Here is a 57966-nt window from a genome sequence, read left to right as displayed (position 1 = left end):
TAATATTAGTTATTGACAAATGTTCTTTCTAAGGTTCTCAGAATATTGACCCTCTAGAATTCCAGCCCTGCTCATGTCTTTCTGTTGTGTGTTGATTTACAAAGGTTCAAGTGGAACATTAAGGGCTTCGGTGTCCTAAGTTTAAGAAGGCCTGCAAAGACAGTGGACATTATCCTTCCTCCTGACCCAGCAAGTAAAAGAAAAATGGTTACAAGAATAAAGGAGGAGCACTAGAGAGAGGAAACAACAAATGCATTAAATTGATTGACCAGGTTATGAAATTTACTGAAAAAGTTTATGATATAGTTTGGCTTTGTACCAGAATGCAGTACAACTGATATTAATCTTCCTTAGCTAGGAGTAAGCTACTCCAGCTAGCATTTGGTGAGCTCAGAGTATCACACTCTATAATCTGATGGTCATTAAAGAAACCAGTATGTAAATGGAAAGCCGTGAAGAGAAGTGCAGTCAGTAAAGTAAGCATTAACAATGAGTATAGCAGCAATTTTAATGGCACAAGTAGGGATATACCGAAATTCAGTTTTCATCCTTCTCCTGTTTATTAAGTCGTCCAGGCCATAACAAAGATGTTTCAGATCAGTTGCCCATAGGAACTTTTGTATGGTGATAGCTTAGCCTTCATAACTGGATCTGTCACAGATTTAGAGAAGAAATTCCTAATTTAGAAACAAAACCTAGAATTGAGAGGTCCCAAAATAAACCTAGTAAAGTTTAAGTTGCCAGGAAATCATTGGAGAAGTGGACATTTATGGTGCAACCAGAACGAAATATGGATACAAGAGGTGTAGTGAGATCGTATAAAGGCTGACAGAAAAGGTAGACTTTATATGTAGCAGATGTACGGTAATCTCTAAGCTGAAGTTGTCTGTGTGTGTATGGCAGGTTTGGTAGCCTTCAACTAACACTATCTCCTCCAAGACCCTACAGTGCAAGTTGACCAAAATTGAGAGTATGATAGAAGAAGGCTTGCTCTTCCTTCTGTAGAAGAAAAAATTCAAATCGGACCATGTTAACACCAAAAATTATTTACATCAAAAAGGTGCTTTTTTCCTATGAAAATCCCTATTTTATTACAATTTTTTGACTGCTGTGTTGCCATTTTTTGGTGTATTGCAACCAGAAAAATGTTCACTTAAAGAGAATAACAAGCTACATAATGCAAAATTTTTACTTTTCAAAAATTCCAATGCTAAAGTGTCAAAACAAACCCGAGCAATGCCAGGCGATAGTGCTAGTTACACGTAAAATAAATTTCTTCCAATACTAGGAAGGTTCTATAGATATAGTTGATAGCTTATCTTATTGTTAGTGAGGTGACCTAATTAAAACTGGAGATGGGTGTGTTTTGAAAACATAGTTGCCAGAGTAAGAACAGGGTGGAAAAAGTTCAGGGAGCTATTACCTCTGCTGGCAACAAATAGTTTCTCTCTCAAAATGAAGAGCAGATTGTATGATGCTTGTGTACAAAGTACGATGCTGTGAGACATGGGCTTGAATGCAGAAGATATGCAAAGGCTGGAAAAAATGAAGTGAGCATGCTACAATGAATGTCAAGTGTAGGCGTGCATGAACAACAGAGTACAAATGAGCTGAAAATCTGGACATATGGGAAAAATCAAATGTAGTTTACAAGAAAAGAGACTGTGCTGGTGCAGGTAGGTGATGTGTATTGAAGGTGACAATTGTGAAAAGAAGTGCCAAGTGCTACAAGTGGACAGAACCAATGGACAAGAAAAGAGATCAAGGAAGACATGAAACAAAATGATGAAAACTGATCTCAAGAGGCTGACCTCATGAAAGAGATGAGGAAACATCTTGACAAATGAAGAAATATGCTAGAGAAGATCTATCCAACCATATAAGCATGGAAACACAGTTGCAAAACTGATGATGAGGATGATGATGGAGTTTGAGATATTTATATTTGAATATCATGAATATCTTCCCTCTTTGTTCATAACACTATCTCTCTGGCATCCCATCACTTGTGAAACAACAGACAGCAAAGCACCAGGTCTGTCCATATTCAACCCTATCATCCATCTCCATCATTCTATCTCTTTTCCATTTCTCTCTCTCTCTCTAACCCATGACCCAGCCACCATGTAGCTGTCTACCGCTCTCTCTCCCGCATCACCCACTTGTGCCAACCACTTGGGTCCTCTTCCATTACTCTCCCGTCTTTCATACTCGCAGGCTGGTTCTCTCCCATTACTCTCTTTGTTATCATTCCCTTAGTCATGCTATTGCTGCTGCTGCTCACCCCACCCCACCAACAACAACAACCTTCAAGCAGCTGCCTACCTCTCTCTTTCTCTCGCCAACCACACTCATACTCTGGTTCTTTCCCTTATATTCTCTTCTATCACCTCCTTGCTTTTACCACACTGGTCTTTTCTGATCGCCCTCTCTTCCTCTCACTCAGTTATGAAGAAAGGAAATGGAAACAACACTGAGAAGAGGAGACTACTTTCTGGAGCCAGCAGTGAGGAGCAAAAGACTCTTCTGGTTTGCTGGGAACAAAACAACTACTTTACAACTAGTTCCACAACAAAAGTGCACTCAATACGTTTTGTAAAGCGGTTGTTAAGAGGAAGGACATCCAGTCATACAAACCAGGTCAAAAATGGAACATACAAGCAAAAGGAAACCCATAAAACCCATGCCGGCATGCAGAAGTGTAAAGGATGATGATAATGATGATGATGGCAGTAGTGGTGGTAGTGATGATGATGATGCTCCTCGGGTAAATGAAATGCATGTAAAAAAAAAAAAGGATAAGAAACTGAAGGTAACTGAAGAATATACTAATTGGAATATAATAAACATGCAAAAGAGGAGGTTAAGGTCTGGTTGATCAGTACCATTTTAAAAAGCAAGAAATCAAAATACTTACCACAGTAAACTTCCGCTCTAAGTAAACTGACCAGATGACTAGGTATTGGCCCACAGTCAGAATCAGGAACATTAAAACACTAAGCTCAAGTAAACCCATTTTACGAACTCGCCGATAGTAAAAAACAGGTTGCTTCCAATCAGGAAGTCCATTCTTGAGAACATCGTTGTACCTAAAAGTAACAAAGAAGATGTCAGAAAGGCAATCTCTTTCCCAAACAAAAACTCTTTGTCATTAAGTAGATGTTTTACTGATTTATATCAATGATTTTCATACAAACATGAGTGAGGAGAGTAGGGTCTTTTTTTTTCCATACTGGGGCAAACAAAGTTATGTGCTTTGTTCAGTGTCACATAATAATGGTTAGTTTTGAACTCACAACCATAGTCAGTTGTCCAGCATCTTAACTCTTTTGATGCAAACCTGCATGAGACAACTCCTGGTTCACAATTCTGACATAATTCCTTTTTTGGCAAGGTGGATCTTGAAGCATATAAAGCTATAAATAATAGGATGTAAACAAATATTGGGTTAAAAAACCTTTTTGGACAGAAAACGTTGAAGGCTGCTCATGGGACTCAAACCCACATTTCCTGTGAACATGACAGGCATTCCACTATTGGACCAAAGCATTCCTTTGAATTTCTCTATCCATTTAGAAACTTTATTCTTACCAGCAAGAATTCTATGTTGTTGATGTCATAAGAATTTATAAACTTCAAGAGAACATCACATAATTCTTTTTTGTGAATGATGGATTTCAAAGTAGATAAATCTACAAATAATATTGTGCAAATATTGGATTAAAAAGCCCTTTAACCCTTTCGTTACCAACCCGGCTCTGGCTCTGAGTACAAATGCCTTGTTTTCATAAGTTTTGAATTAAAACCTTCCACCAAACCTTAGTCTCAATTTATGTTCATAACACTAGCTTAATGATAACCAAGTAATTTTACTAAATTCTTTGTTATATTTAAAGTAATTGAAAGAAACAGAGAGCATCTCAAAATAAATACAGTAACGAAAGGGTTAAATACAAAAAGGAATACAACATCAACAACACAGATAGTCTATTAGTGACTGTATGTAAGTTAAAACCTATTTTACTAAGTTCTTCCTATTCTTGCTTATTTTCACAATTAATTGTATTATATAGCAGAGCCTTGACACTAACAGCTGAAGCAACAAGAATCCAAAGCATATTCTGTTAGATTTGAAATGAGGCACAAAACTAGATAATGTAAAGCTTCTGGTTCAACTTTATCTAGATGGCAACTTGATGTACCATCTGGAAAATAGCGATAGATCACTGGATCTATCCAACATGACAATTGTGTATAATATATATCCACAAGCCTGTAATAACCAGATACTAAGCAAGTGCACACTCAATGGTTACATCACTCTGAGCAATAGTGATTTTTTTCGAGGCACAAACCTAATTGTTAGAGGGAGTAGTCAACTGCATTAAATACCTAGTATGTTACGGGTAGTAATGTTTATATTTATTAGGCAGTTTCAGGAGCGATGATTAACCAAGAAAAATCAGTGGGCTTGAGGCTCGGCATCTGGAGAAGCAAGTCCATGCTGTCCAACTGTGTTACTGGGCACTGGATGGACAGACCAGTTAAATTGCTTGGGGTCTGGTTTGGTCTGGACCTCCAGATGGACAAAATCTGAGATGAGGTAACAAGCAGGGTGACTACTCTCACCCAGAAATGGGCTGAGAGAAAGCTATCCCTGAAAGGTCGGGCAGAGATGACTAATGTGGATATCGTATTCTATCATCTAGTATCATTTGATTGTCGTACCTTGTCCCAGCCACCATCTGATTACACTGGAGTGTATACTCTTCCGCTTCTTGTGGAAGGACACATTCCAATAGTTAGACAGTCTATTTGCTGTCAACACCTGCTGTAAGGTGGCCTGGGCATGCTGTGGTTGACGACACACAGACATGCGCTGAGGCTACAACATCTCCAGTGCTTCCTCAACAGTGAACAGGTGTGGTTGCTGTTCGCCAGACATGTATTTCCACAGACAGTTTCTTTAACAGAGCTGCAGCCCTGGGTAAAACAAACCGAGGGAGTGCATTTGGAAAGTGGAGTGTCTTCAAGCGCTCACAGCCCTCAGCCAATCAGACACTGCAATAGGCAGAACATCCACTTTAACTTTTTATAGAGGATTAGTGGAGGGAAAGTGTGACAACGTTCTTGAGGAGACCTTGGGTATTGAAGAAGATCAGCTAGCCACTCTTTTCTGGAGAACTTTCAGCCTGGGACCGATGGATAATTTCCAAAAATCTTTGACCTGGCAGTGCTACCAGGGAGCTATACCTGTTTGAGATAAACTTTATAGGCACAGAACTGAGCAAGACAGGATGTGCGCAAGACAAGATGGTCCTGTATGCACTCGTCCAGTTCCCAAGAACTGGTGACCTGTGGGTTTATGTCAAACAACTGCTGTCGTGTGTAGGACAGATCTAGCTGTCAACTGAATCCATTGTGAAGATTGCCCTGCCACTTTCCTTTAACCGGGAAGGAAAGGCTGTGTTTATATGCCTGGTGGCCATTGTGAAAGAGGTTGTATGGTGGATGAGATTGAAGGAGCTGACGATAAACAGTTTTCTCGTTGGCCAATCCCTAATCAACTTCAAGTTTCACTTGGAAAGGAAAATAAGGGAAGAGAGGGAAGTGTTGTCTTCTAGCCAGTTTGCTGAAAGGTGGATATAAATGGTAAGAATGGTGCAAGTGAAAAAAAGGCACCTACCCCAAAAGTCAGGGTACCCATGGTTTTTATGGGATTTTTCCATTGGCAGCCCTCGAATGTCACCTCCCTATTGAGGATTACACACTGTTGTTTTTCTTTTTTAAATTTTGTTAGTCTTGTTTACATGCACAACCTGCATAACAACATACACATACACACACACACACATTCTTTTGTTTTGTCCTGTACTGTCCATGTTTTTCTTAATGTAAACCTTTATGGTTAATAACGAAATCATTATTATTATTATTCAAATTCCACTGAAGTCAACTTTGCCTTTTGTCCCTTTTGGGATTGATAAAATAAGTACAATAGATCACTGGGATATCAATGCAATCAACTAATTCCTCCCCTGGATTTGATGGCCTTGTGCCAAAATTTGAAACCATTATTATTAAGCGGGTGAGCTGAAAGAATCATTAGCACACCGGACAAAATGCTTAGCACCATTTCTTTTGAGTCTTCATATTATTAGTTCACATTCCACTGAGGTCGGCTTTATCTTTTCTTCTGTCAGGGTTGATAAAATAAGTACCGGTTGAGTACTAGGGTTGATGTAATCAACTTGAACCAACCTCAAAATTTCAAGCTTTGTGCCTTTAGTAGAAAGGATTATTATTATTATTTTCCTTGACACATCACTGAAGACAGGCTCTTTAGATTTGCTTGCACCATACTCCAAGTATCCCTTGCCTCTATACATCATATGAAAACAGGGAACTGAACCTGTGAAGTTTTTCTCCAAGGGAAATATGCTTGAACGAAGTCTTCTCTTTGCATGCCACTAATGTTGTTGGAAGCAAGGGCTAATGCAGAATGCAAAGAGAGACAATGCTCGGACAAATTTTGTCAATTCATCACTATGAACCTGTACTTAATTTACTTCTGAAAAGACAAAAGGAAAATTTTAACTCAAATCACAGAAAGCCAGGACAAATACTCTATGGTATTCTACCTGATGCTCTAATGATTCTACCAATTTGCTGCTATTTAACATCTATCCCTTTGACTGTAATTTGACCAGATAGAATAAAAACATCTGCTTAATATAAAGAAGACAATGCAAGTAAGAAGTCTCAACAGTCTCAACCTACCACAATATCAATAATTTATACCAACAAATTTAACATACATCTGATTGAGCCAATGAGGGAATCTCTGTACAGTTGCTCAGCCTGCTAGAATTAGCAAATAGAAAATGATACCTTGCTGTCTTGAAAAGGGAGAGATTCATTGGATAATGTAATCCTAAATGTGCAATGCTTCGAATGACAGGGTGGACATGGCTGGAAATTTATTCAGTCTAGTCTGATCTAGGGCTAAATGACCATAACATAAGCTTCTTGCTTCTTTAAGATATACGTACTAACCTTTGTCTTTTCTCAGGATCTTTCAAAACTTCATAAACTGACACCATCTGAGCAAATAAAGAATAGAAACAATTTCAAAAAATAAAATAAACAGTTCACCTTTTTATTTATACATTCTTAAACAACCGTACACTCACACAAACACATACATGATGATTATGATGATACACATGCAGTATATATCATTCCTATAAATGATTTACAGCTGTTAGTGCATGTAAGTCATGGAGAGAAGGTGGGGAGGAGTGAATCTGTCACATATATTACAGTAGATTGCAAGTAAAAGCATGGCTATGTGGTTAAAAAGTTTGTTTTACAATAACTCTGGAGTCTATCAAACTGCACAGCATGTTGGGCAAGTATCTTCTACCATAAACTTTGGGTTGTCTAATGTCTTGTGAGAAAACTGCAGCAGTCAATCATATATATATATATATGTAGGTGTGTGGTGGTCTCCTTTCCTAGCTGGAGTAGTCATGTACTTCCTCTACAGCAAATTACACGTACCTATTTCAATCAAGGGTTGTTGTCTTGCAAGCTACTTGGTGATCTCACTAGTACCAAGAATACATGAAAAGTACTGGGTACACTCTGTAAAGAGGTTAGCATTAAGAAGGGTATCCAGCTGTAGAAGTCATGCCAAAACAGACTGTGGAGCTTCACAGTCTTCTGATCTGTTGGATCCTGTCAAACTGTCCAACCCATACCAGCATGGAATACAGACACTAAACCATGATGATGATATTCACATGAAAATACAGATTTATTCGTGCATTGAACAAAAATATCTTGTATCTATTTGTTTGGGTTACATGCAGTCCCTAATTACTCTCACTGTAAAAAAATGTAATTAACCAGTGATTGGCCTCTTGGAAACCTATAAATAACAATACTTTTGTTTACATGTGCATGATATATATATATATATATATATATATATATATATATATATATTTAAAGGGGAGGCACAAATTAAAATCACAAACCAAACATTTCCGTATTTGAGCTACTTATCTTTCTTTCAAACTTTCCGGGCCTGCATAAATGAAAGTAGACGCAAAAGGTAGACTACTGACTGGTTAATTTGGATAAATAATGAATAATTCAAGAGTTTGAAGTGAAAATGTTGCTGACATTTTATTAAAAGCAATACACTGGGTTTAACAGCCAAACTACAAATCAATAGATTAATCTAAATTACAATTGGCAAGCTAATAAGTAACTTATTATCTTGTACTTGAAGTCTAACCAACATAAACTCAATTTTTCAGTTGTTCAGATTTATTTAACATCTGTAAAAGATTGGACAAAGCATATCTGAAAATTAAATATATGTATTATTGTATTTCCCAGTAACACATATTTAATGTGTTTAATAAACTCATACTATTTTCCTTTTTTAAATCAGGGTCTTATCACTAGCAGATCAGATTACAGAGTGAAATTCAATAACAGCTGGGTCTCATTCTCAGTTCAATGCTTGTCCATAGAATAAGTCTACATTTAAAACTCACATATATTAAATATAACCCAGTACTATCATCATCATCATTTAACGTCCGTTTTCCACGCTAGCACGGGTTGGACAGTTCAACCGGGGTCTGGGAAGCCAAGAGGCTGTACCAGGCTCCAGTCTGATCTGGCAGTGTTTCTACAGATGGATGCCCTTCCTAATGCCAACCTCTCCAAGAGTGTAGTGGGTGCTTTTTACATGCCACCGGCACAGAAGCCAGTCAAGGCGGTACTGGCATCGGCCACGTTTGGATAGTGCCTCTTACGTGCCACCGGCACTATGATTAATATATTTATTAATAGTAACCAGAAAGAAGTTTACAAGAGTTTACTGGCACCTGTAACTGAAAACCATGTTTTGCTTGGTTCATGGTGAATCAACAATGATGATGTCTCAAAGAGCAATTTGTAAACAGGTCGAAGTACGATTGATGTAGGTGCTATTTGTTGTCACTTTGGTAATTCAGCTGACACACTGCCTAATGCTAATCAATGGCAACTAAAGGAAGACAGGAATACACAATAAGTTACAAGCTATAAGTTCTTGAATATGCCAAACAACATAGCAAGTGGGCAACTGAGCAACCATCAAAAGAGAAAATAATTTGTGAATGAAAAAAAAAAACAGAGGATACATAATTTTACACATATCCAATGCACACCTGTATAGAAAATGAACTTGATGATGATGGATACAAATAAACAAATACACGGTCTCAAAGACAATGTGCAAGACAAGAAGGCTGGCAGAACAGGTATGTACATATCAGCAGATGAGTTTACAGCATTTTCATCATGTACAATGTTTTCATGAAAAAGTATGGCCAAGCAATGGAATAAAGACAAAGAATACACAGAAGGTGCCTAAAGGGTATGATGCAAAACTCCTTGAATTTCACAAAAATGTGATCAATGCCAAACTGGAAACAAATTCCGCACTGGGCAATTAGGACAATATGTGGATCATGTACTGTTAACATTCAATGTGCCAAAAATACAACTTGCTAATTATAATATTAGGGTGCATCTTATCATTTATAGCATCTTATGAAAAAGGAAATAGGCTAATCAGATTAATTAAGCAAAAGTAATTTTTGTATTTTTTTTTTTTTATTAATTTGCCTTTATTCAAAATAAAGATTCTTGTTTGAAGAGATCATTACTAATATTGCTAATAAGCTGAATTGAGAATGTCATTTTAAATCCAGCATTCTTTTGTACTCATTCTAGAAGTTGATGATTAAAAAATGTGTTTTAAGCCAGTCTTTCTTTCAGTTATTTCAATAGGAATTTTAATCCTTGGTAGATGTTTTATTTAAGGACAAGCACTTGATCATAAAAAGGTAAGAGAAGAAGAAAACAAACTTACCTCAAGGAATTTCTTTTCGGCATCAGGAGCTTTATTTTTATCAGGGTGAAGTTGCAAAGAAAGCTTGCGATAAGCTCGCCGTATCTCTGTTGCTGAAGCAGTCTAAATGGAACCAAAAAATAATCTTTAATCAAGAATATTAATATAAAAAGAACTGTAATAAAAAAAAATATATTATTTTATCAAGCATTACTTGGTGATTGTAATCTTAAACAGAAAGTCTCAAACAATTCTTGTCACTCACCAATATACTTCAACCTTTAGCTCAGATATGCTGACTCTTTAGTTTACTTTTCTTATTGCTACTACTGTAGATTCTGCTCTTCAGAGACAGGTGATTGCATACTACCTCCACCAACGTATCATATCTACTCCTCCGATCACCACTCACTCAGATACAGAGACAAGTCATACATAAGACTGATACATAAATACAGTGAATGGTCAAAACACTGCACATATTCACAAGCATTTTTCATTTTGAATTAAAAATAAACCCTGATACTATACTCTTTCCTCAACTATGCCATGGTGTTCACAAATGAATAAAGACCTTATATTCTACATGTAACATGGAGCTTAATTAGAGAATTTGCAGGCACAAAACTTTATACAGAATTCTAGGAAATCTCAATCAAAGAATCAATGTGAAATCTAAGAGTGCATCCATACCAGCACCGCCTTGACTGGTTTCCGTGCTGGTGGCACGTAAAAAGCACCAACCAATCATGGCCAATGCCAGCCTCCCCTGGCACCTGAGCCGGTAGCACATAAAAAGCACCCACTACACTCATGGAGTGGTTGGCATTAGGAAGGGCATCCAGCTGTAGAAACACTGCCAGATCAGACTGGAGCCTGGTGCAGCCTCCTGGCTTCCCAGACCCCAGTCGAACCGTCCAACCCGTGCTAGCATGGAAAACGGACGTTAAACGTTGATGATGTTGATGCTTATTGTAAGCATACGAACAAAAACAACTGCTTAGTTCTAACCCTATACAAAATGTAGCCCCACCTCTTCCATGACAACAGATGTATCCAAGAAAGTGAACCATTTACTATTCTTTTCATCACTATTACATTTCACCAACCAAATTCCACACTAAATACAATGGACAACTGTGTCTCCATCAAAAAAAAAAAAAAAGTTTCAATACTCTAGAATTATTTCAGAGCCCAATTCAGCTATCAGGAATCAGGTGTTCTGCTATTGTTCCAACAGGTTTCTTTGACTTTTTTTTTTTTCTTGCTTTTGTAATTACATAATCAATTGCTATGACAATGTAACAAGCTATTTGATTTGGGCCTTGCAGTGACACTGAAGAATGAGTTACAGGATACCTTTAAATAATTAAATTCAAGCATTATTTAAGTCGAGATGTTTAAATACATACAGAATCAGCTACAAACGAATAAATAGATCAAAACTGTTACTGATACTCTGGGAAAACATTCCAACCAGCTGTCACCCGCCAGTAGCCAATACTCCATCTTTTGATCAGTATCAGATTAACAATATATATATATATATATATAACAATTTGCAATCCCCAGAAAATCTGAAGAATCGTGGAACAATAAGTTGTTTTAAACTTTTTGGGTTCCATGAACTCAAAACAATATCTCAACGTTCATGTTTGCAAATAAATTAGATCGTAAAACAGAAAGGGGGGTTAATAGATGTGTTAAACCCGGTAGGATAACAAAACTTACTTTGAGCAAACACCTCTACTATGATATAAATAAAGAATAGGATTATAAGAAAATGCACATGTCATTTAACAACGTTGTATATATGTGTTCGTGTATCTGGATATGTGTATGTGTGTGTGTGTATTGGCCATAAACTGAAGAACTGTCAACACTCAACACACTTGACTGAAAACACGATTAGAAATGAAAATATACGTATCACAAGAGATGCATTACACATTTCTTTATCAATTAAGTCTTAAATATACATATAAGTAACGCATTCTTCTGAATCGGTTAAAATGCTTTTCTTTCTTTGAGAATTTGTAATGATAGTCTCCTGTCATACGCATCTATCATGTTGGTTCGTCAAGTTACGCCTTTAAAACAATCGCTTACCTCATCAACGCCTAAAACTTCATAGAAGTTACTGCCGATTTCTTCAACAAGATCAAAAAGTTCCAAATGATCACTATCCCAAGCAATAACAATGCCACATGCAAGCCAGAAACTCAACAGACACGTTGACAGACCACCGGTAGGCGCCATGTTTGATCAAAGGGAGAAATTATTATGTTACTTAAATACTTTGTTTTTATTATTATTGTTTTTTTTTTTGCAATCTTACTAATTCTAAATAGAATAAAAAATTTTATGATGTTTCAGAAAGTTTTAATTAATTTAAAAATAAGAACTGATAAATTTGTATGCGATATATTAATTTGTTGGTTATTGTACGCTCCCACAGCTGTCCGAATTTGATTTGATTTTAAGAGAGCGGTACAGTGAGGGGGGGGCATCGTTTAAATATTCGGAGTTTTTTTTTTTTTACATTTGGCTGGTTGCACTTTGTTACTTTTCCTTAATGCATTTAGTCAGTTGAAAGGGACACTCTTGTCTTATAAGTTTCGGAGGTCCGCTGAGACTAGTTAGATTGACACATAATTTTCTGGTTATAGCTGGTGATCTGAATGCTAGACTAGGACCCGATGAGACCAAGTTTACTTTCAACTCTAAAACCAATCGGAACGGAGAAATGCTCAAAGACTTCTTGGAGGAATTTAATCTCTACACCTCCAACAATTCTTTTATGAAACCAAAAGGTCAAGTTTGGACATTTGAGTCCCCACTTGGTGATAGGGCACAAATTGACTACCTCATCTTTCGAAAGAAATGGCGCAATAGTGTTAAGAACTCGAGATCCTACTCTTCCTTTAGTTCTGTCGGCTCTGACCACAGAATTGTATCAGCTACCGTTAAGCTTAGTCTTCGCTCATCCAAAAAAACTAAGCCTCACCCGATCAAAATGATCGACTGGGAGGAAGTCTTATCTAACCCCGATATGTCCAAACAATTTACTATTGAGGTCTATAACAAATTTCAATCTCTGTCTACTTCTGAAATAGATGCTGAGAACATTGAGGAAGTATACAGCAGCCTCATCAAATCAACAGAGGAGGTTGCACTGGCTACTCTTCCCAAAAGGAAGAGTAGGGGCCAGAGCAAACCTTCTAATTCCCCAAATGTCATCGAAGCCAGAAACCATCTAAAGTCTATATCACTAGCTTACCACCGTTCTCCATCCCAGTCACTGAAGATCCAACTCATAGCTGCCAGGAAGAATCTTGATGAGGCTTACTTGAACGCCGAGGTCGAATTTATCAATGGCAAAATTAGTAAACTATCGAAAGAGCACATTAGTAAAAAACACCATCTCGCCTGGAAATCCATCAAAGACCTATCAGGCAAAAATTCTGGGTCATCAATTAGAATTAAAGGGGGATCAGCTAAGAAGCGTTTAGAAAATTGGTCAACCCATTTTAAAAACCTCCTTGGGAAGAATGCCAAAATCCCTGATAACCCCACTCTCCCAAGTGTGCCTATATCAGACACGCTGGACATCAACACCTCCCCTTTTACCATATTTGAACTAACAGCAGCCACCAAGCAACTAAAAGCCTCGAAAGCATTTGGTCCCGACAACATTCCGGCTGTGATTTGGAAGGATGATAGATTTCACACACTTTTGCTTAACCTCTGCAACCACACACTTTCCACCTTTGTCGCTCCAGAGATTTGGCACCAATCTCAAATCATTCCAATACCCAAAAAAGGCGATTTGTCCCTCGTCACCAACTACAGGGGCATATCTCTAATGTCAATTGCTGCAAAACTGTACAACAAACTGATCCTAAATCGTCTTGTCCTTTTTGTTGAACCTTTGCTCCGAAAGAACCAAAATGGATTCAGACATGGGCGCTCAACGCTGAGCCAGATACTATGCCTGCGCAGACTTATTGAAGAATCAAAAGCATTTAATCGCGATCTTGCAATGGTATTTGTAGACTTTTCTAAAGCGTTCGATTCTGTAGATAGGTACAAGATGTTTGAAATCCTTAAGCTCTATGGGATACCAGACAAAATTATTTCTGCCATCAAGGTCCTCTACACAGATACGTCTTCAACCATCTTAACCCCTGATGGAGAAACATCATCTTTCTCGATCGAGGCCGGAATACTGCAGGGAGACACACTCACCCCATTTCTTTTCATCATTGTTGTTGATTATGTGCTACGTATGTCAGCTGATACCATCTCTGGCAAGGGCTTTGAAATAAAACCAAGAAGAAGTTCCAGACACCCAGCTGAGTACTTGACAGACACTGACTTTGCTGACGACATCGCTCTTATCAGTGATTCTCTCTCCAATGCCCAGTCTCTCTTACAATCTCTTGAACAAGCCTCAAATTGTGTAGGTCTTTACCTCAATGAGACCAAAACTGAATACATAAACAAATGCCTGTCCAACAGTGATTGCATCATCCACACTCTCAACAGTGCACCTTTAAATATGGTTTCTGATTATAAATATCTTGGGTCATACATATCATCATCTGGAAAAGACTTTCTAACTAGAAAGGGTATGGCCTGGTCAGCCTGTAATGACATGCATAAGATCTGGTCATCAAATCTAAGTAGAGACTTCAAACTTGAAATATTCAAAGCCACAGTCGAACCAATCCTACTATATGGCTCAGAAACCTGGACGTTATCAAAGAAGCTTGAGAGGCGGTTGGATGCAACCTACACTCGCCTCCTTATGAGAGCTCAAAATCTCTCGTAGAGGCGCCATCCAACTAAAATGCAAATATATGGGAAATTACCACCTGTGTCATCTCTTGTGAAAAGTAGGAGAGTCCAGTTTGCTGGACATTGTTGTAGAGCTGAAAAAGAAGTAATTTCTACTCTTCTCCTCTGGAAGCCATCTACTCGCAACACCAGAGGGCGCACACTCTCCTACCCTGATGTAATCTCCAGGGATACAGGCATCCAGCAACAGGACCTCCGTAATGCTATGATGGACCGTGAAGTCTGGCGCAACATGGTAAATTCCATTGTCTCGACCACGGTCGAACAATGATGATGATGATGTTGATGTCTGTACGTCCACAGTCAACGTGTGCGGAAAAGAATTTCCCAAGATTTGATGTTACCCCAAAGAAAGATTCGATAGTGTGGCTAATATGGTGTTGCCTGAAGTAAAGGGATAACTTACTTTAGTTTAATGGTTAATGTTTCTGAAAACATATTAATAAATACCATTGTTATCAATATGAGATATGTAAGGGCCGTGCGATGTGAGGTAACGAGAATGGCTCTTACAAATTGGTGACCCAACTTAGAACTCGCTACCACGGCCCATTACAAATTGGTGACCTGACTTAAAACACGCATCCACAGTCTTACTTACAATTTGGCAACCCTGTCTAAAGAACCATCACTCAGTCACACCACTACTAAGTAGTGACCCCCGTCAAGAACAAAGCTCTTCAAATTCTTTGTTCAGTGCCAGCTTTCATTTTACTTTAATGATCAATCGTCCTTTCTAATTTCTTTGATACAGAGATATCTTCCTTTTATTGTCTATTTTGTCTCCCACAAAATGACTGGTGAAGGACTCTCTGTAGCATAGATTCGGGTGAAATTCCTCTCTCCCAGTTATTATATATATATGCATTCGAACATAGTTGGGGATAGCTAGCCTTTGGCCACTATTTGGATCCTGTCATGTCCATTGCTCTGATTTGGTATTGGCACAATTTGTCACTTACTCTGTTGCAGCAACTTGCTGTGTATAATCAATTGGTGGCCCTAAATAGGATCACGTCAAGGTCACCAATCTGTAAGGACCATGTGATATGAGGTGTGAGAATGGCTCTGTAGTACCACATCACACAGCCCTTACAATAAAGAGAAAATTTACTTGCCAGATGGAAAAGAGACACAACCACATAAGAATTATAGCAGAAGAAATTGCTTTGTAAACAAAATCTTCACAGACTTGGGGTTTTTTCATCTCATTCTGAAAAAAAATTTTATATATATATAGACACGCTGATATATGACCTACGCTGGACTCCTCATTCGCATAATCACCAAACCTGGAGCTTACCTATGATCTATCCATAACACTTACTCAGCATTACCTGACACGTTTGGGTCTTACTGACACCATTACCTTTCATAACCTACATATATATATGTATATATGCATATCTTTATATATATAAAACTGAGAATGTGTGTCTGTCTGTCTGTGTGTTTCCCTAAAACTTGAGAACTACACAACCAATTTCATTCAAATTTTACACATGCCTTACTTAGGGTCCGGGGAGTGCCCTCAACAAAAACTTTTGAACTTTTTGCCTAGGGCAAGTCCACAGCAATATCATATCTTCTCCACTACGATTCCCTAAAACTTGAGAACTACACAACCAATTCCATTCAAATTTTACACATGCCTTACTTAGAATCAGAATCCATGTAGTTTCATGGGCAAAAAAAAATGTTCAACTTCTTGCCTAGAGCTAGCCCATAGCAATATCATATCTTCTCCACTATTTCAGTATTACGTGTTAAAAGTGAAACAAAAACGTTTCTCTATTTTATGTCAGATACTTTCACTTTAACAATAAAAATAATAACAATTGAATTATATGTAGTAAGTAATAATTAAAATCAAACAAAAGTAACATGAGAAAAAGTAAAAATAGCAATTGGTATAAAATTGCATCAATGATTTGAACTTGAATAAGTGGTTTCACATGAAAGGGAAATAGATTAAAAATAAAATTCGCTTTTTTGTAAAACCCATTCGTGTATCTGACCCCACATCAGATTGTATTGTCCCCTCTACGTTCGCCCCTTGTGGGTAATAATAAAACACATGGAAGAAAGCACCTTTGAAAAGTGTCTTGGAGCGACTATGAAAGGTATCTAATCAGAGGCGGTAAATTCACCACAAGGTTCGAGTCAACAGAGCGTGCAAGGGAGTACTCGACTCGAACTTGCAATGTGGAAATAATTTATTTTTACCCTTATATCTGGGACGTAGGACGTCCTGGAAGAAAATTTAAAATGCCCCCCCCCCCTAGAAGTAGAGGTAGGCTGGATTGTAGCCACACTTCTATAGAAGAGGGAGGACAAGATACGATTGATCGAAATTACAAGAGACGGGCTAACAATTCCAGTCTGTTATATATTTTGAGTATTGTTATCACTAGCGATATCAAGATCTAACTTTGTATTTTGTATTTTATGTGTAGGTGTCTGTGTTTGTCCCCTAGCATTGCTTGACAACCGATGCTGGTGTGTTTATGTCCCCGTCACTTAGTGGTTCAGCAAAAGAGACTGATAGAATAAGTACTGGGCTTACAAAGAATAAGTCCCGGGGTCGAGTTGCTCTACTAAAGGCGGTGTTCCAGCATGGCTGCAGTCAACTGACTGAAACAAGTAAAAGAGAGAGAGTATGTATATATATATAGATGTACATGTAATATGTACACATATATATACACATATATACATGCACTAGCACTATGACCCGGCAACGACGGGTCTTTAATGCTAGTATGTATATATATGTATATATCATCATCATCATCATCATCATTTAGCGTCCGCTTTCCATGCTAGCATGGGTTGGACGATTCAACTGAGGTCTGTGAAGTGTTTCTACGGCTGGATGCCCTTCCTAACGCCAACCACTCCGTGAGTGTAGTGGGTGCTTTTACATGCCACCGGCACAGGGGCCAGAGATTTAGAGACATATTAGTTGACGCCTTTGACGAAATAGAAGGGGATAGAGCATCACAGGGGGTAGAAGACAACTGGACGTTTCTAAGGGACAACCTGCTGAGAGCCACTGACCAGATCTGTGGCTGGTGCAAAGTCCCTTCTCGACCTAGAATAACGTGGTGGTGGAACAATGTTGTAGACAGGGCTATTAGAGAAAAGAGACAGGCTTGGAAGGACTGGAAAAATGGGGGTAGCAGGGAAGTGTATCAGACTGCCAAAAGAGAAGCTAGGAGACAGGTTTATTTAGCCAGAGGGGAAGCAGATAAGAAAAAATTTGCCCATGTTCTGCGCCATGAGGACCAAAGACTGGAGGTGTTTCGCGTTGCAAGACAGTGTGTGAGAGAGAATCGTGATGTGGTAGGAGAGAAGTGTGTTCACATGGAAGATGGTTCACTTGCGCTAAATGAGGATGCAAAGAGAGAGGTTTGGAGACGCCACTATGAAATGTTGCTGAATAAAGAAAATGAATGGGATAAAGAGAGTCTGCCGAATGTTGACCCAACAGAGGGACCAGCTATCCGAGTTGATAGTTCCTTGGCAATTAGAAGCATGAAGACAGGGAAAGCCCCAGGCCCATCAGGAATCACTGCAGAGATGCTCAAAATATCTGGTAGTGTCGGCTATAGCCTAGTCACCCGTATAGTTAATCAGGTGATACACAAAAGAGTCATACCCAATGACTGGTGTAGCAGCATAATAGTCAACTGCTACAAAGGTAAAGGTGACGCCCTAGATACAAATAATTACAGAGGTATCAAGCTGTTGGATCAGGTGATGAAGGTTATGGAGAGGGTCATAGCCCAACTAATTAGAGAGAGAGTTAGTTTAGATGAGATGCAGTTTGGGTTCGTGCCAGGGAAAAGTACCACTGATGCTATATTCCTGGTAAGGCAGCTGCAGGAGAAATACCTAGCCAAAGATAAGCCCCTGTACCTGGCTTTTGTTGACATGGAGAAAGCCTTCGACAGGGTCCCCCGATCCCTTATCTGGTGGTCAATGAGGAAACTAGGGATAGATGAATGGTTAGTGAGAGCTGTGCGAGCCATGTACAGGGACGCTGCTAGTAAGGTGAGGGTTGGCAACGAGTACAGTGGAGAATTCCGGGTAGAGGTAGACGTCCACCAAGGCTCAGTCCTCAGCCCCCTCCTATTTATCATAGTCCTCCAAGCAATAACGGAGGAATTCAAGACAGGATGCCCCTGGGAGCTCCTCTGTGCTGATGACCTTGCTCTAATTGCTGAGTCACTATCAGAACTGGAGGAGAAGTTTCAGATGTGGAAGCAAGGTATGGAATCGAAGGGCCTAAGAGTCAACCTAGCTAAAACCAAAGTCCTAATAAGTAGGAAGGTAGACAAATCACAAATGCCTTCAGGTAGATGGCCCTGCTCGATCTTTAGAAAAGGTGTAGGTAGAAACTTTATAAGATGCACCAAGTGTAAGCTATGGACACATAAGAGGTGCAGCAATGTCAAAGGAAGGCTAACTAGGAAAATGGTTTTTGTATGTGGCAGATGCTCAGGAGCAATAAACTGAAAATGCGCAGAGACCAACTACCACCACATTCCAGGGAGAAAAACTAGAAATAGTTGATAGCTTCCGTTACCTAGGTGACCAAGTCAGTAGCGGGGGTGGGTGTGCTGAAAGTGTAACTGCTAGAGTAAGAATAGCCTTGGTAAAGTTCAGAGAGCTCTTACCCCTGCTGGTGACAAAAGGCCTCTTGCTCAGAGTAAAAGGCAGACTGTATGATGCATGTGTAGGAAAAGCCATGCTACATGGTAGTGAAACATGGGCCGTGACTGCTGAGGATATGCGTAAGCTCGCAAGAAATGAAGCCAGTATGCTCCAATGGATGTGTAATGTTAGTGTTCATACTCGACAGAGTGTAAGTACCTTGAGAGAAAAGTTGGACCTAAGAAGCATCAGTTGTGATGTGCAAGAGAGACATTTGCGCTGGTATGGTCATGTGACGATGTAATACAGTGTTTAATAAAATGAAATAGCATGAAACAATTGTACTACTCTACCTTGGATATCCTTGTTGCTTATTTTGATATATATATATATATATATATTTACACACATACATCATACATGCATACATAATACATACACGTGTGTGTTCATGTATGCACAAAGAGGGAAGGAGTGGTCAATTATTGTAGAGTTTATGGTTTTATTTAAACTAAATATTTATTTTGCTGCAGTTTGATCTCCAGGCAAGAAGTGTAACAGCTATGTGTGGGTATTAATTTAAATCCATTTGTGTGGGTGAAGTGTTTTGTTTCTGCCTATAGATTAATTCTTTTTATTTTTGTATCTTATGATGTTATGAGCTGAGATAGTGAGATAGCAGGTAACAGAGACAAAGTCATCCTTGTTTAGGGGTCTTCTTTTTGTTTACACTGAAAACAGGTGCCGGTTGGGAGAGTGATGAGCGAGCAAGAAAATAGTCTCCTTTGGAGTAAACTTTCTTCTGCCTCCTTTTGCTGTGTAACCTCATTCCTATTTCTCCTGCAATTAAGGTAAGAATGCATTGTTTTTCTTATGTTCATCTAATCTCTATTACAAGCTATTTTGGTTCATAATTATGTGAACATGTCAGGTGAGGTGAAAATCACCAGTGATGTGATAAAGCCATTTAGTGATGATGGAGATGTGGTCACTTGGGTGAAGAAGGTTAGGTTGGTTGCAAAACTGCAGGGAATTAATTATTTAACAAGTTCATGCTATAGTACTAAGAGGGGCTGGCATTGGTATTGTATCTAAAAATTAGTAAAGAAGCTAAGCTAGATGTAGGGAAAATAATAACCAGATTAAAAAGAAAGCTTTTATAGAAAGCATTCATGGCCTATGCCAGGCTGGAGAGAGCAAAATGAATTGGAGAACAGGTGGATGTGTTCACCAATGAGGTTAGATGGTTGGCAGGACTTGCTGGATACACTGAGGAAGAGCTGGAGGACAGTCAGCGGGTGTTTGTGACTGGTTTTCCTAATAATATTTCAATAGTGCTACCACAGTTGCTATACATTGAGACAACGACTATTGGGAAATTTAGTAGTCGATGCTAGAGTGCAACAGTAAACAGGAGACAAGGCTTTGTGTGTGTGTGTGTCTGTGTTTGTCTCCTCACCATCGCTTGACAACTGAGGTGTTGGTGTGTTTATGTCCCCGTAACGTAGCGGTTCGGCAAAAGTGACCGATAGGATAAGTACTAGGCTTACAATGAATAAATTCTGCGATCGATTTGTTCGGCTAAAGGCGGTGCTCCAACATGGTCGCAGTCAAATGACTCAAACAAGTGAAGGCAGATAGGAAGATATAAAATGCATTTTTGCTATTAAAATTTGGTGTTACTCCAAAATGAAAATATTTTAATTATAGCTATTTTCAGACATTTCTGATAATTAAATTATGTAATGTTAATTGCTTATTGGCGAAATTAACTTGGGGAGTAGCTTACAAAGCTACTAATTTAGAGTAAATAGTTAAGTCACCATGTTATAGTCACTTTCTTAATATGACATTAATGGTTGTTGATATTTAAAAAAAAAAAGATGTTTATAACAGCTATATAGTATTTTATTTCATTTCATTTCGCTTTCGTTTGACTTCCCTGAAGAACAGTTGTCATTGATAATTGCGGTCACCTTTTCATTACACAACATGTCGGCTTTTTAATAGGATTGAAATATGATTTCAATTTTATTTCTTATTTTACTGCAGACATTTTATTTATGAAAAAAAATTAGTGAATTAAACCTGAAGCAAGGCCATATAATTTAATTTCATTAAAAATATTAATAAATACGAGCCTTATAAATAAGACGGAAATTACCGAAGTATTTCGATGTCTGCTTCGTAGCCGAACACCTCAGATAAATGAGCACGTGACTTCCTTACGTTGCAGTGATCGTCCATGATGCAGGCCGTGCGGAAAGCTTGTTTGGGAGCCTTCAGGGCAATAAACCCTGCATTTTCGTTCCATAATGCATATCCTACTACTTTGAAAGCTTCTTCGGCATACTTTACAACGCGTAAGTCAGAAACAGCATTTGTATTTTCCTCCATCATTCATTTTTAACTATTATAAATACGCTGTTGCCCCGATCTTCATGGTGCACTTGGTTCGAAGACGACATTCGTTGTTCACTTGCGAGCGATTTCGATCTTGGAATCAATTATGTTATTACCTCTCAACTATTGAGAATTATCAAGAGACAGTTGACAAGATGTAAAAAAACAAACAAAGAAAGCAAAAAAACAAAAAGCAATTAAAAGATTCTGCAATTCGCCTCCTGTCCTCTCCTTATAACGCGATGATGTCTCTGTGACCTTCAGTGTCCTACCGCTTGTTGGAAGTTCAGAAAAGACTTGCACCTTTTTAATATTTTTCTTTCTATGTCTCCACACCTGATTTAGGCAAAAGTAAAGAATACGGGGTTTCGGGTTACCCCGAAAACGGGTGGTATCCGTATTCTTTACCTCCGCCCCTGATTTATTCAGAAACATTTTACAAATGGCGTTTTTTTTTATAACCTTTATCATTGTGGGGCACCTGAGCACTATACAATAATTTCATTATTATTTTTATATTTTTTGCTATTAGTCTTCAAATTTTCCATTCTAGTCTGTATTGTTATTACTCCTCCCTCCTATTTTTGACATTGCTGTAAAATAACTCTTCTGTTCTTATTGAAAATCTTAAATTGTTAATGAAGCCTTTTATATTAGACATAACTATAGAAAAACATTCTCTTGAAAAAAAAACCGTGTTCTTGATCAGAATCTGATTGGCTTCTGCACAATCTTAACGAGCGCGATATAGTATGATGAGCTACCGGTAAAATGTAGACTTAGTTTCGATCGTTGGTTGTACCTAGTTTAATCAAACGTATTGCCCTTGGACGGGCATAGATGTCACTTTAGGGTTTGTAACCTTGTACCAATGTAAGAAATCAGTATTGCTTATTTTCTCTCAGAAAGGTCATGAATCTAATTTTAATTTTACTATGTTATCATTTGACCTTAATGAAGTCCTTGACTTCGGCATTTTCTCGAACATTTAAAAATTTTATATTTTGAGTGCACATTCTGATTATGCTATTGGACTTTTATTCGAAGTTTTTAATGCTTTGGCACCTAAAAAAAAAAAAAAACCATCGAGAATAATTATCCTGTTAAAAGTTGCAAAATTTAGATCTTCAGATAAATTTAAGTTACTCCTTCAGTTAAATTCATTGTTCCTCTTGACCAGAGGATGGTTGATTTTCCTCTCAGCACTGTATAAATAGATCTGAACTACCAATGACTGTTTCGATTGTAGGTTTTTTAAAAAATTTATCAAACGTATATCGCTATTGCCCTTGGATGGGCATAGATGTCATTGGTTTGGAGAAATCCCTCCGTTGCATATAGTTTCACAATGAGCTGCAAGTATAGGGTCTCTCCATTTCCATTCTATAAATACATACCTTTGAAAATTAATATTGTGTATAAATACTGTTAAGTCATTTCTCAATGTCAGCATTTTGTTTTAATATGTATTTATTTACTATTTGGTTTTATGCTTTTGTAGGAAAACAATATGCCACTGCACCGGCTGCGAAGGCTACCACCAGTATGGGCAGAATCGTCACTGTCATCGGCGCTGTTGTTGATGTACAGTTTGATGATGAATTACCTCCAATCCTGAATGCCCTTGAGGTCCAGGAGAGAAAGCCTCGTCTCATCCTTGAGGTTGCTCAACATCTTGGTAAGTATATTTTGAAGTATCATTTTAACTCGATCGTTTTGTCATACCATATTACTTGAATTTAATTCATTTGTGATTTTTGTAATTTAATTTCAAGTTGAGTAAAGGGTACTTTTTTTTTATATTTTGTTAAGAGGTAACTTCACGTTAAGTCTTTAAACATTCATTATTATTAGCAAATGAACCAAATGTTGATTAACCAAATATTGACATGGGTTAATGTTATTAGAATAAATGCCATCAATAATGAATTAATATGTACCAGCTAATTTTGAATATTGTGTTTATTGACACTAGGTGAGAATGTTGTACGTACTATTGCTATGGATGGTACTGAAGGTTTAGTTCGTGGCCAGAATTGTTTGGATACTGGAAACCCAATTAAGATCCCAGTGGGCCCAGGAACACTTGGAAGAATCATCAATGTGATTGGTGAACCAATCGATGAAAGGGGCCCTATTGACACTCAGCAGTAAGTATTTTTATTATATTTTCCCCCCTTAGAATGTGTGGTATGATTAATGTGGAGCTTCAAAACAGTTAAAGTTTACTACTTTGCATATATGGTAGCCTAAAAGGATGATTATATTGGATGGTGCCATGATCATGGAGTAAAGATGTGAAACAATTTGATATGTTGTGTAGTTTTGAAAGAAGCAAGGGGAAAAGCAAAGATGTAAAATTTTGTAATAAGGGCTTTAGATGGTAATGGAGTATATACATGTCTTTCTTGCAACAAGGCTCTTCTCTAGACAGGTTTTCTCTGATGTTGTGATTGCTCCTTGTGAGTTTAGCCCTTTTGATATTGCCATTGGTTCTTTGATGCAAACAGGTTTAAAGTGATCTTATGAGCATTAGTCCGTACTAATTTATGTTCCAAACAGCAGTTTAATGAGTTATCCAGTGTTCTTATTTTCAAAATTGAAACAAAAGCAGTCCATTTCTACAGAAATGGATAAAATGGTTTGGCACCTAAATGTGAGTCTTTTTATTAAGAGTATGACTGCATTTGGTATAATTTACTTATTGAGACCTAAGCCATCTTAGTTATGAGTGTAGTAACAGTTCATTTTGTTTTTCCATCCTGGTATGGGTTCTTAGTGGTTAGCTACTTTGTACATTTACAGATGACCTTTTTATTCAAAAGTTTTACTGAAGCAAGATGTATAGCTGGAAGTATACTAGTGAAGGCAAATTTTCAGGAGCTAGTGAGGAAGATTTGGAAAATAATGTAGAAAAGGAAGTTATGCAATACAATTTAGAACCTTTTCTTCAGTTGTTTTCCAAAAGTCACAATATGTTATTTAATGAAACCAGTCTAGGTTCGTGATTATTTCAATTTAATTGAAACTCATATAGTAACAAAAGGGTTAAAGCCTCTTCCCTCAGGTATAGGGTAGTTATAGTAAATGAGTGATGGATTTTGTCCACTCAGTTTACTTGCATCAGTTTAAAAGGTTCTCAAATCCTGTTTTAAGGTATTAACAAAAGCAAACAGTAAAGTCTGCCCAAGTATCTGAAGAATTATGCATGATAAACGTAGTAGATATATTAAAAAAACTTAACTCTTGTAAAGAAAAGTGGGGAAAATGACTTAATCTTTTCTAGAATAGAAAGTGAACACACAGCCACTCATTAGTCTATTAGTTGATAGCATTTTTGAGGCTTAGTATGTACTTTTTTTTTTATTCTTCAGGTATATCAATTTGTATTTTTCTCAGGAGGTTTGTTTTGAACCTGCCAACCCCAGCTGACATATTTGTGAAAAGTACTAATTGAGCTTGGAACTACTGTGTTCTGTAACCTGTTGAATTGTTAGGGGATTATTATATAAAACAAATTGCTATTTCCTACCTGAATATTATTGTTAAACCAACAAGGGAACCATAACCTGTTGGAAATAGCTAAATCCTCAAATTATAGTTCTTTAGAAAAGGTAGAACACTTTAGACAAAGATGGGTTGGTCATAGCTGAAATGCCATTTCTAGAGCTGATGCATTATCATCGACCTAGAGTTAAACAACATTAGGTGCTTATGTCTTTGTCCAGCTTATTTGTTTGACTGTGTGCTTTGGTAGATTAGAAACCATTGAAATTCAGATTTTTGATTTTACTAGTAAGTATTTGGTTCTTAATTTAATTTTTTTTTTTTGAAAAAGTACATTTTTAGCAATTTTGGATACATGCTAAAGTAACAATGTGTTATAGGAAAAGGAATGTCAGATATTAAAAAAGAAATGCATTAGATTCATCACTTGCTATTTAGTATCTTGCAGCTGCAGTGTTCTCATGTGAAACGCTCTTACCATTTATAAATGGCATGACTCGAAGTTTTGAATTAAAATCTTCCAAACCTTAGTCACAATTTATGTTCCTAACACTAGCTGAATGATGACTAAGTTATTTTACTAAATTCTTTGTTAAATTTAAAGTAATTGAAAGAAACACAGAGCGTCTCTAAATACAGTAACAAAAGGGTTAATAACCTTAAAAATATGGCTTTTCTCTTATGAACATCTCCATTTCTAGGTCATGTCTGCAATACTGTTTTCCAGTGAATCCTTTCATTTTTCCAATACAGTACAATGTGACTTGGAGATTTTTCTTTTGTGAGTGGCCATGTGGAAGCTCCCTTGTTGGGTCATTGTTAATCCTAATGAAATGGAAATAGCTGCAACTGGTAATCAGTTTCTCCCTCTATGGCATTGAATCAATCGTGTTTTGGCTTGCTAATAATATGGTTGGCATTGATTCAGTTTTGATAGGAAACCGTTGTTAGTATGAGAGTTGTTTGCAACTGCTTGACCATTTCTGGTAGGTAAGGATCATTGTAAGGTAAACTGTACAAATATTTCGCTTCACTTGTTTAAATATTCTGTATTGGTGCAGACCTTGCTATAAGGTTTCAATGTTAGAAGGCGGCGAGCTGGCAGAAACGTTAGCACATTGGGCGAAATGCGTAGCCATATTTCGTCTGCCGTTACGTTCTGAGTTCAAATTCCGCTGGGGTCGATAAATTAAGTACAAGTTACACACTGGGGTCAATATAATTGACTTAATCCATTTGTCTGTCCTTGGTTTTTCCCCCTCTGTGTTTAGCCCCTTGTGGGTAGTAAAGAAATATATAAGGTTTCAAAGTTAGCTCACAACCATGGGTTTTAGGGTCATTGCATGGCACCTTGCTGTTTCATACCTTGGGTCTACCAATGCCTTGTGAGTAAAATTTGGTACAGAAACCCCATGACAGTCCATCAGTTACATTGTGTGTTTCCATGCGTCTTTACATCAACACTGAGCAACAGTGACATTTATTGCTCCTCATTGGTTTTGCTTGAAGAACAATCAGGGAGTTGCATCTGTAAGGACATCCAACTTCATCCGAACCATGTTATTGTAGAAAGAGCAGATGTAAAAGTGCTTGTTATTGTTTTAAATTTTCTAGTGTTGATTGAACTGGAAACCAGAAATATGTATTTTGAGTGCTTATTTGAAATATTTTTCCATTCTAGCATAGTCACAATTTAAAGCTAAGAACTGGTTAGTGTTAAACTAATGTAGTGTTTAAATTTGAAATCATTAGTATTGGTTTTACCTACAAGTTGGGTCTTTCTATAAAATGTCTGCATATTCATATGATCTGTGTCAGGGTAATTTTTTTTTTCTGCTCCATCTAGTTTTTCTGGCATCCATCAAGAAGCACCAGAGTTTGTTGAGATGAGTGTTCAACAGGAGATCTTGGAAACTGGTATCAAAGTTGTTGACCTTTTGGCTCCTTATGCCAAGGGTGGTAAAATTGGTAAGGAATATTCGATATCTTTGGAATTAAAATTCATAAAATTATTTTTGTGAGCTAAATTAGTCTGATGTTCCTCTTTGAACATGTAATTTTTTTTCCCTCATTTATCTTAATTTTTGAGGTAGACCAGTTCCATTTAATAGTCTAATGTCGAACACAATATGTTAATGTTCTCTTTAAAGTCATAATTGCAACATTTTAGAAAATATCTAGAGTCTAACAGCATGAGTCTCAAACTATTAGTAGCTGAAATTCCTTTTATTTTTTTGTCTCCAGGTCTGTTTGGAGGTGCTGGAGTAGGCAAAACTGTGTTGATTATGGAACTGATTAACAACGTTGCCAAAGCTCATGGTGGTTACTCAGTGTTTGCTGGTGTTGGTGAAAGGACACGTGAGGGTAATGATCTTTATCATGAAATGATTACGTCTGGTGTCATCAGCTTGAAGGATAATACCTCTAAGGTTAGATCTGAATGAGTTATAATCATTTTGATTTATTTTGTTTGATTAATGTCATCTGTGTAGAAATTATTTAGCAAATCAACTGATTCAATCTATTTACATTGCTTCTTGTTTAAAGGTATCCCTTGTGTATGGACAAATGAATGAACCTCCAGGAGCTCGTGCCCGTGTTGCCCTGACAGGTTTGACTGTTGCTGAATACTTCCGTGATGAAGAAGGGCAAGATGTGTTGCTTTTTATTGATAACATTTTCCGTTTCACCCAAGCTGGTTCAGAGGTAAGATATTCAAACAACAACCTGTTTTAGAATCTCAGCACATTCTCTTCACCTTTTTAAGTTGAAATGATTTTTCTTTTTCTTTCAGGTATCGGCTTTGTTGGGTCGTATCCCCTCAGCTGTAGGTTACCAGCCTACTTTAGCTACTGATATGGGTAGCATGCAGGAAAGAATTACAACAACTAGAAAAGGATCTATCACTTCAGTACAGGTAACTTTTTGTCATAGTGTTTATTTTCTTTCTGATTTTCATTTTATCAACCTTTTCAGGCTTTTTGTTTCAATGTCTTCATTTTCTGTAAAGGGCACTTCTTATCTGTGTATTTTGAATACTTTTAAATTCATAGTTACAATAAACTGTGCTGTAATGAGCTGTTGAGTTTCTTATACTTTCTATTGATATATAAGGAAGAATGGCAGCTTCCCACATATTCAAGAATCACTTTTCTGTGCCATTGAGGTTTACCCATGAAAAATAGCTTTGCTGTCAAAATGCAAAAAGCTGGAACAAACACCACTTTAAAGTATTTTGTCTATTTCTAACAGTAGTCCTGAAAGGATGAAAAGTAGACTTAAGGAGAATTTGAACTTGGCTCTGAGTTGGAACAAATACTGTGAGGCGTTCTATCCAGTGCTCTAATGAATACCAATTTGCCATTTTTACCATATCTTTTCTGACTAGTTAGTAAACACACACACACACAGTCAGTATTGGGATTAAATGTTTTATCATCAGTTTTAGTCTTGAATTCACTAATATTTACTATATTCATTTATATTCCATTAGGCAAAGCACAAAGTTCTAATAAATGTCCGTTTTGGAAATAGAAAAAAAAAGGGCAATGTAGAGGTGTTAGAAGAAAATTGAAAATATTTTTAGTACTTGTATTAAAAATGGTTACTTTAATTTGTTCACTTGTTCTTTCAGGCTATTTATGTGCCAGCTGATGATTTAACTGATCCTGCTCCTGCCACCACATTTGCCCATTTGGACGCCACCACTGTCTTGTCTCGGGGTATTGCTGAGTTGGCTATTTATCCTGCTGTAGATCCTCTAGATTCCAGTTCTCGTATTTTGGATCCCAATGTTGTTGGTACTGAGCACTACGAAATTGCTCGTAAAGTCCAACAAATTCTTCAGGTACTTTTTACAGGATCTGTCATTGAATGCTTTTGTAGCTATTTTGATTTGAATTGTAATTGTATTTTTAGTTTTACTTAGTGCTATCTTAAGCATGAGATGCCCAATGCTGTAATAATTCTTAATAGTAAAGCTAAAATATAAATCATGTCCACTTGAAACTGATTTGCACACTTAAAAATTTAATTTTTTCTTTTAATCTGTTTCTATTTCTTTTAGAATTACAAGTCTTTGCAAGATATCATTGCTATTTTGGGTATGGATGAATTGTCTGAAGATGATAAGCTTACTGTGTCTCGTGCCAGAAAGATCCAAAAGTTTTTGTCACAGCCCTTCCAAGTGGCTGAGGTCTTTACTGGTTATTCAGGAATCTACGTACCCTTAGCTGATACAATTAAAGGATTCAATTCAGTTCTCAAAGGTAAATTGAAGCTTGCTATGTAATTTTTATTTACTGTAATCATTGTATTAGCTGAATTTCATTTCCCATATTCTGTAGTATTTTAAATTACAAACATTTTAAGACTGAAGAAGTTAAGTTTTATAACCAGATTAGAAATCTATATACGAATGTTGGGGTATCAATGAATATGGTTTGCATTTTGTCTCAACATAGGTTTTCGATTAGTGTATAATGGTAGTAAAATTTTAATTTGGAGCATTGTAATTGAAATTCAGGGAAGTGATAAAAGCCACCATATTGCTGGAGAAAGATTTTCTTGGAAGGCAGTGTGTATTCATTCATATATTTGCCTTCTCTTGGTCATTTACACTTTATATCAGTTTCTTTCATTGTTTTTTTTTTTTTAATTACTGTATTTAAATTTCTGCATGAACACATGCAACCTTTTCTCATATCAGCTTTGCTATATTACATTAGTGGGTAAATATTTTTTCCAAATTTTGATATTTGTAACTGAATTTTTAGGCAAATTGAATTTGCCAGACGCTCTTTCTTATATTGACCACATGGCATTGTAATGAACACTGTTTTAATTTTGATTAAATCAAGTTGATAAAAGCAAGAACTTCTTAACTGTTCTTTTACTAGTTATTCTTTAATCAACTTGATAAATCAAATTTAATGAGTTCTAAAGTAATACAGTGGTCCAACAACTATTTAGCTCCATATAAAAAATATATACATTTTTATCATGTAAATTGTGGGTGCACAGTAGTAGGAGTACAGAAAAGTAAGATTTCATATGTAGCAGGTGTACAGTTGTTAGCTGTAAAAGCTCCAATGCAATGAGTTATTTCAAATGCTCAAAAAGGCTCCCTATAAATATTTGGAAGCTTGGATCTTTTCCCTTTGAACAGCAGATCAAGTAATTTTTTGTAACTGAACACTTTCGAACTTCGAACACTGGTAGAATGTGTCATATAAAACATCTTTTACTCTTAGTGTTGTTGAGGGAAGTTTGTATTTTCAAAGTTATTTTGATAATTTCAACTAATCAATGACTGTGTATTCAGCTGAATAAAATTATTGCCGTTGTTTGTCAACAACTATCAGCGGTGTATATTTCGTTTGTCACTGTTATTTATGACACCATTTGTATTGGTTTTAGCTTGAGGGTTAGTTACAGAAAAAAGTGAGAAATGAAAAAATTGGAGGGGGAGGGGGGCAAAAAAAATCTTTCTGAAAATAGTAGCTGAAAAACAGGAAGGAAAAACTAAAAGCAGTAGAAATGCACAAACGACTGTGGTGTTTCCATGAAGTAAACATGCTTCAGATACACTCGTTTATTCATACAAATGTAACTGAGATGAAATATGTCATAAATAACAGTGACAAACGAAATATACACCACCAGAAGTTGTTGTTGACAAACAGCAGCAGTAATTTTATTCAGCTGAATATGTCATTGATTGGTTGAAATTACCGAAATAGGACAACTTTAACATGAAATAATTTTGAAAATACAAACTTTCCTCAACAACACCAAGAGTAAAAAATGTTTTATATGACACATTCTACCAGTGTTCGAAGTTTGAAAGTGTTTAGTTACAAAAAATTAATTTCTCGATCTGTTCAAAGGGTAAAGATCTGGAAGCTTTTGTTACCTTATGTGGTTTTTAAATTAGCAGTGGAGGCAGGTGTTTTGAATGCATAGTAACTAGAATAAGTGGCAAGCAATTCAAGCAGATGGCTCGAATGGAGAAATATATAGGAAAAAGCTGTTCTAGAGTAAATTTGTCCACTTTGTGTAAGCATTGGAAAATGAAATATTTGAATTTTATTAAATACTAATATGCATGGCTTTGTGATTGAAGTCTGTCTCCCAACCACATAGTTTAGGGTTCAGTCCTATTGTGGGGCACTTTGGGCATCTATTATAATCTTGAGTCAACCATAGACAAGGATTGGTTGATGGAAACTGAAAGAAGCCTTCTGTATGTCTTTTGCCTCCTTGTCCTCACATTGCATGATAGTTGTAAAATGAGTGTCACCATCATACAAGTAGGGTCCTTTTTATTTTCCAGTCTTCCATTGAAAACCTGTTCAGCCATGGGGAAATATCTTATATGGGAACAGGTGAGGGTTTGCAACCGGAAGAGCTTCACACTGTAGAAACTTTACCTCAGTAAATTGTCAGACCTATACAACCATAGAAAAGTGGATGTTAGGCAATGGTACTTTCCTTTCTGAAAGGAGTACGAAAACATTCGAATCACTTGGCAGATTTTTTTTCTTAGATTTATAATGTTACTAGCAGTATCGCCCGGCGTTGCTCGGGTTTGTAAGGGAAATAACTATATAAGCATTTTTAGAGAGTTATAGCCAAAAAATAGGAAAAAATGCATTAAAAATGGAAAAAAAAATTAAGGTAAATTTCTTTTTAAATCGTTGACACATCGTAGATATTTTTAGAGAGTTACTTCCCTTATATAATAGCGAAAAAATGCATTAAAATGGAAAAATATGATGGTAAATTTTTTTAAATCGTAGACTCATCGTAGACGCGCGCTAATACCCAGAAGGGCTCGATATGACTCAAGACTATAAGATACCCGGTTTTGGTTACACTGCACCGCAAAATGTGGGAGTAGTTAGGAATCTAAATCGTAGGAGACAGACACACAACTTCACTCTTATATATAAAGATATAAGTCACGTAGTTATATACACATACTTTGTTATATACACATTCTTAAAAGAAAATGTTATTTTGAATACAACATTTATAAAGAATAAAATATTTTTTGGTTTTTCTGAACCCTTTCGTTACTATATTTCTGACCAAAATACACCCCTTATGTGTTTCAATTAATTTCTAACGTAATCATAAATTTAGTCTGGTTTCATTAAACAACAATAACTTTTTTATTTATCAACTAGCAGTATCGCCCGGCGTTGCTCGGGTTTGTAAGGGAAATAACTATATAAGCATTTTTAGAGAGTTATAGCCAAAAAGTAGCAAAAAATGCATTAAAAATGGAAAAAATATGATGGTAAATTTTTTTAAAAATCGTTGACTCATCGTAGACATTTTTAGAGAGTTACTTCCCTTATATAATAGCGAAAAAATGCATTAAAATGGGAAAAAAACGATGGTAAATTTTTTTTTAAATCGTAGACTCATGTAGACGCTTTCTTAGCCATTTCTGTTTTGGTGTCTTCAAGCCATGAAGTCGTTGTTCTAAAAGAACGCTGGTCTCCTTGACAACGCATTACGACGTTGATTTCCTTACACTCCCTTCCCCACAGGTGCATGTGTGAGCGTGGACGCCAACTCCGCCGCCATCGACACACGAAAAATTATGCATTAAAAATGGAATAAAAAATGATGTTAAATTATTTTTAAATCGTAGACTCATCGTAGACGCGCGCTAATATTCAGACGGACTCGATATGAATCACGACTATAAGCTACCCGAATTTGGTTAAACTGCACCGCAAAATGTGGGAGTAGTTAGGAATCTAAATCGAAGGGGACAGACACTCACACAACTACAGTTTTATATATATAGATATACATAGCGCAGTAGTGGTGAGATGTGACAGCAAAGAAAAGCATACATTCACTCTCTGCATGCAATTAGACTCGGAAAGTTCGTGAGGAACCCATTGACCCAATTTGCTGACTTTTCCGATAGCACACAGGTCTCAATGAATGGTTGAATGACCAAATCCAAGCTTCTCTGCTAGTTCCTCAACAGTTACGATGAGATTTTGTTCCACCAGGGTTTTCAGGATGTCCTTGTCGAGTTCTACAGATCTTTCAGGATGAGGCTCGTCTTCTAGGCTGTAGTTTATGGCTCGGAATTTCTGGAACCACCATTGACACTGCCTTACGCTTATTGTCCAATCCCCATATACTGCATTAATATTTCTTGTACTTTCCGTTGCGTTGTTGTCTTTATTGAACTCATAAAGCAAAAGATGCCAAATATGCTCCTTTGTTACTTCCAATATAGCTTTGAAAAAAATAGCTGTTAAAATCGAAATGCACTCTTCAAAACTTGCACTATGAATAAGGACAAGATAAAATTACTACCTGCTTTTATAGCAAGTTAATATAAGTAGTTTATCCCATTCCCCTCTGACATTTAGTTCAAGCTGTTGAAAAAACCGCATTATTATATATATATACATACATACATACATACATATACACACACACTCTCTCTCTCACACACATGCACACATTTATATTCTGTTATTGTTTTATACGTTTCAGCCTTGAGGTTGTGGCCATGCTGGATCATGTGTGTGTGTGTGTGTCTATCTGTCTGTCTGTCTGCATGTATATATGTATATGTATGTGTGTGAACAACAATATTTTCAACAGATGTGTTGCAAATGTATCTGATTGTTCTCAAGCTTCAATACTGTGTGTGTGTGTATGTATGTATGTATATGTATGTATGTATGTATGTGTGTATGTATGTATGTGTGTGTGTGTGTATGTATGTGTGTGAGTATGTGTGTGTATGTATGTATGTATGTATGTATGAGTGTATGTTTACTTTATTACTAACACAAGCCAGTACGGTTATTTAATGTAAAGTCTTCCTCAAATCACTCTCTCTGGCTATTTACTCTCTTCCAAGAACATTTTCACTCACTCTTATCTGTTAGCTTCCCATACATTTTACTCATGTATCTATCAGCGTCATAGTCGTCATCGCATTCTATTGTCTACCTGTCAACACACTGAATTAGTTTCACTTTATTCGTAGCACACTGTGTGTGTGCGTTTGCGTGTGGTGTAAACCAGACTAAGAAAAGCATTTGACACACACACCAGAATGTGAGTTTTCTGTAAATTTTGCTTAATTGGAGTTTAAATTTTAAAAACTGGACCTGGCATGACGCGATGCATTCTACTCTTAAAATTGCTAGGTAAATTGTAATTGAAGAAATCCTATATTGTAGATTTGTATAACTCCCAAAGGGAGGCAGATAAAATCTGCCTTTTATAATAAGAGATTAGCATTAGAAATCTAACAGAAGTATTGCTTCATGTTTTTTGTATGAAACTGCTACAATTTTTTAATTATATTCTTTAAGCTAGGAAATGTCAATTTTGCACTAATTCTTTAATTTTCTGAATTAACAGGTGAACAAGATCATCTACCAGAAGTTGCTTTTTACATGACTGGTGATCTCACTCAAGTTATTGCCAAGGCTGAGAAATTGGCTGAAGAGCAATCATGAAAAGTATAGTTCATTAACAAATGTTTCTTGGAGCAGTTTATTTTACCAGTTCACCTACTGTAGATATTCATTTGAGGTAATAAATGGTAACTTTTGATTTTGCATTCTTTTATTTCTTAAGATTTTAGTGGTTGTTTCAGTTGATATTAAAACTGATACTGTGCAGATGTTTCTACAGAGCAAGGCACTGAGTGATGCAATAGTTGAGTGTGTTAGGCAAGGCAGTGATGGCACAAAAATATACTGTAATCCTGAAATACTTCAGCTCTATATTTAACCCTTTCGTTACTATATTTCTGACCAAAATTCACCCCTTATGTGTTTCAATTAATTTCTAACATAATCATAAATTTAGTCTTGTTTCATTAAACAACTATAACATTTTTATTTATCAATATATTAATGTGATTTTTGGAAAATAATTTAATGAAAGGTTCTCAACCAATTCTATACCATAATTTTTGTCACAAAGTGACTCTAATTACAGGTAGATACAGGTAAATTCAACAAAATATAAAATTATTAAAATTTTTGTTCAAACATCACTATAGAAAATGGGTTATTAGCTAATATTCAATTGGGTATACAGCAAAATTTTACTATAGAAGAGTTGTGCATATTACTGGATTCATCAGGTGAATTTAAACACACAAAAGACAGGTGTACCATGAAGGTATAAGTAAAACGAAAGACTGGAATTTGTCTGTGAGGAAAACTAGAAAACAAAATACACACACACACCATCAACTAGATTAAATAAGCTCTCCAACATACATAGATACACAGATAGAATAATGATTTACAAAAGAAATTAATCAAAATTCATCACTCACCTTACAGGTAAATTAAAATAACAAGTAAATTAAAATTACACAAAGAAAAATAAAAACGAAATAAATTTGAAAATATTTATAAAATCAAATCACACATATATACAAATCAAACAATATTCCTATCGTGAAAACTTGTAAAGCACCCTGCTCTACATAATGCAACCTTGCAGAAAGCCCATTGGAAAGTTGTTTCAACAGCCTTTCCACTAGGAGCTTTCCTTTTTTGATGAAGGCATTTGCGACACTGCTTTTTGCGACCCTCTTTTTTTTTCCCCTAATTTATGGAGATCGGCTGAATTCAGAGGGATATCCCTCTGGCAGGCTTTGCTTCTTCTCCCTACAGTTATTTGAGGAATAACCAGCTCTTAGTTGCGTTGCTACATCTTATCGGAACTGCAGATGGTTGCATCGCTTTCAAGCCGGCCCCAATTTGGTATATAGTATAAACACATTAGTAATACTCATGTTTACTATATACCAAACCAGGTATCGCCACTATTTATTCCCCGGTCTGCCAACTGGATAGCAAGACATCATCTGATTCAGCCAATCTACACCACCCATGTACCTGTTATAATCGAGGTTCACAAATGACGTGCCATTTTCATCCACATGTTGCTGTGCACAGGTAGACAGAAAATTGATCTGCCTCTTATCTCTATGCGGTCGCTAGCAAATTTCCTTTCTGCCGTTGAATTATTTCACCTTTAAAAAAAATTTTTTTTTTATATCCAACGGCAGTCCTTTTCTACTAGCGAACACTGTAGCACATGTATGTGTTGCCACAGTATCTAAATTCTCTGCAAGTTTGACCGAACTGAAAAATCGGTCAAAAAATAATATACGGCCCTGGTTATGGTATGTAAGTGATAAATTCCAGACCACATCGTACCCTAGGCCATGTTGACTTACATAATTGTCTCTTTTGCCAGTATAAAATTCAAATCCAGAGCAGTACCCAGTATTCAATTCACAAATCTTCCAAACTTTGATCCCCCATTTTGTGGGCTTTCCTGGAATATGCTGTCGGAAACGTACTCGGCCTTTATAGCCCACCATACCCTCATCAATTGATAAACATCTCTCCGGTTTATAAAGTTTTGTGTTTTGAACACAGTCAATAAGGGGTCTTATTTTAAATAAGGGATCAAAGCCTGGTTCTCCACGTACTGGTGTACTGCTCGTGTCTCTTACATGCAAATACTGAGTCAATTTCAAAAATCGTGTCCTCGTCATTATACTTGATACATATTCGTCTCCAAAGGGCTTATCGCTACTCCAGTAATTTGTTATTCTGGGTAAATTTCTGATACCCATAATAATATTTATGGCAAAATAGGCCTTAATTTCATTTAAAGTTGTGGGAAACCACAAACTATCTTTTTTTTCAGCTTTGCTTACATTCAGCATAACGGTTTGTTTCTACCGTAATGATTTCAAATAGGCTCATTGGAAAAAGTAAAAAGAAATAGTCTAAAGCTTTACTCTCCTGGGAAAGACTGTGGCTTGGTCCAGTTTCTTCAGAAAAATCACTGAAAGAAAGGTGCAATTTCATTTTATTTATCGCTGTTGAAGCTCTGATTCACTGCTTTCACTTTCGGAAAATGAAGCATCAAATTCATTATCAAATACCACGCGTTTTTTTTTTTTTTTTTCTTCAGTCATAGTTAGATTTATCAAGGTCTTCAGTAGAAAATCCTTTGAATTCTGACTTGCTGCTTGATAGAATGAAGTTCGTATCCATTTTTTTGTCAGAATTACAAATTTTGAAAATACAACGGGAACAAATTTGGAAAAAAATCTCCCAAAATTCACGGAATTAAAATTACACGTCGATTGTTGTACAAAACTATAGATGAACTGTTTACAAAGTATAATCACGTGTTTTCACGAATGTACTAACGAGATTTGCTCTGATATTCTCATTTACATATGAATAGGTAATTACGGGCGGCTTGGTCACATGAACCAAAATTTTTTTCAGGCAGCTTTGGGCGGTTTGGTAACGAAAGGGTTAACCTTTTCGTTACTATATTTCTGACCTAAATACACCCCGCATGAGTTTCAATTAAATTCTAACATAATTGTGAATTTAGACTACTTTCATTAAACAACTGTAACTTTTTTACTTCAACATATTAATGTGCTATTTGGAACATAATTAAAGAAAGAGTTCTTGATCAATTTTATTGCATAACTTTTGTCTCAAAGTGACTCTAATTACAGGTAAATCCGGGTAAACTGAGCAAAAGGTAAAAATATTAAAATTTTGCTTAAACATCACCATAGAAAGTGAAGCATCAGCTAATATTCAATTGGGTATGCAACAAAATTTTGACATATAAGAATTGTGCACATCACTAGATCATCAGTTGTACCATAAAGGTGAAATACTGGAATCCACCGCAAGTTTGACCGAACTAAAAAAATTGGTCAAAAAATAATATACAGCCCTGGTTATGGTACGTAAATGATAAATTCCAGACCACATTGTACCCTAGGCTATGCTGACTAACATTATTTTCCCTGTATAAAAACTCAATCCACAGCAGTACTCAGTATTTGCTTCACAAATTTTCCAAACTTTGATCCCCCATTTTGTGGGCTTTCCTGGCATATACTGTTTGTTTACATTTTGCGTAACAGGTTGTTTCCACAGTGATCGCTTCAAACAAGCATACTGAAAAAAATAGGTCTAATGGTTTTGCTTCCTAAGAAAGACTAAGGATCGACCCCCTATCTCCTAAGAAAAATTGCTAATAAATACATTTTTGAAGTTTTTTTACTTCATTCCGATGTAAAATCGTTTTTGTTATCGCTGCTTTTGGTTTCTTCAGAATCGCTGGTTTCAGATACAGAAATATCCTATTCATTCTCATACACCAGGTTTTTTTGTGCCTCATTTATTCTTTTTCTCGATATCTCCATATTTTCCATTGAAAAACCTTTAAATTCGTAATCACTGCTTGATAACATGAAACTCCTATCCATTTTCAAAGTTGAAAAAAAATCGATGCCGTAAAAGTGTGAGGAAAAAATCTCCCAGAATTCACTGAGTTCAGATAACATGTCAAGCAATGTCAGATACTATAACTCAATTATTTACAAAGTGAAATTGCATATTTTCACAAATGGTTGTGTGAAAGAGTAATTCTTGCTATAAAAAAAAGACAGTAAGGATTCATCATCATCGTTTAACGTCCGTTTTCCACGCTAGCACGGGTTGGACGGTTCGACCGGGGTCTGGGAAGCCAGGGGCTGCACCAGGCTACAGTCTGATCTGGCAGTGTTTCTACAGCTGGATGCCCTTCCTAACGCCAACCACTCCGCGAGTGTAGTGGGTGCTTTTTACGTGCCACCGGCACAGGTGCCAGGGGAGTCTGGCGTCGGCCACGATCGGTTGGTGCTTTTAACATGCCACCGGCACAGTAAGGATTAACCATGAATTAATGAATAAGGTTCTAACAGTCATTAGAGAGTACAAATCAGTCAAGTCCTTGGGGAGATTTGTGCTTAAATTCACATTTAAATAACTGGGTACTCTCGGCCGGCTACAGCCAGGTTAGTATTGAAAGGGTTTGTAGCGGTCTCTCTCTGTTATATATACATAAGTACGGATGTAATAGATAACAGCTAACCTTCGGCCGCTCTTTTGAACCCTGTTGTGTCCACTACTCTTGACTGGTTGGTATTGGTGCACTTTTGTCTCTCGTTCTGTTACATGCCAATGTGCAACCCAGCTAATCGCAGCCTTCTGATAAGGTCACGTGAGACAGTCTCTTCTAAACCTCAGTTTGCGCCAACTGGTACCCATAAAACTTAGTGATTTATTGAGTCAAAGTCTTTCGGTTCTAGACCTTTTTAGGTCTGACCACAGAGTACACAGCCAGTTCCAGCGACATACCACAGCAGCCACATGGAGATTCAACTTCGTCGAGCAACTTTCAGGACCTCCATCTCTGTCGCCTTCATCTTAACGTCATCAACATCTCTATGTACATAGCAATCCTTGCACAGGTTCTATCTCCTCATTGTTTGTGAATTACTTCACCATGGGTAACAGCAAGTACAACCTGCAAGAACTCCTGTAACAACTTAACCGGCTCTGCATAGTAGCCACAGCTTCCCGCATATGGGCCTCGATCGGTTCTGCATTGCAGCCTCAACTTCTTGTTAGAGCACTTCAACTATTGAGTACCTTGACTACGAACTGGTATTTATCTTCCTGTGTCTGAACATTCTTCTAACGGCATATATTATAGACTCTTTCAATGCTCTGTACTTATCGCACACGCATACATCAATGTTTGCACACAGGTAACACATGAAATAAAATCTCTTAAACATTTTACCGGTTGTGTCTCTCTTTTCCTTCTGGCACTTGTACTCATTTATTCTTTTTGCATTTATTGTAATCTACCATGCGATGTATTAAAGGAGCCAATCTTCGTCCCCCCCCCCCTCCTTCGCACGGTCGTTCTAAAGTTAATTGGGAAATCAATTCATAATACAAAATAACTGGAAACACAAAATTTACCACTTTTATGAAAGGAGATAAATTCTATCACATATATTGAAGGAGATTACATAAGAGCTGGGTAAACAACATTCTTTGTTTTCTGGTTTGAAATAAGTCTTGCAAACTGGAACCACCAACATAAAGTTGACCATGAGAAAAGCAAGGCTCAATAAAATGCAAGCCAGTAGATTTCAAAGTCTGACTTTGTAGCTTTATTAACCCTTTCGTTACTATATTTCTGACCAAAATACACCCCTTATGTGTTTCAATTAATTTCTAACGTAATCATAAATTTAGTCTGGTTTCATTAAACAACTATAACTTTTTTATTTATCAATATATTAATCTGATTTTTGGAAGATAATTTAATGAAATATTCTCAACCAATTCTATACTATAATTTTTGTCACAAAGTGACTCTAATTGCAGGTAGATACAGGTAAATTCAACAAAATATAAAATTAAAATTGTTCAAACATCGCTATAGAAAATGGGTTATTAGCTAATATTCAATTGGGTATACAACAAAATTTTACGATAGAATTTGTTATTCTGGGTAACTTTCTGATACCCATAATAATATTTACGGCAAAATAGTCTTAATTTCATTTAAGGTTATGGGAAACCACAAAGTATCCTTTCTTTCGCTTTGTTTACGTTTAGCGTAACAGTTCGTTTTCGCCGTAATGATTTCAAATAGGCTCATTTGAAAAAGTAAAAAGAAATAGTCTAAGGCTTTACTCCTCTGGGAAAGTCTGTGGCTTGGTCCAGTTTCTTCAGAAAAATCACCGAAAGAAACAGTTTTTAAATTTTCACTCCATTCAGGTGTCAATTCGTTTTCTTTATCGCTGTCGGAGCTCTCGAATTCACTGTTTTCACTTTTGGAAAATGAAACATCAGATTCATTATCAAATACCATGTGCTTTTTTTTTTCAGTCATAGAGTTAGATTTATGAAGGTCTTCAGTAGAAAATCCTTCGAATTCTGACTCGCTGCTTGATATAATGAAATTCGTATCCATTTTTTGTCAGAATTACAAATTTTGAAAATACGATAGGAACAAATTTCGGAAAAAAATCTCTCAAAATTCACGGAATTAAAATTACACTTCGATTATTGTACAAAACTGTAGTTGAACTGTTTACGAAGTATAATACGTGTTTTCACGAATGTACTAAAGAGATTTGCTCTGATATTCTCATTTAAATATAAATAGGTAAATTTGGGCGGTTTGGTCACATTAACCAAAATTTTTTTCGGGCAGCTTTGGGCGGTTTAGTAACGAAAGGGTTAAAACATTGCGAAGCAAAGTTGTACTGGGAATTGTTTGTTTGAACTTAACATATTTGTTGGTTTGATTGGAATTCTTGGAATGAAAACCTTTTCCCCAGAGGTACATGCAGTGATGATGGTAGCTTCTATCACATTAGGTGATAAGGTCTTTGCAATCAACCTGGTCCCATTGCATAATTTAGGAGGATCTAAATTTCTTAGAAGCATTAATAGGACTCCTACCTTCAGAAAAAGTTTGGAGGAGTTCCAGGTGGCTTGAGAGAATTAAGGAACTCTGTTGGGTAATGTACAGCTTGATTTTCACCAAGGACTTAACACCTTCGTTACTATATTTCTGACCAAAATACACCCCTCATGAGTTTCAATTAAATTCTAAAATAGATCATGAATTTAGGCTTGTTTCATTAAATAACTGTAACTTTTTTACTTATCAACATATTAATGTGATATTTGGAACATAATTAAAGAAAAGATTCTTAATCAGTTCTATTGCATAACTTTAGTCTCAAAGTGACTCTAATTACGGGTAAATTGAGCAAAAGGTAAAAATATTAAAATTTTGTTTAAACATCACCATAGAAAATGAATCATCAGCTAATATTCAATTGGGTATGCAACAAAATTTTAATAAAGAAGAATTGTGCACATCACAAGATCATCAGTTGGATTTAATGCACAACAGAACAGGTGTACCATAAAGGTGAAATAAACTGAAATACTGCAAGTTTGACCGAACTAAAGAAATTGGTGAAAAAACAATATACGGCCCTGGTTATGGTATGTAAGTGATAAATTCCAGACCACATCGTTCCCTAGGCCATGCTGACTAACATTATTTTCCCTGTATAAAAACTAAATCCACAGCAGTACCTAGTATTTGCTTCACAAATTTTCCAAACTTTGATCCCCCATTTTGTGTTTGTTTACATTCTGCGTAAATTTGTTTCCGCAGTAATTGCTTCAAACAATAACTTCCAGACTACATCGTACTCTAAGCCATGCTGACTAATACTATTTTCCCTGTATAAAAACTAAATCCACAACAGTACCCAGTATTTGCTTCACAAATTTTCCAAACTTGGATCCCCCAGTTTGTGTTTCCGCAGTGATCGCTTCAAACAAGCATACTGAAAAAAATGAAAGTCTAATGGTTTTGCTTCCTAAGAAAGACTATAGATAAACTCTATCTCCTCAGAAAAATTGCTAATGAAAACATTTTAAAAGTTTTTACTTCATTCCAATGTAAAATCGTCTTTGCTGTTGCTATCGCCGCATTGTTTCTTCGGAATCGCTGCTTTCGGTTTCGGATAAAGAAATATCCTATTCATTATTGTACACCACGTGCTTTTGTACCTCATTCATTCTTTTTCTCGATATCTCCCAATTTTCCGTTGAAAAAGCTTTAAATTCAGAATCAATGCTTGATAACATGAAATTCCTATCCATTTTCAAAGTTGAAGAAAAATCGATGCCGAAAAAAATGTGGAAAAAAATCTCCCAAAATTTACTGAGTTGAGATATCATGTCAAGCAATGTCGGATACTTTAACCCAACTATTTACAAAGTGAAATCACGTGTTTTAATGAATGTACCAACGAGATTTGGGTTCAAATTTACATTCAAATAACAATAGGTTCTCTCGGCCGGGTTGGTATTATGAACCAAAAATTTTTCGGCCGGCTACAGCTGGGTTAGTAATGAAAGGGTTAATCGACTGACTTGTACTCTCTAATGACTGTTGGAATCTTATTCATTAATTCATGGTTAATCCTTACTGTCTTTTTTTTATATATAGCAAGTATCACCATTCCCATCAAATGGTACTTCTCCATTTCCTAATTGAAGGAGCCGGGTTGAAAGCAGTTCTGCACATTGGTCCCTATGTAATTAAAGCTTGCACATTGTTACAAATTGGACTGTTATTTGTAACCAGGTTTAGCAATAATTTAAAGGCAGAATGAGCTGTTTGTCCTCCTAGGAGAATGGTGTCAGCAAAGCCAGACAATGCTACAGCAATATTGCCTTACCTTGGAGAGAAGCAATGTTGTTACAAATGTTTTACCTGTGCTACCAGGTGCATAAAGAAAATTTCTCTACATTTTTTTCTCTGACTGATGAAATAATTTAATATGCATGGTGTTCTGGAAGAAGTTTATGTTCATGTTCATTCACAAATGCAGCCAACTCTGTTATAATTTATCTCTCTTGCTATGTTTCTGGCATTCCGGAGCCAGATTTGCAAATTTTTGCCTCTCATGGCCAGAACTTGATCCACAATTTCAATCAGTGCTTGGTTAAAAATTGTTTCAGAGAACTGAATATTGATATCTGGGTTTGCCTGTTGAGCCGCATACTTTAAGTCCTTGGCCATGTCCTCGTGATGTTTCCTACAAAGATGTAGGGGACTGCCAAGTTGACACATGTTCAGTATAATTGCACAAAGGTTACGGAGTTTCCTTGGAGAATCTGATACTGATGACTTAGTCAATGCAAGGTCCCAATGCTCATCATTTTCTAAAAAACCATTTACCCTCTTTGAATCTTGGAATGATTTGGCACTACATACTTCATGCAAAAGGAGCTGTAAGTAGGAGCATTAAATGAAAAAATGAGTTACCTAAATATCTTCACAAGAGTGATTGAAATGGATTGTGGAATGTTTTGAACCATGAAAAATTTGCACTGGATTTTTGCAGAGTTTTGAATTTTTTTTTTTTTTTTGCAATTGCCCAAATGCATCAGTAAATTAACATTGATATTTTTTTCACCATTGTTTTAATTATCTGAAATGGAACTGTCAAAGTGCAATATTCAAGCAATTTTGCTATTCAACTTCAAAAAAGGATGTAAAGCAGCTGAAACAGTTTGCAATATCAATGAAACGTTTGTTGAGGAAATGACTAGTGAGTGGTCAGCTTGAAAATGGTTGAAGCAATTTCACAGTGGAGATGTGAACTTTGAAGATCGTGAGCATAGTGAATGATAGATATCAGTGATGAAAGTCAATTAAAGACCTTCATTGAGAAAAATCCATGTAAAACCACTTGAGAATTAGCAAAAGAACTTCAAGTTAGCCAGAAAACTGCCTGCAACCATTTGCACACAGTTGGAAAATAAAAAAAGTTCGACAAATGGGTACTACTTGATTTGAATGAAAATCAGAAAATGCACAGATATATTCATTTCTCGACTATTGTAACTTGAGATGAAAAGTGGATTCTAATCGCTTATAAAAAAACGTTCTTTGCTGAAAACCTTCCCTAAACCCAAGCTCTTCAAGGTTTTGGTGGTGTACTGCTGGACTCTTCCACTATAATTTCTTAAAACCTAGAAAAACCATTACTGCAGAAACATATTGCCAAAGTGAACAAAAAATCTGCTCCTCCTCTGTCCCAGACTTCTCAGCAGAAGAGGAGCAATCATTCTTCATGACAATGCTCAACCACAAGTTTTCCTAATGACGCTCCAGAAGTTGAGGGAACTTGGCTATTAAGCTCTTACCCACCCAGTTTATTCCCCAGAACTTTATCCTACTGACTACCACTTTTTCAAGCACCTTGATGGTTTCCTGCGGGAGTTTAAAAATCAAACCTATGCTGAAAGTGCATTCAAAGAGTTCATCGGCTCCAGAACTACAGTTCAAATTATTTATGCATCCCAAGTATGGAAGCAATTCGCGCAGCCATTTATGCTAGCATGATCCGCTGGATGTGTAATGTCAGTGTGAATGCACGACAGAGTGTAAGCACCCTGAGAGAAATGCTAGGCATAAGAAGCATCAGATGCGGTGTGCTAGAGCGACGCTTGCGATGGTATGGTCATGTACTGCGGATGGATGAGGAGACGTGTGAAGAAGTGCTACTCCCGAACAGTTGAAGGAATCAGGGGGAGAGGTAGACCCAGGAAGACATGGGATGAGGTAGTCAAGCATGACCTAAGAGCGTTGGGCCTCACTGAGGCAATGGCGAAGGACCGAGATCTCTGGAGATGTGCTGTGACTACTAAGACCCGGGATGCTTCCGGCACCAGTTCCACACAGCCCCTGCCCATTCAAATTACCTTGGATCCTGGAACATCTCGCTGTGCTTGAGTAGACCTGTTGAGTCAAGTGCATGTACATGAACATCGAACCAAATATCAATGGAAACAGTAGTTGTGATACCTGTGCCAGCGGCACATAAAAAGCACCATCCGAACGTGACCGTTGCCAGCCCCGCCTTGACTGGCTTCTGTGCCGGTGGCACTTAAAAAGCACCATCCGAATGTGGCCGATGCCAGCCCCGCCTCGACTGGCTTCTGTGCCGGTGGCACATAAAAAGCACCAACCAATCGTGGCCGATGCCAGACCCCTCTGGCACCTGTGCAGGTGGCACGTAAAAAGCACCCACTACACTCGCGGAGTGGTTGGCGTTAGGAAGGGCATCCAGCTGTAGAAACACTGCCAGATCAGACTGGAACCTGGAGCAGCCCCTGGCTTTCCAGACCCTGGTCGAACCGTCCAACCCGTGCTAGCGCGGAAAACGGACGTTAAACGATGATGATGATGATGGTGATTTTTGCATAAAAGGCAAATGCAAGCACTCGCGCACTTTCAGCATAGGTTTGATTTTTGAACTTGCAAGAAACCATCAAGGTACTTGAAAAAGTGGTAGTCAGTAAGAAAGTTTTGGGGAATAAACTGGGTGGGTAGGAGCTTCATAGCCAAGTTCCCTCAACTTTTATGAATAAACAAACGGAATAAACAAACTTGTAACTCAGCAAAAATGTGTTGATTGTAATGGTACCTACTTTGTGAATCAAATTTTCACATTGTTGCAATATATTATGAATTTAATGTTTCAAAATGTTGCTTTTTACTCAGCCTGATATATGAGATCAATTTATTTGGTGCATTTAAGTTCATTTCCATGGGTTCTTTTGATCTTCAACTTTTGTTTTTTGTGGGGGGTTTTTTCTAGCTTGGAACATTTTATTTGGTTATGTTATCTTCTGAGAAAGGTGATGTCAATTACAAATTAGTTTCCAAGTCAGTCTTAGAAACAAATATAGCTATGAATAGTTTCGCCTCAGTAGTCATAAACAAAATATGAAATAAGTCTGTAAACTGAGTTGCACAATTATTGGTTTGATGTTAGTGTTGGAAAAGTTAGCAAAAAGAATGGCATGGTCTTCAAGAGAAGCTGAGTTTTTAACTTAGTTTTTCTTTTTCTCAGTTTGTGATAATGCTTTTACTTTCATTAAAAATGGGCAAGAAAAAGGCTATTTAAAGGGTAAAAAAAGTTGAAAAATAAATACCGATACAGTTCCAATATTAAAATCATCAATGACAGAAACGTTAGCACGCTGGGCGAAATGCATTGTGGTATATCGTACGTCTGTTACTGAAAATTTATTGTTGGAGTGTATTTGTAAGTTTCTATTAATTGTTATATTTCTTGTTGTGCCTATTGTTGAAAAAATTGTAGTATAGTTTCTTTCGAAAGCTATCTGTGGTTTTCCCCTGTAGGGGAAAACATTATTTGCTGGCAAGATGCCGAAAAGTTTGTGTACTTCGTTGGGGAACGAATCATTGATTGAAAGAGAAGCAAAGAAAATAGAAAGCTTAATTTTTGACAAAGCTTCTGATGTGTCGGAAAGCGAATTTCCAACATTACCAAGAGTTACGAACACCAATAGGAAGACAGAAAAAAGGACCATCCAAAATGAAGAAAGGAAAAGTTTTGCATCAGCGGCAGGTGGTGGAATGCAACGGCTGTCAACTGACATAAAAGAATATTTAAAATATAAAGATATGATAACAGAACAAGATGGAATAGTAAAAGTGGAAAAACCATAAGAAGAATTAACGGAAGCAAAAAAGAAAATCATTATTTTTAAGACATTTTGCTTAAAAGCTCATAAAATTGATAAAATATGTGAACAAAAAAATTGAAAAATGTCTAAAACCCATCTGGCAGGACATTACATATCTAGCCAGAGGGAAGAAGTTTGGAACAATCGTGGTGAGGTTCAAGAATGCAGAAATGGCACTCCCAAGTTACATGGAAACGAGAATGTCCAAAAGTGAGAATACCTAGAATTCTGCCTGGAGTAAACCCTATGTGCTTGATGGCAGTAGTTCTGGCAAACAGGTAAGATAGTATTAACCTCCTGCAGGCTACCATCATAGAAAATACTTATTGGACAGGTCAGACGCTTAACATCATTCTGCAGGCTGACCAAAAGATTTTAGAACAGTTCCCAGAAATCGTGGAAGTGTGGGAGGAGGTTCTGAATACTCTTGTTGAGGGGCGTAAGCCCCAATGTTTCCACTGTGGTCAACTGGGTCACATTAAAAAATATTGTAAAGAAGAATCAGACGATGAGGAAGAGAGAGAGAGAGAAACAGAAGAAAAAATAAACAATAAAAGGAAAATGGAAGGATCAAACCAGCAAAAGCAGAGCGAGCCAAGACCCCCCAAAAAAACAGCCAAGAGAGACAGGCTGAGGAAGGTGGAGAGAGTAACGAACAGAGGAATAGCTTCACTATACAGTAAAAATTAAGATTTAATGTGGGAAATGAAAACCAAAAAATCAGCAACTTGATTAATTGAACTGTCAGAGAAAAAAACTACGAATTTTATGAAAAAACGTATAATATGTTGTCTAACACATAGAAAATCGGTCTCAACATGGAGACTGATTTTCACCAATCCATGTTTGAAAACTTGCCATCTCCAACCTTAAATCAAGAAAAGGTGGCGAATCCCTCTCCACAAGACACCCAGATCTAAAAGGTAAGTCATGTCTATTCACATTGGTTGTATAAATATTCGAGGCCTGATGTCAAGCTGGAAGCAAGGACACTTCCTAAATGACATCAGGTCGAGAAATTTGGATGTAATTGTTGCAACAGAACTGTACTCGTTGCCAACCTTCACCTTACTGACAGTGTCTCTGTAAATGGCTTGCACAGCTCTCACTAACCATTCATCTATCCCTAGTTTCCTCATTGACGACCAGATAAGGGATCGAGGGACCCTGTCAAAGGCTTTATCCATGTCAACAAAAGCCAGGTACAGAGATTTATCTTTGGCTAGGTATTTCTCCTGCACCTGTTTTACCAGAAATATAGCATCAGTAGTGCTTTTCCCTGGCATGAACCCAAACTGCATCTCATCTAAACTGACTCTCTCCCTAATTAGTTGGGCTATGACCCTCTCTGTGACCTTCATTACCTGATCTAACAACTTGATACCTCTGTAACTATTTGTATCTAAAGCGTCACCTTTACCTTTGTAGCAGTTGACTATTATGCTGCTACACCAGTCATTGGGTACGACTTCTCCATGTATCACCTGGTTAACTATACGGGTGACTAGGCTATAGCCAACACTGCCTGATATTTTGAGCATCTCTGCAGTGATTCCTGATGGGCTGGGGGCTTTCCCTATCTTCATACTCTTAATTGCTTTATCTACCAAAGTTGGGTCGATATTCGGCAGACTCTCTTTCTCCCATTCATTTTCTTTATTGAGCTACTTTTCATAGTGGTGTCTCCAAACCTCTCTCTTTGCAGCCTCATTTAGTGCAAGAGATCTATCATGCATGTGAACACATTTCTCCTCTACAACATCATGATTTTCTCTCACACATTGTCCTGCAACACGAAATACCTCAAGTTTTGGTTCTCATGGTGCAGAACATTGGCAAATGTTTTTCTTATCTGCTTCCCCTCTGGCTAAATAAACCTGCCTCCTAGCTTCCCTTCTGGCAGTCTGATACAATTCTCTGCTACCACTATTCTTCCAGTCCTTCGAAGCCTGTTTCTTTTGTCTAATAGCCCTGTCAACAACATTGTTCCACCACCATGTTATTTTGGGTTGAGAAGGGACTTTGCACCATCCACAGATCTGGTCAGTGGCCCATAGCAGGTTGTCCCATAGAAACCCATAGAAAGTTGTCTTCTACATTGTGTGAGGCTATATCCCCTTCTATTTCATCAAAGACTTCAAGTAATATGTCTCTAAATATCTGTCCATTTGCAGGATCTTTAAGCTTCCAGACCCTTCTCCTCCATGCTGGTCATTTTCTGGACATCCACTAACTACCAGTCTATGTTGTGGGGTACATTCTTTCCCTGGGAAGGTTTTGGCATTTATAAGCAGCCATCTTTCCCTTTTTCTGGTGAAGATGTAGTAAATTTGGCTAGTGTATGTGCCAGAACGTTAGGTGACTAGGTGACTGGCAGGTTTTCTGAAGTTAGTATTGCAAACCATAAGATCATTTGCATTGCAGAACTCCAGCAGCCTGGTTCCCTCCTCAATGCGGGAACCAAAACCATAGCCTCCATGTACGCCATGGAAGCCCCCTGTATGTTGTCCAACATGTCCATTAAAGTCACCAGCCACAAAGAGAAGGTCTCTGACATTCATCAACGAGGTAGTCTGCAAGAGGGTGTCATAGAACCGGTCTTTCTGTCCGTCAGGTAGCCCCGGCTGAGGGTCATAGGCTGATATACTGGTTGCTAACCCATGATGAAGCACTAATCTAATCTTATATATATATATATATGTACATATATATATATATATATATACATATATAGATGTATATCTATATACATACAGATAGATGTAAACATCATCATCGTTTAACGTCTGCTTTCCATGCTAGCATGGGTTGGACGATTTGACTGAGGACTGGCGAACCAGATGGCTGCACCAGGCTCCAATCTTGATCTGGCAGAGTTTCTACAGCTGGATGCCCTTCCTAATGCCAACCACTCTGAGAGTGTAGTGAGTGCTTTTACGTGCCACTGGCACAGGGGCCAGTCAGGCAGTACTGGCAACGACCTCGCTTGAATGTTTTTTCATGTGCCAGTAAGGAGACACTGGTAATGGTCATGCTTGAATGGAGCCTTTTACGTGCCACCGGCACGGAAGCCAGTTAGCCGCTCTGGCAACGATCACGCTCAGATATATATATATATACACATATCTATAGATTTATATATAATCATATATAAATATATTTATATACATATCATCATCATCATTTAACGTCTGCTTTCCATGCTGGCATGGGTTGCACGTTTTGACTGAGGGCCGGTGAGCCAGAAGGCTGCACGAGTCTCCAATTTGATCTGGTAAAGTTTCTAGAGCTGGATGCCCTTCCTTACATCAACCACCTCGAGAGTGTAGTGGGTACTTTTACTTGCCACCTGCACAGGAGCCAATCTGGCAGTACAGGCAATGATCATGCTCTTAATGGTGCTTTTGGTATGTGCCACCGTCACGGGAGCCAATCAGCTGCCCTGAATAGTGCTTCCAATGTTCCACTGGCACTGGTGCCAATCAGGCGGTACTGTCATCAGCCACCACAGCAATTTCACTTGCCTCAACAGGTCTTCGCAAGCACAGTTTATTGTCCAATGATTAAGGGTGCTCTTAAATGGGCTGGTTATACAGCACTGGCATAGGCCATGGTTATGCTCTCACTTGACTTGCTGGGTCTTCTCAAGCACAGCATATATTCAAAGGTCTCAGTCACCTGTCATTGCCTCAGTGAGGCTCAATGTTTGAAGGTTGTGCTTCCCCACCTCATCCCAGGCCTTCCTCTTCTGCAGGTTCCCTCAATTGCTAGGGTGTGACACCTTTTCACACAAGTGTTCTATCCATACACAACACATGACCATACTAGCACAGTCGTCTCTCTTGCACACTATATCTGATGCTTCTTAAATCCAACTTTTCTCTCAGGGTGCTTACACTCTATCATGTATGCACACTGACATTATACATCCAGTAGAGCATACTGGCTTCATTCCTTGAAAGCTTACGCATGTCCTCAGCAGTCACGGCCCATGTTTCATTGCCATGTAGCACAGCTGGTCACGCATGTGTGTCATACAGTCGACCTTTTACTCTGAGTGAGAGGCCCTTTGTTACCAGCAGAAGTAGGAGCTCTCTGAACTTTGCCCAGGCTATTCTTATTCTAGCAGCTACACTTTCAAAGCATCCACCCTGGCTACTGACTTGATCAACTAGGTAACAGAAGCTATCAACTACTTGCAGTTTTTCTCCCTGGAATGTGACGGAAGCTGTTCTCTGCATGTTTTCAACGTTTATTGCTCCTGTGCATCTGCCACACACAAAAACTATCTTCCCAGTTAGCCTTCTTTTGATATTGTTCTACCTCTTATGTGTCCATAGATTACACTGGGTACATCTTATGGTGTTTCTACCTCAGTCTTTTCTATAGATTGAGCAGGGCCATCTACTCGAAAGGATTTGTGGTTTGTCTGCCTTCCTACTTATTAAGACTTTGGTTTTTGCTAGGTTGACTCTAATGCCCTTTGATTCTAATTGTTGCTTCCCCAGCTAAAACTTCTCTAGTGACTCAGCAATTAGAGCAAGGTTGTCAGCATAGAGGTCTCCCAGGGGCATCCTGTCTTGAATTCCTGTTATTGCCTGGGGGACTTTGATGACCAATCCTTAGTGGACCCCTACTACCCCTACCAAGAATTCTTCACTGTACTTATTGCCAAACCTCACCTTACTGACAGCATCCCTGTACAGCTCTCACTAACCATTCATATATCCCCAGTTTCCTCAATGACCACAAGATAAGGGGGACCCTGTCAAAGGCTTTCTCCATGTCAATGAAAGCCAGGTACAAGGATTTATCTTTGGCTAGGTATTTCTCCTGCAGTTGTCTCACCAGAAATATGGCATCAGTGGTGCTTTTCCGTCACAAACCCAAACTACGTCTTGTCTAGACCGACTCTCTCCCTAATTGGTTGGGCTATGACCCTCTCTGTTACTTTCATTACCTGATCCAACAACTTGATACCTATGTAATTATTTGTATCTAATGCATCACCTTTACCTTTGTAGCAGTTGACTATGGTCATTGGGTATGACTCCTTCATGTATCACCTGGTTAACTATACGGGTGACTAGGCTATAGCCGCCGCCAAATACTTTAAGCATCTCTGTGGTGATTCCTGTTGGGCCGGGGGCTTTCCCTGTCTTCCTCATATCCTTAATTGCTTTATCCACCAAGGTACTGTCAATTCAGATAGCAAATTCTCTTTCTCTTCATTTAGCAACCTTTTATAGTGGCATCTCCAAGTCTCTCCCTTTGCAACATCATTAAATGCAAGTGAGCTGTCATCCATGCAGACACATTTCTCTCCTATGACATCATGATTCTCTTTCATGCTCTGTCTTGTAACACGAAGCACCTCAAGTCTTTGGTCCTCGCGATGCAGAACATTGGCGAATTTTTTTCTTACCTGCTTCTCCTCTTGCTAAGTAAACCTATCTCTTACTTTCCCTTCTGGCAGTCTGATACAATTCCCTGCTACCACCATTCTTCCATGCCTGTTTCTTTTCTCTAATGGTCCTGTCAGCTACATTGTTCCACCACCACCACCACCACATTACCTTGGGTTGAGAGGGGACTTTGCACCATCCACACATCAGTATCCCTCAACAGGTTGTCCCATAGAAACCTCAAGTTGTGTTCTACATCATGTGATGCTATATCCTCCTCTATTTTGCCAAAGGCTTTGAGTAATATGTCTCTAAATCTCTGTCCATTCACAGGATCCTTAAGCTTCTAGACCCTTCTTCTCCATGTTGGTCGTCTTCTGGGCATCCACTTAGCCCTGATCCTGAAGTCACTAACTACTAATCTATGTTGTGGGGTGCGTTCTTCACCTGGAAAGGTTTTGGCATTTACAAGTAGCCATCTTTCACGTTTCCTGGTGAAGATGTAGTCAATTTGACTAGTGTGTCTACCAGATCAGTTGGTGAATAGGTGACTGGCAGCTTTCCTGAAGTTAGTGTTACAAACCATAAGGTCATTTGCATCACAGAACTCCAGCAACTTGGTTCCCTCCTCATTGTGGGAACCAAAACCATAGCCTCCATGTACGCCATGGAAGCCCCCTTTATGTTGTCCATTGAAGTCACCAGCCACAAAGAGAAGGTCCCTATCATTCGTCAATGAGGTAGTCTGCAAGAGGGGGTCATAAAATCGGTCTTTCTGTCCATCGTGCAGCCCCGGCTGCGGGGCATAGGCCGAGATAATAGTTGCTAACCCATGATGTAGCACTAACCTAATCTTAAGTATTCTATCGCAGACTCTGACTACCTTCATTACCTTAACCCATTTCTCCGCAAGTAGTATAACCATGCCCCATACCCCATCAGTGTGCCTTGCCCAGAAAATCTTATACCTATGTTCTTTGCCTGTGAGGAACCTAGCAAGAACCACCTCTCCACCTTACTTCTTGGATGCAGAACAAAGCTACACATCTCTGTTCAAGCATCTCAACAATCTCACCGGACCTACCTTTCAGAGTGCCTACATTGTGTGTACCAACCCTGAGGGTGTGGTGGCCAACAGCATCATGTACCTGAAAAGAAAGCTTGCATTTGGCAGCACTCAAGTATGTACAATAGTCCTCAACCTGCATATATCACACCATCATTTTTTTCTATGAGCTATACTGTCGCTACCTTACATAGGAGATAAACCCTAAGTAAGGAGTGGGGTATTAACCCTTTAGAAGTGTTCATGGAAGACATCCGATAGAGGTCAGAGGATAGAGACTTCCGGTAAAGGGGGTGATGGTGGGGTGGGAGTGCGGGTGCCCTGTGAAACAGCGGAGGAACACAAGTTGCCGGTGTCAGGGAATATTTTGATAATAGTGAGATAGAGTTGGGCATTTGAAAATTTTAAACTACAGCTATAACCAAGAGGTTTCGGTCAGCCAATCTGTGACAAAATTGGATAAATGAATGAATAAGTGACGATAAATGAACGTGAAAGAGAGAGAATGGGATTGAGCGATTAAGTGTGTTTATTTTTAAACCTTGAGCATGGAAGACAAAACTATGTTTACCTAGAATAATGAAACAAACTAATAAGCTAATTATGATGATCTGCGCTGAAAGAGACGGATGAGAGATGTACGAGGTTGAAAGAACGAGATTGCTTATCTAAACACCTTCTTGTTTTCTATATATACATATATACACACACATATAGATGTATATACATATATATATATGTATATACATACATATATATATGTATATACATACATATATATATGTATATACATATATATATATACATACATATGTATATACATATATATATATACATCATCATCATCATCATCATCATCATTTAGCGTCCGTTTTCCATGCTAGCATGGGTTGGAAGGTTCTACTGGGGTCTGTGAAGCCAGAAGGCTTCATCAGGCCCAGTCAAATCTGGCAGTGTTTCTACGGCTGGATGCCCTTCCTAACGCCAACCACTCCGTGAGTGTAGTGGGTGCTTTTTACGTGCCACCCGCACTGGTGCCAGACAGAGCTGGCAAACGGCCACGAACGGATGGTGCTTTTTATGTGCCACCGGCACGAGGGCCAGGCGAGGCTGGCAACGGACACGAAACGGGGCGGTGCTGGCAACGGTCGCGAAACGGAAAGTTCTTTTACATGCCACGGCACTGGTAACACATCTGCAATTTCCATTGATCGATTTCCATTGATCGATTTCGATTCTGATCCTCACTTGCCTCAAGGGTCTTCACAAGCAGAGTTTCGACATGCCACCGGCACTGGTAGCACATCCGCAATTTCCATTGATCGATTTCGATTCTGATCCTCACTTGCCTCAACACGTCTTCAGAAGTAGAGTTTTGTGTCCCAAGAAGGGAAGGTATGCATACGTAGGCTGGCTCCATCCCATGTAGAAGGCCACGGGTTGTGGACTCACTTGTCCTGCCGGGTCTTCTCGCGCACAGCACACTTCCAGAGGTCTCGGTCTCTAGTCATTTCCTCAGTGAGACCTAAAGTTCGAAGGTCGTGCTTCACCACCTCGTCCCAGGTTTTCCTGGGTCTGCCTCTTCCACAGGTTCCCTCAACCGCTAGGGTGTGGCACTTTTTCACACAACTATCTTCATCCATTCTCGCCACATGACCATACCAGCGCAAACGTCTCTCTTGCACACCACAACTGATGCTTCTTAGGTCCAGCTTTTCTCTCAAGGTACTTACACTCTGCCGAGTGTGAGTACCGGCATTACACATCCATCGGAGCATACTGGCTTCATTTCTAGCGAGCTTACGCATATCCTCAGCAGTCACGGCCCATGTTTCACTGCCATGTAGCATGGCTGTTCGTACACACGCATCATACAGTCTGCCTTTCACTCTGTGCGAGAGGCCTTTTGTCACCAGCAGAGGTAAGAGCTCTCTGAACTTTGCCCAAGCTATTCTTACTCTAGCAGTTACACTTTCAGCACACCCACCCCCGCTGCTGACTTGGTCACCTAGGTAACGGAAACTATCAACTATTTCTAGTTTTTCTCCCTGGAAAGTGACGGAAGTTGGTCTCAGAGCATTTTCAGTGTTTATTGTTCCTGAGCATCTGCCACATACAAAAACCATCTTCCTAGTTAGCCTTCCTTTGACATTGCTGCATCTCTTATGTGTCCATAGCTTACACTTGGTGCATCTTATAGAGTTTCTACCTACACCTTTTCTACAGATCGAGCAGGGCCATCTACCTGAAGGTGTTTGTGATTTGTCTACCTTCCTACTGATTACGACTTTGGTTTTAGCTAGATTGACTCTGAGGCCCTTCGATTCTAATCCTTGTTTCCACACCTGAAACTTCTCCTCCAGTTCTGATAGCGACTAAGCAATTAGAGCAAGGTCATCAGCATAGAGGAGCTCCCAAGGGCATCCTGTCTTGAATTCCTCCGTTATTGCCTGGAGGACTATGATAAATAGGAGGGGGCTGAGTACTGAGCCTTGGTGGACCCCTACCTCTACCCGGAATTCTTCACTGTACTCATTTCCAACCCTCACCCTACTAGCGGCGTCCCTATACATGGCCCGCACAGCTCTCACTAACCATTCATCTATCCCTAGTTTTCTCATTGCCCACCAGATAAGGGATCGGGGGACCCTGTCGAAGGCTTTCTCCATGTCAACAAAAGCCAGGTACAGGGGCTTATCTTTGGCTAGGTTTTCTCCTGCAGCTGCCTTACCAGGAATATAGCATCAGTAGTACTTTTCCCTGGCACAAACCCAAACTGCATCTCATCTAAACTAACTCTCTCTCTAATTAGTTGGGCTATGACCCTCTCCGTAACCTTCATAACCTGGTCCAACAGCTTGATACCTCTGTAGTTATTTGTATCTAGGGCATCACCTTTACCTTTGTAGCAGTTGACTATTATACTGCTACACCAGTCATTGGGTGTGACCCCTTTGTGTATCACATATGTATATACATATATACATACATATGTATATACATATATACATACATATGTATATACATACATATATACATATGTATATACATACATATGTATATACATATATACATACATATGTATATACATATATACATACATATGTATATACATACATATATACATACATATGTATATACATACATACATACATATGTATATACATACATACATACATATGTATATACATACATATGTATATACATACATACATACATATGTATATACATACATATGTATATACATATATACATACATACATATGTATATACATATATACATACATACATATGTATATACATATATACATACATACATATGTATATACATATATACATACATACATATGTATATACATACATACATATGTATATACATACATACATATGTATATACATACATACATATGTATATACATACATACATATGTATATACATACATACATATGTATATACATACATATATATGTATATACATACATACATATGTATATACATACATACATATGTATATACATATATACACACATACATATGTATATACATATATACATACATACATATGTATATACATATATACATACATACATATGTATATACATATATACATACATACATATGTATATACATATATTACATACATATGTATATACATATATACATACATACATATGTATATACATATATACATACATACATATGTATATACATATATACATACATACATATGTATATACATATATACATACATACATATGTATATACATATATACATACATACATATGTATATACATATATACATACATACATATGTATATACATATATACATACATACATATGTATATACATATATACATATGTATATACATACATACATATGTATATACATACATACATATGTATATACATATATACATATGTATATACATACATACATATGTATATACATACATACATATGTATATACATATATACATATGTATATACATATATACATACATATGTATATACATATATACATATGTATATACATATATACATACATACGTACATATATACATACATACATATGTATGTACATACATACATATATACATATGTATATACATATATACATACATATGTATATACATATAT

General features: G+C 37.6%; 3 protein-coding genes and 1 long non-coding RNA gene across 5 annotated transcripts in view; 1 reads left to right on the top strand and 3 right to left on the bottom strand.

Moving 5' to 3' along the window:
• The window catches only part of LOC115215628 (uncharacterized protein F54F2.9), a 23484-nt gene extending 11279 nt beyond the window's left edge, over nucleotides 1-12205 (bottom strand). For both annotated transcript variants that reach the window (XM_036506142.1, XM_029784877.2), the window contains exons 1-4: nucleotides 12026-12205; nucleotides 9938-10039; nucleotides 7057-7103; nucleotides 2918-3089 (exon numbers count right to left, since the gene is read on the bottom strand). In XM_036506142.1, coding sequence (XP_036362035.1) covers nucleotides 2918-3089; nucleotides 7057-7103; nucleotides 9938-10039; nucleotides 12026-12175 — 471 coding nt within the window. In that variant the 5' untranslated portion in view covers nucleotides 12176-12205. The remainder of the gene's footprint in view (nucleotides 1-2917; nucleotides 3090-7056; nucleotides 7104-9937; nucleotides 10040-12025) is intronic.
• Nucleotides 12206-21638: 9433 nt separating this feature from the next.
• LOC115215584 (ATP synthase subunit beta, mitochondrial) lies at nucleotides 21639-34954 on the top strand. Its single transcript, XM_029784791.2, has 10 exons — nucleotides 21639-21798; nucleotides 23340-23516; nucleotides 23814-23988; nucleotides 27192-27313; nucleotides 27590-27774; nucleotides 27893-28051; nucleotides 28140-28262; nucleotides 28980-29192; nucleotides 29412-29613; nucleotides 34760-34954. The coding sequence occupies exons 1-10, from the start codon at nucleotides 21681-21683 to the stop codon at nucleotides 34855-34857; spliced, it is 1572 nt and encodes a 523-aa protein (XP_029640651.1). The 5' UTR covers nucleotides 21639-21680; the 3' UTR covers nucleotides 34858-34954.
• Nucleotides 34955-35311: 357 nt separating this feature from the next.
• LOC118764908 lies at nucleotides 35312-37225 on the bottom strand. Its single transcript, XM_036506107.1, has 2 exons — nucleotides 36608-37225; nucleotides 35312-35492 (listed from the first exon to the last, which is right to left on the bottom strand). The coding sequence occupies exons 1-2, from the start codon at nucleotides 37098-37100 to the stop codon at nucleotides 35431-35433; spliced, it is 555 nt and encodes a 184-aa protein (XP_036362000.1). The 5' UTR covers nucleotides 37101-37225; the 3' UTR covers nucleotides 35312-35430.
• An 11408-nt stretch (nucleotides 37226-48633) lies between these two features.
• Nucleotides 48634-52393, bottom strand: LOC118764906. Its single transcript, XR_005000744.1, has 2 exons — nucleotides 52307-52393; nucleotides 48634-48710 (listed from the first exon to the last, which is right to left on the bottom strand). It is a non-coding gene; the product is annotated as an uncharacterized LOC118764906 (long non-coding RNA).
• Nucleotides 52394-57966: the final 5573 nt, after the last annotated feature.

The sequence above is a fragment of the Octopus sinensis genome, linkage group LG9 (assembly GCF_006345805.1).
Source record: "Octopus sinensis linkage group LG9, ASM634580v1, whole genome shotgun sequence".
In the NCBI taxonomy this organism is placed as follows: domain Eukaryota; kingdom Metazoa; phylum Mollusca; class Cephalopoda; order Octopoda; family Octopodidae; genus Octopus; species Octopus sinensis.
Note: the sequence above shows the minus strand (reverse complement) of the source record. Positions and strands in the feature narration are given on the sequence as shown.

Coding starts and splice junctions, on each gene's coding strand:
- LOC115215584 (XM_029784791.2), top strand. CDS start 21,681: ATGATGCAGGCCGTGCGGAAAGCTTGTTTGGGAGCCTTCAGGGCAATA. Junction 23,989..27,191: donor GGCCCTATTGACACTCAGCA/GTAAGTATTTTT, acceptor TGCTCCATCTAG/TTTTTCTGGCATCCATCAAG. Junction 28,263..28,979: donor GATCTATCACTTCAGTACAG/GTAACTTTTTGT, acceptor TTGTTCTTTCAG/GCTATTTATGTGCCAGCTGA.
- LOC118764908 (XM_036506107.1), bottom strand. CDS start 37,100: ATGCTGAATGTAAGCAAAGCTGAAAAAAAAGATAGTTTGTGGTTTCCC. Junction 35,493..36,607: donor TTATACTGGCAAAAGAGACA/ATTATGTAAGTC, acceptor GTTTAAATTCAC/CTGATGAATCCAGTAATATG.